The 61,149-nt window shown below is 35.4% G+C and overlaps 1 protein-coding gene across 1 annotated transcript; it reads left to right on the top strand.

Moving 5' to 3' along the window:
• The first annotated feature begins 18,436 nt into the window (after positions 1-18,436).
• LOC127415692 (protein lin-28 homolog B-like) lies at positions 18,437-41,646 on the top strand. The gene is made up of 4 exons (XM_051654514.1): positions 18,437-18,662; positions 19,184-19,353; positions 32,673-32,860; positions 40,375-41,646. The coding sequence occupies exons 1-4, from the start codon at positions 18,653-18,655 to the stop codon at positions 40,664-40,666; spliced, it is 660 nt and encodes a 219-aa protein (XP_051510474.1). The 5' UTR covers positions 18,437-18,652; the 3' UTR covers positions 40,667-41,646.
• The last annotated feature ends 19,503 nt before the right edge of the window (positions 41,647-61,149 follow it).

Raw genomic sequence — 61,149 nt, 5'->3', positions numbered from 1 at the left:
TTAACAGGGTTTACGGCATGGCAACAAAGGTGTAAAATTGTAAATAACCAGAGATTATTTAGCAGAGATGGGTCACTTCTATTAAAATGAATGGGAAAAATTAGAACGCTCAAACAAGGAGCTCTGAGTGCCCAACGATCATCGGACGTAGAAAGGAAGTCCCGCCTAACAGTTAAAAGAACCAATCACCTTTTAGATACATACATCACCTGTCAATCAACTCTAGAACGTGCATGCATATTAGCTATACAAGCCGGGAAAATTGCGTTTTTTTTAGCATAATATGAGGTAAGCACAGTTTATGATACCAGTATTGTTGGGTTTTGTTGATTTGAAAAATGTTCTTAGAAAGTCATCTTGACCAACTGTTTTTGAGATGTTGGTCTTTCTCCATTCAAGTAGATAGGAGCTGCACTGGAATGACTGGAAATAGCCTCCTGAGAGTGTTCCAAAGATGGCCGACTACGGACTGACTTGCTAGAAAGACCAGAAATACAAAACAGGCAATTAGAATCATCATGGCGTTGCCGAGTGGTTGCTCAGGAAAACTGTTGATTGGGCAGTTAGTGAGATTAAAGGAATCGTTCACCCAAAAATTAAAATTCTCAAATTATTTACAAATTATATGCCATCCCAGATGTGTATGACTGTCTTTTGCAGAACACAAATTGAGATTTTTAGAAGAATATTTCAGCTCTGTAGGTTCATACAATACAAGTGAATGGGTGCCAAAATTTTGATGCTCCAAAAATCACAAAGTCAGCATAATAGTAATCCATAAAACTCCAGTGGATAAATCCATGTCTCCAGAAGCGATTTGATAGGTGTGGGTGAGAAACAGATCAACGTTTAAGTCCATTTTTGCTGGAAATTCTTCTCCCTGCCCTGTAGACTTAAAGGGAAAGTTCACCCAAAAATGAGAATTCTCTCATTATTTACTCACCCTCATGATATACCATATGTGTATGACTTTATTCAGCAGAACACATCTGAAGAAAAATAGAAAAATATCTCAGCTCAGTTGGTCCTTAAAATACAAGTGAATGGAGATTTCTCTTTTGAAGTTCCAAAAATCACAGACAGTCACGATACAGGCATAAACGTCATCGATACGACTCCAGCGGTTAAGTGAATGTTTTCTAAAGCGACACGATCACTTTTAGTGTGAAAAAAGATCAATATTTAACTACTTTTTAACTATAACACAACGCCAAGCGGTCTCTCGTGTGACGTATTCACATCGCCATGGATACAGATGTAATCTCACGTTCTCCACTTGGTTGAGACATCCAGGATAAACACACAAACTCACCATTGTGAGTAAAGATACAGATCAATACAGATCTAAACCAAAATAAACCAAGCTACTGTACAGCGTTCCTCCTACTCGTAAACAGCGCTGCTTTTCCGGCTTTGACGCACATGCGTCAGTTCTCTCATGTTTCAAATGCCAATGCGATTAAGTCACACATGTAACGCTGCTTACCACATGCATGATTTAGAGTTTTTTTTTTTAAAAGTACTTAAATATTTATCTTTTTCACACCAAAAGCGATCGTGTCGCTTTAGAAGACAGCTGGTGATGTGGATGACGTTTATGCTGACTGTCTGTGATTTTCGGAGCTTCAAAAGAAAAATCTCCATTCACTTGCATTTTAAGGACCTACTGAGCTAAGATGTTTTTCTATTTTTCTTCAAATGTGTTCTGGTCAAGAAAGAAAGTCATGCACACCTGGGATATCATGAGGATGAGTAAATAATGAGAGAATTTTTGGGTGAACTATCCCTATAAATATTGATCTGTTTCTCACCCACACCTATCATACTGCTTTTGAAGACATTGATTTAACCACTGGAGTCGTATGGATTACTTTTATGCTGACTTGTGTGATTTTTGGAGCTTCAGAATTTTTACCACCATTCACTTGCATTGTATGGACCAAAAGAGCTGAGAAATTCTTCTGAAAATCTCCATTTGTGTTTTGCTGAAGAAAGAAAGTCACACAAATCTGGGATGGCATGAGGGTGAGTAAATGATGAGAGAATTTTTCATTTTTGGGTGAACTATCCCTTTAAGTGAGTTGTATTCAGCTGGTCATGTGATTCCAATATGGCAGCTCCCATGAGGAGACCCTCTCCATGTAGAATAAAACAGCTTTTATAAGGTTACTGATATGACTGTAGTCTTCATCTTGTGTGTGTGTGTTCATAATTTTGTACATATATTTCAAAAATTACAATTAATTTCTTCAGGAGTAAAACTTTTTACTGAGGAATAATTTGGAGTCACCTTTAAAATAATCAGATTATCTTAATTGAACTGTGAAACAATAAAATTAGAATAAAAATATACTGTTAGCTATGTGTTTATGAAGCCATCTGCTAAAAATCAGTTTTCTGAGACAACATCTTTACATGAAATGAGTCACTAATATAATTTTATGACAAATGTGTAACCATAAAAGTTAAATGAGGTTAGTCAGAGCGCAAAGATTTACCTGACTGGAAACACCAGCAAATTGAAGTTTTGTTCATAAGTATAGCAACGGTTGACTGTTCGTGCAAAATGTTTGCATGATTTTACCTTTACAAAAAGACATTTTGAACTATGTGTTTACTGTATATATTTACTGTGCATCTGCAGCAGTGGTTTTGACATTATGTGAGTCATTCTACAGAAACATCCACTTTTAGGGTAGCAAATAAATTTTATTTTTAAACATTAAAACGTAGCTTACAATTTTGGTTAGCCCCTTGGCTGTATGAATCCACATAAATGTCAGCTTAACAGTTTTTTTATTTTTTATATTGACAAAGAAAGCTTGTGTCATTGTTTTGTCACTGGTGTTACTTTATAGTTTTTGGAACAATACATTTTAGAAATGTTATTTCTAAATCTATTTTGCACATGTAGTTACAGGCACAGAAGGATTATTATAATGCAAAAAAACAAACAACAAAAAAAAGCTTTTAAAATAGATTTAGCTTTTACTCATTTAAATCTGGTCTGTGAAAAGTGTGATTGTTTGGCGTTTACTCATTTGCACCATCAAATCTTTGCTACAAAAATAAAAATTGAAGGACAGTCATAAATATAGAAAGATACAATACTTAATATCCTTACTCTTGAATGAAGTAACAGTCAGTTAATTTAAAATCAGTTATATGTCAAATATGACAAAAAAAAAAAAACACCGGTAACACCAGTGACACAATGAAGCTCCAAAGATTGTTATCCTCCAATATTAATTACTGAGATGAGATTAGAAATTGAGTATTTCTTTAGAAATTAAAGATTATCACTGACACTTAGAAACAGATCTTTAACAACTGGCTTTGCGTGTTTAAAATAAAAAAAATAAAAAACTGCTTTAGGAAACCACTAACATCTGTCTCTCTCTCTCTCTCTCTCTCTCTCTCTCTCTCTCTCTCTCTCTCTCTTAAAAAAAAGAGGAAACTTCTAAAGCTCTTATGCCTTTTTCTGCTGCTAGTATGTTGCTGGACTAAGAGTGGGGTAACTCAGGACTGTCCTCAGCTATCAATAAAGAACAAAAACATGGCACCTTTCAACCTTATAACCACCTCTGTACAAGTGCCCCATGATGAACCTCCAAAACCCCTGCTTAATCTGAACTGATCACTTTATCTGTGCCAGGGGCTCTGGAATTAAGCAAATAATCTGTTTGTCACCGTACCAGTAACATCATCTCTAGATCTTGCCAGAAGCACCTCTATACCATGTTTGGCCAGATATAGTACCTGACTAAAAAACAATAACAGAAGTTATAATCATGAAATGTGTGTTAATAAGTGCTATTTTATGCATAATAACTCCATGAACAGCTTTTATTAAAGCTTATTCACACAAAGGTGTCTCTGGTGTTACTGGTCATCACTGAGTAATGGTAACACCGGTGACAATTATCATGAAATGTGCATTTTATAAAAGTGCATCTGCAGTACCTCAAACCACATGCTGCTTTATCGTGCTGTACTCTATAAATCAAGTCATTTAATCCATGTTATAATAAAATCGGTCATACCAGTGATGTCATCTAAATGCCTCAAATGATATTATGGAACAAATTAGTAAATTTCTGATAATTGAAAAGGGACAGAACACTTAGAATGTGCCTTTCTCGTAGAACTTCAGCAAATAGGATGCAGGATGTATTAAGTGATGTTGAAATCTGGATATTTTTTCCAAATAAGCAGGGGCGTGGGAAGATGTTTTGGGGTGGGGGTGCTGAAAGTTTTTTTTTTTTTTTTTGTATACGATAAAGAAATCATATATAAAACACACCACAAGCAGAACAAACATATCAGTATGATCACTCATTTAAACATATGGAGCACGCACACTAGTACATTTGGCTATATATTACATTTTACATTTTTGACTGAAAATAGTGAGACAGCTAGCACTTGAAACGTAATGGTCCACTTTAACACAGGAAGTCAGGTTAACACAAATTGTTCTATTTAAAAATGACTAGTGCACTATTTTGCACTGCCATGTAAAATAAGCGAGCCAGCGCAGCGAAAGGAAATGCACAAAAATAAATAAATCAAATAAACTCTTGTGCCTGCCCTACAGTACACTTAAGGTGTACTTGTGCTCTGGAGTACAGCAGATTAATTCCTTCATTATGAGTCTGAATGTCTGTTTGGGAAATTTTGATTTGGATGAACACTAAAAAAAAACAGAAATTCGCTTTTGCACCACCATCTAACCTGACACTTCAAGTTAGCTACAGTTCATCTCCTGCACCAGTGCCATATGTGTGAGAGCCAATCAAGAGGAATGATATGGGCTAATCCTGTTTTGAGAAAGAAATCCTAAAATATAAAATGAAAACTATTTAATAAAAGCATGGGTTAATAGCCTACTTACAAGTTACATTTAAACCCCTAATGGAAAGTGATCCTTTGAAATTGACTAATCGCAAACCTTCAATTTAGATGTGCAAGTCACTGCATAAACAAATAAAGGAATCATATATAAAACAACTTAAAATGCAAGCTTAGTTATTGAAACATTGGCCAATATATAAGCTTGTATTTTGAGTTGTGCAGGTTTTTTTTTTTTTGGTTTTTTTTGCCTTTACTGAAACTGTAAAATGTATTGGTTTGTGTTGCATTTACAGTCCTGTGAAAACAGGGGGTGCTGTAGCATCCCCAGCACCCCCACTTCCCACACGCCTGCAAATAAGGGGACAACTATTTCCATCATATGATATATAATATTTATTTGGAATTTCATTTAGTTATGTCATCCATGTAATAAATGTGATATTGAGGTATACATTATTACATTTAACACTTGTGTGTCCATAAAGTTACTCAGAGGTCCTTAGTGGACAAAAATGTCTGTCACAAAACTGCCATAAAAGTTTTATATATTAATATTATTTTCTACTTTCACTGACTTATTTTAACCAACATCAGTCCTGATCATAACTATCAAATATTCATTCATTTTCAGGATTTTTTTTTTTTTTTTACATAATGCTAATGTTGTTTTTTACACACACACAAATTTCTCAATACACATACAAAACACACCCACACAATTTTAGCTGCATCATTTATTAAATTGGCCTGCAGTGCTCTATATTACAGCAAACAGAAAATAGGGAAAAAGCATGTATTTGCTCCATAGGCTAAACATGAGAAACATGGCACCATCTGGTGGAAAATATTCAACTTTTTAATTGTGAAGCCAGGGCTCCGGAATGAAAGCATAATAATATCATAGAATTCATGATTTTATGCTTTAATGGCACTGGGATCAAATATTGCAGTTTTAATGGGTTTCAGTGGGGACAGTTTTTCCTTAAGGTCCTGAGTGTAACTACTTTGTGTACACAGTGTATTATAGATGAATTACAGGAACTGAGGTTGAAATATCAATATTCCCCCAAAAATACACACCATTGGCAAAAATGTGTGCCGTTGGCAAAATGATTGAAAAGACAAAAATGTCCCAAAGGTCGCACAAGGGTTAAAATGGGAGATAAATTGATTTTAAAACTCAAAATAGAGCCCTGAACTTCGACACATGACCTTGGAGACAAGCACTTTTATGGTCATTGGAATTTAAAATAATTGATTAAAAACAAATATTGCCTAATTCATGGCTAAAATAAGAATAATTGTTCAAAGAACATCTTATATTATTTAAGTATGCGAATAAATTATGCCTAAACAGCATATTTAAAGTGTATACCTTCTGTAAAGCCTGGGGACAGAAATATGACGTTTCTTAGAATGACCCGTTTATGAAAGTTTCCCAGCTTCGGCCAGTCCGGTACAGATCACAACACACACATCAATGTTTCTCGTATTCTCTTCATCATGACGCAATATGCTCCTGACACCGGTTCCTTTTCGTGATGGGCGTGATGTGGATAATGCTGATGCATGACGGCTAAGGCAAGGTAATAAATAGGCCTACCGTTCTTAAAACATTTGATCAGAATTATAACTTTGTTATATAATTATAACAATGAAAAAGATCTCTCCTGTTATAATCGACAAAGTGTCGTGTCAAAGCAGTGTTACTGGAATATGAAATATCTGATCTTGCAAATAAACTTTGAAAACAGTCTGTATTGTTTGAAACCACTGATAAAATTATCTTTATTCCATGAAATGAATCAGATGTTCTGCTAATGTTCATTTCTAGCACATAATCCGCTGTGACATAGGCTATAGTTGAACTCTCTTTTTGCTATATTTAAGTGTGTGTTGTGTGTTAAAGAGCTGCAGATCCTTTCATATGTTAATGCTGTAATGTGCTGTCGTGTGTGCTGCATACTAAACAACCTCCTGCAGGAGAAACACCAACATTAACAATTACTGTACACAGGGCCGTAGCAAGGTAATCTGGGCCCCCTCACTGTATATTGCTCTGGGCCCCTTTCCTGTTAACAAATACAGTTTAGAATTTGTTGAGGGACCCCCTGGACCTTTTGGCCCCTAGAATCTTTCCCACCTTTCAACCCACTAGCTACGTCCCTGACTGTACAACATCTGAGTTGACAGAGTCTCACAGAGTCAAGGCAGTCAGCAGCAGCACCAGAAGTTGTCACATCGTGTGACAGGAACCCTCCAGTCTCAAGACGTTCTGTGTGCTGCTGATTTCCCGATCAGTCAAAATGGATGAGCTTTTCAGATGTCTACGTTTGTGTGATGAGTTGAATAATGTAGAAGCGTTTTCAGGTATTTAATGATGGCCGTTTTGTGCTGCTGCAACCAGAGAGGGCTGTGACCCCCTGAACCTATGGTAAAAAAAAGGACATTCACTCCAACTTTATGATTGTTTTAAGATGAAGTGTGCAAATTCTCAGCCATTCAAAAATAAACATTGGTTTCAAACAGCTTTTTGAAAACGCCCCCAACCGCTGTTGAGCAAGCAAACAGTTGAGCCAATGATGTTGTGTTGGGCTGGATGGGCCATTCGGTTTTCGAGAGAATTAACAAATGAATGGCCTACTTATAGTTGTCTCTGCTTAGTATATTTACATTTATGCATCTGGCAGACTTTATCCAAAGCGACTTTAGCTGGCGCCACACTACCAGACTTCAAACAACTCGGCAGAGGGTGTCACACATGCAGACTGTCTTGCTGAGATCTCGCTCTCTTCAGTCGCAGGTATATGACACACTTGCTGATTAAGAATGGCGGAGGAGTGACGAACATATCAACTCATTGCACCTCTCTCTCTGATTCGCTGTCACGTGGAGCTCGCCGAAATTCAACAGTAGTGCCAAGTGAGCATAAACTATTGTAAAAGAGTGATTTAGGATGTGATTCATGAAGTAACTTACCTTGTAAAAATGTGTGATTGTGTATTTATCCACTCAAGGCTTGCCGTAGAATACGTCAGCTTTCAGTGAGTAAAGAAATCACGTTCAATAAGAATAGACTGTAGTGTCTCCGCTTTCTGATTTCATTAGTCTTTTTAGTAAATGAGAAAAATGCAGGAAAAACGCTTGGTGACAGAATCACTATGGATTACAGTCAGCGTTTGTGATGATGTGCGATCACAGATGAAAACTTTAATATCAGCTTGATGTCATGTCAGTTCTTCAGTCAAAGAAAAAGCTCATTGGTCACTTAAAGAGAACACAGGGGGGCCAGCAACTCCAGAGGGCATCCATTCGCAGAACGGTGAGCCCCAGGGCCTCGCAGGACCTTAATACGGCCCTGTCTCTAAATAAATGTTCCTGGTCTTTTTGTGCACAATCCATCAGTGCGTGTTGTTCTAAAAAAAAAAATTATAAAAATCATAATTTTTTTTTTTTTTTTTATCTAAATAAAATTACATTCAAAAGAAAAGTAACCAATATCATAGCCCAATTTCCATGATCAAATCAATTCCTGATGGATAAAATCAATTCATCATCCATTAATTCTGGCTGAATATTCTTTTTCTCTCAGAAATACACATGATGGAATGAACTGCATTGTGAATGCCATATCACCATCGTCTTTAAACAGAATAGCATGCAGTACATGTGAATAAAAGAGTTTTGTTAATAGACATCTGTCTCTTCCTGTTTGTTTTTCAGTGTTTCTTGGCTGATGTTTGTCAAGCACCTGCAAGGAGTTTTGAGAATATGTAGAGATGTGGAAGAAATGGATGTGAATATAAAGCTGATTGATCTGTCTGTCATACACATTCTGTTGCATATAAAAAGTTTCAAATATCTCCTTGTTTGTTTTCTCTCTTTTCCCATCTAGTGGGCCAATAAACAGAATTGTTTCACAGATTTTCAACATGCAGCAGAGAGCTGTTTGATTGGGAAGTCATGAATAGTAAAAGGATTACTGCATAATTTCAAAGTACAGTTCTGTAGTAGACTACCAAACATGAAATCATTTTACAGTATTTGTGTGTGAGTGTGTGCAGGTTTACTTAGCTATAGTTTGGAGAGAAATATGTCTCCAGAAGTGAGCTAAATCTGACAAAAGTTCAGGGATGAACTCATTTGGAGAAATGATTAATAACGAAAATAATGTTATTCTAAAATGTAAAACTGTTCTTTTATGGTATAGGGTTAGAGTTATTTGTTACTCTAATCTCAATCCTAAATCTTCAGTAAATGATTTGATAAGGACATAAGTGTCTTCAACTTGTTTGTTTATTTCTTGACCACACGATGGCAGCAAGTTTCAGAAGACAATCATATTGAGGCAGATTTCCAAAATGCAAGGAGCATAAAACGTTTGTATTTATTTATAAGGGAAATACCCCCCCAAATTTTCCTTTTGACCATAGATGCCACTAAACTTTATTTAAATACATTTATGGAATGGTAATGCTTTTATTAATCTTGATTTTTAATCTGAACACCAACATTTGTATGATGTATTCCATCTGAACAGTTTGTGGTTAAATGGTCTAATTTTTGTCATTGGTTAATAGTAATCTGTGACCTTATTTTATGTTGGATAAAAAGTTCTGTGGACACAGTAACACATTTAGAATTTTAGGGTGACAAATTATTGTTTTTATTTCAAAGTGAAAAGTTAAAGTCAGACCCTTGGGGTAAGATGTCCTCCTCAGAATTGGGGAATGTATTCATCATAACCAATAGGTCAATTGAGTGAAATCATTCAATCACAATTCACAATTTATTGCTATTATGAAATCCATTCAGTAAAACATAAAGGCCTATACACAGTTCATAGAATGATATAGTGTAATTGAGATATCTCTGACTGGGATTCTGTTATTTGATTTGTCCATTTTTGTCCAGTTATAACATTGCCAAAATACATCAATTTGCAAAAAAAAAAAAAAAAAAGAAAGAAAAGTAGTATTTTACATTAATGACACACTTTAAAAACAAATAATTAAAATGATATCAGATGTATTTTATATATTTAGATTGGGGTATGTTTTCCCCAAGTAGTGGAGCAAGATGGCCCCTTTTCGTTATTTTTAATTTTATTTTGTGCTATAAAACTAAATTAGCAAATGTTTCCATTTATTTCCCCTAATAATATGCTGGATGATGCATCATGCTCCTACATGCTAAATTCATCTCTAAATATGTTACAGTTCAGCTGTAAATGCACATTGTTTTTAAGGGGGCATCTTCTTTGCATTTAGATTTAAATGTATTGATCTTTATAGCAGCTGACAGCAGGATTCATTATCGAGGTACAATAAATGTATTTTTACAGGATTGATTTTCCAGAGTTACCCGATTGGATCTATAACAGGTCAAATATTCAAATGATACTGTGCAAGGTCAACTTTCATAAAACCTTTTAATAAAAGCTTTGAGACATGAACGAAACTTTTTCACAAAAAGCAATTTTCCTTTATTGTTTGGAAGATGGAAAGATAGCCATACTTTCACATAATCTACAGGCTATAGACATAGATGCAGTCAAAGTCTGGTTTATTTTCATTTTTATATATAGACCCATAAACAACAAGTACAGTGCAGCAGACAGTGCATTTCTCTATGGCAGTAAGAAATGTAGTTTACTTTCCAATTTTGTTTCGTATGAATTGATTTGCAAATAGTTTTATACGACTTGTGAATTTCTTTGCGTATTGTCCATTGCACTTTTGTCTTATATATATATATATAAGAATATGCGATAACATACACAACTGTCAGCTGTGAGGTTAAGATGATATTCGACTCGAACTGTATATTCAATACATGCTACAAATCAGATTTCTGTTCAAATACAATTTAAAAAACCTCTTTCAATTTTTACATCCTATACTTTAAAAATCAATTACAGTTTTCAGATTAGAGATTAATTTCAATTGTTTAAACAATCATTTAAAGCATTAATAATTATAACGCCATTCCCATGTGCTATTTATAGTCATCTATACTATTTGTACAAGTAAATTAGGTATCGTGTTCTGAAACTTAATTTTCCTTAAACTGTTAGCAGCGTACTTTAGCTATAAACTACACAACTTCTCACTGTTGTCAGCGTGTTCAGTGTCTCTAAAAATGACCTAATAATTATAATAATAAATTCAATAATAATCTATAATGTAATAGGCTAACAATAGATCGTTTAGTTCACACAGTTTAAGCTTAACAGAGGAATAGTTCATTAAAAAATAGTATTTTAGCTAGTGGTATAGAATAAGGTGCTATAAAAATATGTATTGTGTATAAACAGACAAGCAATGTAAAAAATACATTTATTTAGCCTTTACAATAAATAAATAAATAAAAAGTAATCAGTAAATCATTTGACGAAAATACTTTGACAACAAATCAACAAAATGTGGCTTTACACAAACCATGTAGATTTTAATTTGCTAAACAATTTAAAGCGTTTTATGTATTAGACTAACACTGACATCTAGTGGCATGGATGCTGCACCATTAAAACACAGTTTTCAGTTACCAGTGATGCCATTGTAGAAATGCACTATTCACAGTCATGATTCATATGATACATGAGTGAAAGTGTCCAATAACAGGGCGGCTACTAAGATTATGCAAGCAGTCTATGGCTGGTCATGTGATCTTAACATGGCCGCCCCCATGCGGCGACCCTCTCCATGTAGAATAAAACAGCTTCTATAAGGTTAATATGACTGGAGCCATCATCTCATGTGAGTGCTCATGATTTTATACATATATTTCAAAATTGTGCATTTATTTAAGAGTCAAAAAAATAAAATCAAAAATAAACAATTATGAGGAAAATATTACTGAGTGCACCTTTAAACATAAAAGTCGGTTCACAGTGCTTCAATGCAACCAGAAGATGGCGCAAGAAACTCTTTCTCTCACACATGTTCAGGCAAAAAAGACTCAAGATTATTGGCTACTCATTTGTGAGGAGTACGTCTGTCAACTCTGAGGAAACGGGTTTGAATTGTTATTTTTTGCATTGCAAAAGCAACACTAAACATTTTATGCATGAGTGAACACAAACCTATTTAATACATTAATGGAAAAACACTGTTGTCGTTAATCTGCCAGGCCTAATAAACACTGTTTTGTTCATGAAGGAACTGTAAAGTTTCTTGTGGAATCTGCGCATGGCAACTGGCGACATTCGTGCGGTCTCTATGGAGGATGCTGCGAGCTGAGATGCTCCACGGATCCGGGAAAACTCCACGGTTATCCGCCACTGCCGCATATTTAAGCCTGCAAATAGTCATACAGCTGCGGAATAAACACAATCACACCCGCATTTCTCACGCCCCTGTAATGGCGGATGAAAGGTAAGATTGCGCATGTCGGCACATGATGAAACTGCATGCCTGCAAAATCAATAGGTGACTGATCATTATGTAGTTACACTTAAACCACACAAAGCAAGCCCTACATTTAAGTTATACATTACCCAATGGGTAATCTTGTATTTAAAATAAGAGTTTATCTGGGTGCTATTGAAAAGCTCATGATCGCATTATACCAGAAGAAACCTGCTGAAGGCCCAATGAGTTCAGACATAACATTAAATAAAAAATAAAATAATATATATAGGCCAGCTATTGTGTCTTAGCTGACTACAAAGACTTGAGTCGTTTCTTTTGACCTGGTCAACATCCCATATGTACAGGAATTTTATTTTGAATTGCTCACTGGACCATGTCGTTGAAGTGGGCATAATTCTGATCTCAAGCATCCCAATTATCAGTTATAAACACCTGTAGCTGAACCTCCTCCAGTCCCAAAACTACAGCACGCCTCCTACACTGCTGCAGTTACTCCGACTGGCCGCCAGGGGTCGCTGTTGGATCTAATCTGTAACCTTGAGTCAGATTGAACCACATCATTTTCTGCCAGTGTGTTGTGTTTTCACTTGACCTCAACAAATATGAAGACACGTGGGCTAATACCCTAATCTTGAGCGGACTTTCAACATATAAAGTATTGGTGTAATTATCACCATAAAAGTATTTTTTTCTTGCATGGATTTTGGGCTGAGTAGAAGTCATGTTCGCACAAAATGGCTTTAATCAGACCCCCATACTCATTCATGCGTGTTGTTATCATCATACTGTCAATATAAGACAATATATCATGATTTCCCCTCATGAAACAGCAAATGGTGGTTGGTGGGTTGAATGTGATTTTAAAATATCACTTTAGTCAGGTATTTGACTTCACTGGTGTATCACTAATCTCTCTAAAATGTACACCAGCCTATTAATCTTCATGTAATCATTTTGAATATAAAAAACGAATTAATAAACAACATAGAAATTCGACATAAAGCCAGAAACGTTTTGAATCGTATCAACAGAATGTCGGGAATTATCAACATGTTTTCTTTGATTTGCTTGATTCAATAGGTTCGTGTCGGATTTGACAGGATATTTTTGCGCCGAGGATCTTTTCAATGATTGCCGGGATTCTGAGAAGTTTCTAAGTCATTTCATCAACCCCTCCAGTCTGCATCTGAAACTTCAAGATCTCTTCACATCATTTAAAGGTGCATAAAAAAATGTAATCGTTTTTTTTTTTTTTTTTGGAGGGAGAATTTACTCTTTTTATGTAGCCTAATTGTTAACTTTTTATCCTTATTAAAAATGACACTATATATGCAGTTTTGTGTTATCCACCAGACACCACAATTAAAGGCAATCATGCGCAAGAAATATTTAATTAGCACTGACTGTGAGACAGTTTGTCTTTCACTCAAGTGCGGCGCGTGCATGCGTGCGCACGCGCGCCCGCTCACTTAGGTTTGAAATGAAACAGTGATTTAAACTCCTATACATTTCACAGACGCTATATATATTCATGCTGGAAAATTCCTCCATTCTGCGCACATGAAAGCGCCACCCAGCCGCCCAAACAAAACAAAAACGAACGGAACTCGGTCGGTCGCTTGAAACTGACACAATAAGTTTAGTGGTTAAATGATATTTTCATAAGTCAGAAAGAATCATCAGCACTGCTTTTAACCCATCCACAGGGTCACACACGGGGGACAGACAGCATGGCCGTGCACTCCATCGCAGGTGAGTGAGACACAAAATCATGAGACATTTACACAGTGTGCAGCCTACCATATCAGCTGAGAACAATGTCTGTAAGAGCATGAAAATTAAGATCAACATTTGTTGATCATAGTCAATAACACCCGCAAAGAATTAATTTTAAGCGGAGAAAAGACGTCGGAAGTCTCACCTGACTTGCCCCCTGCTGCCGTTCCTTTAGTTTTACAAGAGTGAATGGTTCAGTAAAGGACAAAAAAACCGTGAACTCTCCATTCACATTTCCGCCTGACGTCATGATTGTATTGTGACGCAATCAGGGAGCGTTCTAAAAAGGAATCAACCACCATCAAATATCCCCATACACATTACATGCTACTGTTAATAAGATAACGCGGATGTTAGCTGTTAAGAATGACTGGAATGCACAAAATAACAGTTTTAATCAATCTCATACGGATATCTGCTGGAAATGTGCTGTTTTGAAGCGAAGTTAACACATGCCATAATTATTCGTTTATATTTTGACGTCGATAAACAGAGGTTAATTAATAGATTAATTCGCGAACAAATGCATCCCGTTTTATTTTACACTAACGGGTTGTTTAAAATAATAATAATAATAATAATAAATAAATAAAAAACTCAAGCAACATGGCATGCTACATTTTAAGAATAATTAGAGCACAAAAACGCATGTCCTTTTGACGAACTCTAGCGTTTCTACAGAGTATAATAATGCAGAAAATAGATCTGAAATCTGATGGAGTTTTTGAAATTTTCAAAACTTTATTGAAATTTAATAGAAACGAAAAAATAAAAAAAAATCACATCAGCGACAGCTGAAATCTGACAAAGGAACAATGGAACACCTCGCCCAGATCTGTGTGTGTGTAACAAAACACCCCCAACTCCTAATTAATGTGAACAATTTAAACTGTCATGTTTAGTTTAGAAGTTTACAGGAAACTCAATGGGAATGTTATAGAGAATCAATCTCAAATTGTTTACAGTCTCCCTTTTATTTTCATCATTCAGTCTATCGACATATAAAGCTCGTTTATGCGGTTAAAAGTGTTTTACAGGTGACTAAATCATGCATAACTTTTTTTTAAAGTTTTGAAAAGTTTTTTTTTTAAACCTGTATATCGAAATATCGTATGATGTGTTTTAAATAGAATAAGCAGCCTATACTTACCTTATTATTAAAACACAAATGTGTAACAGTCTTGAATAGATTGTGGAAAGGATCAGGCAACAGTCTTCAGAAGCTACCGTGTACAATTAAGAACGAACCATTTAAAAATCGCCACGCCAGAGTGCGATATTGATCGGTAATTAGTCAAGAATCGTTTTAATGACGTCTAAAACCGGTCGCGTTTATGTTTGCTTCAGTGGAGAATTTCAGAGAGATGGTGAAACTGAACTGAGCATTAAACCAAACGATCTCACCCAAACAGGAGAGTTGAATGAACTCTATTGACAACTATGCGTTTCCTCAGTGGTTCTGCAGGGTGGGGGTGGGTGAGGTGAAGGTATGGCGGGTCCGAACGGCTCAATACACTCAAGTCCAGATAATCAACCACATGCTACTGTAATGGGTGAGTTTAAGATAAAATCTCCCTCTTTCACTCTGATTTGCAATCAAACTGCACAGTATCAATCAATCTTTTTGATTATCTTCACATTTAATTAACAGCCTACTCCGAATGTTAAGAGTTTGTCCTAAGATAACCTCTGTAAAGATGTTTGTTTAGTACAAACCAATCATCTGTAGCTTTTGTTGAGCACTCTTAACAGTTACTTTTAATCATGATTCGTGTTATAAGAGTAACAGATATTGGCTCCCAGAAATGTTGAATAACATTGAATTGAATAAGGTTATTAGTTTCCGTTTGTAAAGGCCAGATAACATCTCAAGTATCTCAAGACTTATGTGTTAAAGGTGTTTTTTCAGTAAATGTTTTATGTCTTTTTTATTTATTTTTAAGTGATATATACGTTCGATTATAACTGTGAAAATGCCAACTGGTTTGTTTATCATTTCAAAAGCATCTGTTTGCATATGCACAAATGTCCTGATTTAAAAGGCTCGATTTCACATGGAGTAAAACATTTTCCTGGACTCATCCATGTGTGTTTAACAATCAGTGTCTAAAGTGTTTGAGAATAGGTTAAGAAAAGTGATGTACCAATTTCTTTTTAAAATGAATAACAGGAGATCCCTTCCGAAGTTAAACTTCAAGAGTTAAGTAACTCTTGTTTATCATAATAGTTTAGGAACATTTGTTGCACTCGGGAATTTAACACTGAAATAATTGAACCAAACTGGTGAACTTTAAATGTTGGTTGATCTCTTAAATATCAGGCTTACATATAATTTTATGGCTTTGAGCATTATGTTATGAGTTGGCATTCAATTAAATTAACACCTTTTCATCCACTTGTCCATTATAGATAAGGCTGCTTAGACAGAAGATGTTCATTCGGGAAAATAGATGTTGTTTTTGACAAAAGCATTATGTTGTGCAGTCCAACATTAAAACCATCAGGCTTAAAAGGCAGGATCAATAATGTTTCTGATGAAAGAAAACAGCTTGCAACTCAGAGAGGAAAGAATACGTGGGTAGGATAATGTGCTGTTGATCTATTCGTAGGCTATATGTTGTTGTTGTTGTTGTTGTTTCTCGCTACTTCTGTTTTATTTAAAGTATACTATCTGACGCGTTTTAAACCACAGATCAATATTCGTCAGTGCTACTTAATGCATTCGTTACACTATAGACAAACTAATGACTACAGTCTATATTTATCTGTCTTATTCCATGCCTCGGAACTTGATCACGGGATCAAACGGGGACATGTAGGGTGTGTCCGTGACCGCGTGGGACATGTTTCCCGGTGGTTACGGGGCTGTTTAATGGGTGGATGGGAAACCCTCGTGCAGGAAATTAGAAACTCCTTAACATCTGACACTGGTGACCAGTTCAGTGACCTGCGCTGCAATGGCACGACCACCATCCATCGCCTCCACACACCAGCACACACCAGCACACACACACACACACACACACGGCATCTTCTACACCAGAGCTGGCGCGGAGGGGAGTTGGGGTTTGGGGGCAGGGGTGAATTCCGGAGGGTGGTCGGTATGAGTGGGTGGGGGTGGGAGAAAGTGGGCGGGATGTAGATGGGGGTGGTTGTTGATTCACTCCTCTAACGTGTTTTTCCTCTGACTCAAAGACGAAGATTTAAAAGAATTATAAAAATCCTCTGCTAGGCATCAGGTTTGATGACGAGCTTATGAGAAAGAAAGATATTTACTAAACTATTTTTTTCCCCTCAGAAACCAGAAGAAACCGCATATATATTGGGGGAAATCATTACAGTTGGTACTAGCAGAATTTGTACGAATTCTTCGGCCACAGATTGTAAACTAATCACCCAGACACAAATCCAAAAACCTTACAAGCTCAGCAACTAAAAATAGTCTGTATGAAAGGAAGATTGATTTAATTCCATCTGTTCAAAAGTTGCATCCTAGAATTCCTTGCCTTTCATACTTTTAGCAAATTTGCAATTGAACTGCAAATTTGACCAGAATAGCCTTGAAATACAACCATCAACTGAATGCTCCACTCTTCTTTCAAGACTGACATTTGTAGCTCATTAGAAAAGCTGAAATGTACTTCACCAAACAATCATAAATGGAGACCTTATTGCCCCCAAACAACAATATCTTGGAATCGTTTAAACGGCACTGATGAAAAGAGGAAACATTAAAACATGAGTAGGCCTAGTAGATGAACGATTGCCTACATTTATTCACAGCTGTTTTATTTAGCCTACTTAATGCAGTTTTCTAGAAAGTTTTCAGGCAGAAGGAACGTGTGTAGACCTTTTATCCGACTTTCCCTTTGGTTAATGGCACAAAGTTGTTGCCTATAAAATTATGTAATAAAACAATTATTACAGTTTAACGGAACATGGTCCAGCGAAGGTTCCATTAGGCTACTTCCCTCCGATACAAAGATTATTTCAGGAACTTTTTGTCGCGTTTGTGTGAAAATATAATATGAAGTGTTACACAAGTAGGCTATTTATTTTCATAGTAGCCTACTATAATGACTGTGGTAACCAGCAGTTGGAATTTGCTTACTACATGATGCACAATTAAAATAGTTGCATTAAAATGAAGCATAAAACACTTTCTAAAAGTGCTCTTTTTTTGTCTCCAGGACTTTTTATGGCAATTCGAAAGACTTCCAGAACAAGATCTTTAGACTTAATAATATACCACGTGCTTAAACTGAAACTATTCAAACGGAGATGCTTTACGTGACGCAGCGTTAGAGCTCAAGTTCAGCCCGGTTCCGAGTCCGCTCCCTCTCCCGGGCTCACGGAGGAGTCACGTGTGCAGCGCTGAGAGCAAGCGAATGAGAAACGAAGAGAGGGAGAGAGAGAGCGAATGTGCAAGGGAGGGAAAGAGAGAGAGAGAGAGAGAGAGATAGAGAGGATAGGAGATGTTAAAAGAGACATGACAAAAAAATCCGAAAAGGAGACGCACGTCGTACCATGCGCGCTAAATTTGTCCCCGCTGGAAATCGGGATGTCGGATCGACGGTGACGCGCATCACCCCATTTCACGGAGGAAACGATTTCGCTGTAACTTTGGAACGGAGGGTCCGCGGGGAAACATGGCCGAAGGTTACGATGCTTTTTGAATTTCTCTTTTCACTGGCGCACGTTTAGGAGGAGGCTTTTATTGTTGCACGCGCACCGGTCCGCGCCTTCCTTTGATTTTTTTGTTTTGTTTTGTTTTTGTTTTTTTTTGGGGGGGGGGGGGGGGGGGGTCGGGGCACACCTGCCCCACGTTAGGGCCAGCAGCCACAAGTTACATAGTGTACTAACTAGGGCACATTGAGCAATCGCAATGCAGACAATGCGCCATCCCATTATAAGTGTAGCTCCACTTTTCATTGAGTTTCTTCAGTTTTCCAGAGGGTGGGTTTTGGGACGGATCGGTGCTGGATGTACGGGGTGTTGTTGAGGAGTATTTGGGGATTTCCCTCAGAAACGCTGCTCATGCAGACCCACTATCAATGTAGAAAGCGAACCGAGTACAAATCGAATTAAGATTTAAACAACCACGAGCACATACTGTACACACGCACACACATGAATATCATCATCACGGCTCACCGGGCTTTTCTCCCTTGACCGCACAGGAGGGCCGCGCAGAGGTGGCGGGTCGGACCCCGCCAGGACTCCACCGCAGATTCTGGCTGGCTCCGGTTACTGCAAGTGGTTTAATGTCCGCATGGGGTTTGGATTTATATCGATGACCAGCAGCGAGGGGAAGCCAGTGGACCCTCCACTGGACGTGTTCGTTCACCAAGTAAGTAACCAATTCAGCTCATTTAAAATACGTCTGATGGATCTTATCCGCTCTCTTGACACATTTCGGTCTCTTTTATCACGTTATCTGTCGCATCTCACTGACATCAGCAGATGTGTTTGAGGAAAGCAGAAGTAAACATGCGATCGTGTTTTCATCTCCTGTCACTTTAAGAGCCGCACGCCAAATAAAACACATCTATACGCTGAAACCGCTCTATTTGGAGTAAACACCCGGATTTTTAATACGGTGCACTTCTTAAAAGAACCGTAGAAGACTTTATTAGGAGCACAGAGAAACAGTGTAGACTTATGACACTCAGATGTATTCTGTAACCTCGCAGGAACATGTCTGATAAATCTGCCAACATGTCGGAAAATGTGTCTCATGCAGCCGCGTTCATTGCAGGCATACCGATTGTTGAAGAATGTGTCGGGTTTTCGGTGTGAACTGATGTACTGAACATCATGTGCTCTCGTGTTTACATGGGTGTAGTTCAGAACCCCCGCCCCCCATCTCTTGTGCACCATATTCTTCCTTTTTCTATAGGCCACATTGCACATGGATATTCAGAACTGAATCAAACCCAATCTTAGCACGTACAGTATATATACAGCTTTATAAGTTTTTCCACTAAAGCTTTTATGAGCCTTAAAATGCCATGTGTAGTATTAAAGAAAAAAGGAGGAAGATTTCTTCATGCATTCCATTAGCACTCAACTCCCTTCAGTGTTGTTTTGCTGTAAGTTTTGCTGATTTATGCTGCTGTTACATTGTGTTTCTGTTTTATATATTGTGGACAGTACTGTCAAGCAGTGTTATATATACTGGTGGGATAAGATGTTAAAATCTCTTCCTGTGACTTAACATTACAAAACACATTTTGGGAAATCTGCACTGTAATATTGTGGGGTTTCATAAATCTTGAAAATGATGCAGTAACATAACATGCCCTTTTTATCTATCTGTCTATCTATCTGTCATCTATCTTTCTGTCTGTCTATCTGTCTATCTGTCATCTATCTGTCTGTCTGTCTATCTATCTAGCTATCTGTCTGTCTGTCTGTCTGTCATCTATCTATCTATCTATCTATCTATCTGTCTGTCTGTCTGTCATCTATCTATCTATCTGTCTGTCTGTCTGTCATCTATCTATCTATCTGTCTGTCTGTCTGTCATCTATCTATCTATCTGTCTGTCTGTCTGTCATCTATCTATCTATCTATCTGTCTGTCTGTCTGTCTGTCATCTATCTGTCTGTCTGTCTGTCTATCTGTCTATCTATCTATCTACTTATCTGTCTGTCTGTCATCTATCTATCTGTCTGTCTGTCTGTCTGTCTATCATCTATCAATTAATTTAACGTCTTCACAATAGTGCATTTCCTGTAAGCTTTATTTTTATTTTATGAATTAATAATTTTATTTATAATATTTTAATATAATTTATAAATAATAGTTTTATTTATTAAGACCATTCAAACTATGTGTATATATGTTTAACGTTTTAATTGTACTTTAATAATGTTTAACAAAGTGGTTTTGCAATTGGAATTTAGTTAAAGTGAAAAAGATTTAGCTTAATGTATGCATGCCATGATTAGTGTTTTTTTGTCTTTTAAAAACAGAATTATGGTTAATGTTGAATTATAGTGTTGCACGTTCATCATGTTGGGCAAAACATTTTCTCTAAAGTGAAACAAATGTTTCTGCAGTTAAAATATTTATTGAAAACAGTCAGTCGGTTTAATTTGCTATTAGAAAGATTTGTTTAGGGGAATTTAATGTAGATATTCAATAGAATAGAAATTTGAACTGAAATCTTGTATGGAAATTATTTTTTTTGAATGATCTGAAAGATGCCCAGTTGCCCATATAAACCTCTTGCAGTAGCAGGTTTATACTTGAGTGCATTCTGGGAAATGGAGTTTCTTAAGATGGGCAGTAGCCAGACAGGCTGCCTGTCAGTTAAATGGGTTTAATAATGTAATATATCATAATAATAACATATATATTATACATTTTTATATCCAGAGATGAGCTAATTGAACTAATGGTTGAAATCAAACGGAAGCTCCATATCTGCAGTTATACATATAACTAATCAATACACAATAAATGCACTGCATTACCATTTGTTATGAAGCATATAGGTTAAATCACATATCTTTATTTGAAATCTGGTTATTTCCAGGAAGCAGATTGTGAGGTAACACTAGTGTCACCCCACTGAACTCTTCTACCATACACATGAACAGACAAATTCATGATCTGTATGATATTTACATGTTAACACACATTAAGCATGTAACATTTCATGGCCCACATGGATTTGAGTTGTTCTTATAGGGATAAATGTGACAATTATCATAATGATAAGAAGAACAGTTATGTCAGTATGAAGTGAGATGTTTTGCTGATATGTGACATTGCTGCTGTACGCGGAGTGTTATTTTTTCCTCATAGCTTGAGCATTTGATTATTTACAAGGGTTGTGTCTGTCAGTTGGAAGAGCTGTATGGTTTTATTTCATTTCGCTTTGGCATTGTACATTTGTGTGAAGTCAGTTCTGTATTTCCTTTGTGCATGAATGTGTTTGAAAGCAGCAAACAAACATTAGGTGCATTGCGATTATTTCTGTGGCCACTCACTCATTCATACATGCTTTCCATTTAGTGCTGTGTGTTATGATCTCATTTATTTACAAATGATTGTCTTTTGTCAGGTTGAATATACTGTACGCTGATTCCAGCATCCATGCATTTATTTGTTCAAATATCTGCACACTTTGAACACTGCGCTTAGTTTAGCTTTATTCACACACAAAACATATTGCCGAGACTGGTTTCTGTAAAAAGACAGAGTTACTGTATATGTTTGTCACAGACTAATAGCACATGCAGCTGACAAAATTAGCATTTTGCTCTGACGCAAACGTTTATTTATGCTCTTTGTTTCTGAATATGTGCGTTCATGCTACATTGAAATTGAAATAGCTTTTATGCTGTTGTGCAGGCTGTGCATGTATTATGTATTGTAGGTTATTCTGCCGTTGAGCAGTGTGTGTTTGTGATAAGAAGAAAGGATGTTTTTCTCTCTCTAAAGTGTGTATGGCTGATTATTTGCTCTGTGTGTGTCTCACATTGATACTTGGGGGGCAATTGTGTCAGGGGGGCAAATGAAAAACACCAAACTTCTTTAATTACAAACAAGGTATGGGGGGGAAGATCTTTCTCAGCTTGAGAAAAAAAAAGTCAAATTGTTTTTCTTGTGAGTTGTCACTTTTCTGTTTATTTTGATGTGTAGAAATGATTTGTTTTTGATGCCCAGTAGATTTCTTATGCTTAGAAAGTTTTGATGGCTTTGAATTTGAACTGATATCTATTTTATCTCTAGGTTGTGAAGATATAGCTTACACTGTCTCTATAGCACAAATCAAATACAAATAACTTATGAATGCACTTCTTGTGTTAACATCTGAATTAACTGGTTTTATTCTAGCCATATTTAAAATGTCTTAATCAAACTGACCACACCAAAAATATTTTTTAAGGGATTGCAGTCAAGTGTAACAGTAGTTAATTAAAAGACTGAATCTTCAAAATATGCAATGAACATATTTTTAGTATCTAGTTGAAGACCATATATTAACTTTTTGATCAATATATTTAAGTATAAAGATTATTTACTTCCCATTTAAATAATGATATTGTAGTTATTTTAAATGCGTATTCCTGACAGGTAGGGCTGCACAGACATCTTGATTTAGATTAAATTTGATCAATGTCATTTACAATTTAAGTTTATCTTTTGTGTGGGTCATCTGCATGTCATCCAAACACAAAACAATCTGAGATCTTCCTAAAAACTTTATTGCTGTTTTGTGCAATATTATTTCAAGAGTCTAAATGAACATCACACTGGTCCTCTTAGCAGCATGAAAAACAAATCTGGTGTTCAAATTTTATATAAAATAAAATTATACAATCGGGGAACAATTCTCGTTCATTGCAAAAAAATAAAATAAATAAATATATATATACATGGAAATAAGAAATGCTGCAATTGACTCTTTTTACGATTGGTTAATTGTGACAGCTGTAATTGTGATCTTGATTATTTCTTTGATTATTTGTGCAGCCCTAATGACAGCTAAAAGAATTAGCACTGTATAACATATAATTAGTATGAAGTTGAAACTTTTCAGTAATGTTTAAAAAGTATCACAGCAATTATATTGTTACTTTGATGTGTGCTATTATTTGAGATACACTGTAAAAAAAAAAAAAAATCCTGTTGTTATAACAAAAACAAAAAAGTGGCAGCTGTGGTTGCCAGAATAATTATTATATAATTATAAAATGTAAACAACTTTACAGAACAACCTGTACATTTTACAGTTTAAAACTGTTGTAATTTACATGACCATGATGGCACTGTAAAAAAATAAAATAAAAAATCTGTTAAATTTACAGTAAAAAAAATGTCCTAAACTTGATATTAACCTTCTGAAACTGTACAAATCTGCTTTTCGCTTTATAATGACAGAAGAGCACATGATGACATGAAGTTCATCAATAGAGGTTCTTCCAGGAGCAATGACCAATGAACATGTAGAGACAGTGCTCAGTGTCACTCACACAAACACTAAACACCATCAGGGTAACACATGTGAAATTAAAATAATGCCGTAAACATTAACTAAACTACATTAAATATAAAACAGAACACCACAATGTATGTAAATTATATTACAACTAAGAAGAAACAGAACTATTCCCATAAAGTATAATGAAATATTATGGGTCATGTTTTTTTTACTGTAATTTTAACAATAATTTACTGTAAAAAGTACATGTACTCTCTTGTTAAACATAATTAAATTTTTACCATTAATTATACAAGAAAATCATCTAAAAAAAATGTAATTTTTACAACATTTTATTGTAAAAACCACTGTATTGTCTTTTAAAATATATTAAAATTTTTCACAGTATATTTTACAGTTAATATTCGTTAATCAATAATTTCTGTAGCATTTGTACAGTCTTTTACCGTTAAAATTACAGACATTTTTAATGTGTACAGTGGGTCAAATATCATTTTGTTTTGTTACAGTTTCCCCCAATTAACTGACTTTTGCTTTAAAATTGATATTATGATCTAATTATTCTCAGTGTATATACCTTTAATGATACTGTTGTGTGGTGTGTGGCTCTTATACAGAAAGAGTGCAGGTAGATTTGTAGTAGTCTGTGAGTTATGAAAAAATGGAAAAAATCGTAATTTTCCCATACTTCTACATCAGTAGCCTACAGTCTCCTGTAGTTGCAGTACTCATGAATCTCTCTCTCTCTCTCTCTCACACACACACACACACGCACGCACGCGCACACACACACACAAATTTACTTCCTCTGCTTCACCTTTCTGAGTTCAGTTCTCTTTTGTGGCAAAAAGTGTGTATGTGTTCATCTATGTTCACTCCAGCACAGGAAAGAGTATCTGTGTGTGTGTGTGTGTGTGTGTGTATGAGAGAGAGAGCATGTTACAATCTATTAGTACTATAGAATGCATGTCAGAGAGTGTGTGTTTTTGTTTGTATGTTTAAAGAGCATTGTGTGTGTGTGTGTGTGTGTGTGTGTGGTGGGGGATGGGGTCCTTGAACATTCTTTAAAAGAGGAATTTCGTTAAAGACAAAAAAGGAAAAGGAGGTGTGGCTTCAGCCGGCCCTCATACTCAGAATCAACACACTGCAGTGTGTGTGTGTGTGTTTCATCTGGAGCTTTGTGTTTGCTTTTTCCGAATGCTATACCTCTCATAGTGCTGCATGGTTGTGTGTGTTGTGTGTGCAGTGCATGTGTTTGTGTGACTCTTCCTGCATGAATGTTGTTCATGTAGCTGTTTATGTTGTGGATGTGTGTCGCTGTGTTATCATTTTATGTTAAATGGGTTTGTGTGGGCAGTGATGTTTTTTTGTTGATGCTTGTCTGTGTGTAGATTGGTGACAGATTTGTCCCCAGAAGTTAGCTAAATATGACAAAAGAAATTGTATACAAAATGTGTAATATACTGTAGGTATAAAATTAGGCATGTCAGTACAACATTTGTGTGCTACCAGTTATTTAAAACAACATCTGCTAATACAATACCAATTGGTGGTTTTGATTTTTTATGCTGCCTTGTTTTAAATCACTTATAATTAATTACACAGTTTGAAAGAAATGTAAATAATAACTTTTTTCTACAAGTTTTTCATGTTCAGAGGAACTGGTCTCAGTTATAAACAAAAAGCACATTAATAAGTCACATTAACCCTCTTAACTTACATTAATTAAATTCTGAATAGCCTTCTGTCAGGCTCACATTAAATTGGTAACATTTCTTAATTTTTGTAATGTTCTCTCACATTAACTAAATTATAAATGAGTTCTAAATGATGACGCCTGACCCTTTTTAGTTGAAGCAGTCTCTGCTTTAGCTTTAACAAACTCATCATATTCCTTGCAGTGTTGAGCTTGAGAAATCAAATTAGTTATGTTAAAAGTTTTAACGGTAGATCCACCTCGTGAACTTCTAGCAGTGCAAATCTTACAAATTGCGACTTTGCTGTCATTGTCACCCAATTCAATGTATTTCCAGCACAAGTTGTAATAGTCCGACATGTTTTTTCGTCCCCTTTTGACAGAAAATAATTGTCCCTGATCATCAGCAGATTTTTAAAAAATCAGCTGATGTCCGTTAGTGCAGGTAATTGCTTTTATCGGCTGATACCGATGTTTGGCCGATACATTGGTGCATTTTTAATTAAAAGAAAAGGTACATAAATGAACACTTTTTCTTACACAATATTTTTTCAAAATTCACACACACACAAAAAAACAAAAAACAAAAAAACAAAACAAATATATATATATATATTATACAGAAAATATTTCTTAGTGGTTGGTTGACAAGCCAGTGTGGAGACTTTGGAATTGATACAAGGAGGAACAAAAACTTTTAATTGTCCAAACAGGAACAATTACCTCCACAATTTCTTCTTCCTGCATTATAGCATTCTCTCTTCAACAATCTATATTCCAAACATTTTAGTTTGCCAGTTTACATCCATTATGTTATAGATGGATAGAGAGGGTTTATTTATTTATTCATCATAGTGCTCTATGGTGTGTGTGTGTGTGTGTGCATATATAATGTTTAAATGCTTTGGCATTATAAAGCTTTTTACCATGTCAATAAAGCATCCTGAATCTGAAGAGGGATAATCCAGGTTCATAATAGCAGGAACATTAGATCTAATATGCACATATACTCTAGAAGGGTCATTCCTATTGAGCAGGACCTTTGTAACTTTTAAAGAATGTTTTTTATTTGTATTTTATTTAAGGTAATATTTCCGTAAAGGGTTATACCAGACTTTAAGAAATATGCTCTGTTCAAGCTCAGGCACCTAAACTTTATTTGTTATAACTTGATTATTTACACAATGGAAATAAAGAGCTAAACATAGCTGAGGGATTAAATGATCATTTTGATATTTTTAAATCATATTTATTTTATTTCATTTAAAATGTGGATCTTATCTTATTGATTTCTGTATTTTTTTTTTTTTTTTTAAAGGATGAAATGTTTAAAACATCACAGAATTCATAAAATCCATTGCTAATACTTACTGAGGTTTGTTCTGTTGTTTCCCCGCCAAAAATGATGTCACTTCCTGGACGATGATGTCATCAGGGAACTGGCTTTTTTGTTAGTTAAAGGGTATCAAAATTGATAATCAAAACCAATAAATTCATTACCTATTAAAAAAATATTTCCAAGAAGAGACATTTTGTTTAAAACATTTCAATTGGAGAAAGGAAAAAAGAAACTTTCTTAAAATATTTCTTAATAAATTGGCAATTTTTTTGTTTTAAAAGAGGACTTAAAAAACTCCAAATGAAGTGAAATGATTAAAATGTACCCCTTGTTCACTTAATTGTGATAAAAGGAAACTTACTAATATGATCTAATATGAACTTATATATGATTCCATCTTTAAAATGTTGGATTTAATTTTGTATTCAATATATTGAGGGGACATGAACATGTAGTACATATTATGAATGACCCTGAATAGTTCATTATCAGCTTTAAAATCTTGCTCATTTACTGCTGCTGTTTTCTCTTTTTTGATCTCTCTCATTTTTATCCACTAGTTTCTCCTTCACTTTATAACATTCTTTCTCACTCTTTCTTTTCCCCTTTCTTTTATGTTCAATTTGACCTCTTTTCTTTCTTCAGAGCTCAGTTTCTCTTTGTCTTCTGCATCTCTCCATTTCTTTATTTCTCCATCTCAACTTCTCATCTTGAGTGGGAACAGAAACTGCAGATCACATGACTTCCTCCTTCAGCTCTGCCCATATTAGGACTGAAGGGTGAGTGAGTGGGCGGAGCCAGCTACTGATCTGACACAAACAAGCACTGACTTTCCGAGAGTTTGAGAGTAGTTCTGTAGTACTGAAATCTATGGACCATATTAACCTTTTATATATATATATATATATATATATTGCAAATGTATTATATTATTTTTTTAAATGTACCATTTTAGTAATGCTCAACTCTCACTGGTTTAACTTTAATTCTTAGATAAAAACAAAAACAAAAACAAAAACAAAACAAAAAACTCTGTGTATTGGTACTTTTATTCATAGTTTAATTTTAGTACTTTTTTGGCCTTGTATGACCATAGCTATGCCATAGAGTCATTAGTAACTCTTAGTAAGTCGTTTTTAAAGAAAAACATTAATTAAAGCATTAATTTAAAATGTAAATTTGGGGTGTGTTGTGCCATTGGTTCGTAATAGTTTAAAACCTCGAATCAAATGGTTTGGAAGGCAACAGAAGCATTTTTATTTTTCAAAAATAAACTGTATTACAGGACAAAAGTTAAAAACAAAAATGTTTTTAAATAAGTTTTAATGAAATGAATAAACAAGTGTAACAAAACAATTGATAACAAACAAAAAGAATGTTTTTTTGCGTGTATGATATTTTTATTTTCATTTTGACATGTAAATGCAGAAATGTTTTCGTAAATTAGGGTTTAGATTGATGCTGTTTATAAAACAGTTTCTAAACTTAAGTTTGATTTTATTCTTTTGATTTGAAGCTTCATCACAATTTGAACAAAGACGAACAAAATCAAAAGAATTATTTATCTTTGTGTGTTTTCAGTATGAAACTCTTCTGGAAGAATGGTGTCTCTTTAATGATCTGTAAACTTGATGCTCTCTTGTTATGGATTACTCATTTTAGAGCATTGTCAGCTATGAGTGTGTGTGTGTGTGTTTGTGTGTGTGGTTGTTTATTTACATCTTAAATCAAGATGCTTTCGATTCCAATTAAGAGAAATAAAACATATTTATTCACTCACACAGAAAAACAATGATTTATGTGCTGGAAATAACATTCAGAAAGTCAGCTGAGAATTCAGAAGAGAAACTTAAACTTTACTCTGCCCAAGAAAGTACAGATTTTACACAGATATAGTCAAGTACACATTGAAATCAGAAAACAAGAAACCTTTTCTACAACTTAAACCTTTTGTTTCTTAAATAGTAAACTGTACATCAATTGGAGTACATCAACTCATATTAATAGTCTATGAAATTATAATAATCCTTAATAAGATTGTTTTCATGTAAAGTGAACTGTATTTCAATTGAACATAACATAACAGAGTTAAGGGCAAGCATATAAAGGTACCTCTAAAATAAATTCATTGCTATTTTCCAAAACATTAGAATTTCTAAAATATTGCTTTTATTTTCAATTTTATAGCTTGTAGAAATCATGAAAATAACACTGAAAAGATAGGAGCGTTTGCCTCGAGGTCAGCTGCTTTCTCAAAAAATGCTGCCTTTGTAATTATAGATAAAAATTGTGAGTTGATGCCAGACTTTATATACAAAGTTGCATGTCCTCAGCATTTGCAGCGACCCACTTTTTAAATATTTTTCACAACAATTTGACAGACTAATTCATTGATCCTCTCCCCAGCATCTTAAATGTTTGTATCCCCCAGGATACAAAAAAACTTTTTAGGCTTAATCATCACTTAACACATAATTTAAGATCTCTTAATCATCACACACACACACACACACACACACACGCACACACGCACACACGCACATACTGAGCTCATATCCGGCTGCTATCAGTGTATGCGAGTAGAGTGATGTAGTGTGTGGTAGCAGATCAAATACTGTGTGAGTGTGTGTTGTTAATTTAATGCAGGGAAACAGGATGCCGGTGTGTGTGCGTGTGTGTTTGAAGGGGGTTGGGCTGAGTTCAGAGGTCACAGTGAAGGATGAAAACATGTGGAGGAGGGGAGCGTATGTGGAATATGTCCAGCCTTTTGGTGGCGCTCTCTGGATTTCACTTTCTGTCTGGTGTCTTTTCTTGCTTTCCGTCTTCCACTCTCTACGTCTGATGTGTCTTTGTCACTTCCTGAGTATTTTTTGTGTTTTTAATAACACAATTCTCCATCACACACACTCATGTAACTGTGTTTATTGATTAAATCTTTTGGTTAAATATGGTTAAATCTATCTGTCTGTCTGGTCATCTGAAAAGAAGCTGCTTGATGAGTTGAACAGTATTTTAATTAAATATATTAATGATAATGCAAAAAAGGTTGCAAAACACTGGCCTACATAGAATCATTTTAATAAAATGATTATTCAAATAAAAGTAAAAAATTTTTTTATCTCATATTACAGCTCAAATTATATATGCTGGATGGTTGTTTTGTTTGTTTTGTTTTTAACTGAGAATAAACATGTTGCCTAAACAGAATCTAATCCTGTTAACTGAAGCGTTTATCCGCTGTAGATTAATTTTCTATGGAAATATAAAGAGAGCATATCATACATTTCATTGAATATGTTTGTGTGAATGTATTTTGTGTGTGTGTGTGTGTGTGTGTGGGTGTGGGTAGGTTTCCACAAAGTGGCTTCTCGTATAATAAGCACAATGCTCTCTTGGTACAGATTGATAATTGTAGCCCGTCGCCAGATCTGTGTGATTCTTTTGAATCCAATTAAGAGAAATTAAATGCATATTCATCAGCCACACTGCTGTAATTTAACGTAATCATGAAAAGAACAAATAGGCGTTTCCATTTCTGTTAATATTGTGGCTGAAGTGAGAGGTGAGGTGAGAGAAATACATGAGGTCGTGTTGAAGTCGGTGTGTATGTAATGGAAATAACATTCAGAAATCCAAATGAGAAACTGAAGGTGATATGATACTTAGTCGTAACAGTAATTTTTACAGTAAAATGCATTATCTATGTTGTATAGCTAAAGGGCAGTGGTGGCTCAGTGGTTAAGGCTCTAGGTTACTGATCAGAAGGGTTGAGGGTTCAAGTCCCAGCCATGCCAAGATGCCACTGTTGGGCCCTTGAGCAAGGCCCTTGACCCTGTCTGCTCCAGGGGCCCTGTATCATGGCTGACCCTGCACTCTGACCCCAGCTTAGCTGGGATATGTGAAAAAAAAGGATTTCACTGTATATGTATAATGTGTGATAAATAAATAAAATGATTAATTATAGTATTGCCGTGCATTTTGTTGCAATAATATTGCGCTGTACTGAGTGGTTATTTCTAGTGAACAATTATAAATTTGTTACATATGTTTATGATTCGTCTTAAAACAATGGTGGCGATCCCAAAAAAATGTTTTAGATCTAAAAATTAAAATAAATTCCGAACATTACAAAACAAGTGCCTAAGGTGACAATGAAAACAACAGAAACAGACAAATAAACCAGAAAAACTGCAACCACATAATTTATTCATGTCGCAGTGCATGCTGTGAATCAAAGCACTTACTGTGGACATTTAAGTATGTGCAAGAAACGGGATACTAGATTACATAAATTATCCTGGCTCTGTTCACTGCGCATGTAATTGCACTAAATTGTAGAACTAAGAAAATAGTTTGAAGAAATATAATGTAAATAGTTTGAAAGTGAAGGAAATCATCACAATTCTCATTACCTGCATTGTGCCTCTTGCATTTGATTCATGCAGTAAATGTATGGCACTTTAATTAAAACAATTATTTAAATATAAATCATATAACTAAATGTATCAGTGCTTCTGGGAGTATGATTCTAACATTTGTGTTTCGTACTGACTGATGAATAATTTTTCCATAGCAACCTGAACCGGAATAATCAACCGTGTTCATTAGTATTCATGAATATCTTTATCTAGAATCACAAATTTCATTTGCTTCAGACTGATCTGTGTTATAGTTGTATGAATGTGAAAATGTATAATTGATTCATCCAAAAGCAAAGGTCTACCTCTATAGATATACCTTCCGTTCTGAACTATAGCTGTGATCTGTGATTATTATAGCATTAATTGTACTATATTTGAACAGTAAAATGTCACTCTTTGCAGAATGCATTTCTTAAATGTTCTTGTGTAACATAGACAAATTGCCTCCTCCTTCTCGGGTTTCGGCACCAATGAGGAGGCGGGAACCGGCAGAACATTCAACGTAACTTTACTGACATAAATCAACTAAAGAAACATAAACACACAGTCATATGTCTCTCTCTCTCTCTCTCTCTCTCTCGAACTGGCCCCCCGGCTCGTCTGTATCCCCCTACCCGCTGGTTAGGACAATTCAGCACCGGGCGTGCATCCTCATGGCCCGGCCACCCCCTCCTCCTCGTCACAATCCTCTATTGCAGCACTGAATTTTAGATTTATAAAGATCTGAGATTTTATTTATAAAGAAATTTACTGGAATAGACTTGTGGCTACATTCATCTTTTTAGGTGATATCGACAGATCAGTATTGTCTTTTTTGGACACGATGGTGTCCAAAAGTCTGAGACCACATTCAAAATATAATATAAACCTGAAAATAAAGAAGTATTGAATTTCTTCAATAAGTCATTGAAGAAATGTTATAATGCAAAATGAGAAAATTTGTGACTTTGGGGAGACTATGGATAATCAGGTTTTGCAAGTTTTTGCTGATGTGCATGCTGTCATTTACGCAAAAGGAGAACAAACGAAATACTACGAAATTCTGACATTTATGTCCATTTTTCAATTCAGATTTTTAACTAAATTATTATGCTGTTAATATAATTTATGAAAAAATAATAATGTAAATTATAAGCATTTGCACTAGTGATCTCAGACATTTGGACCCCACTGTTTGAGAGTGTTTCTGTTCTGTCTAGATATCTGTAATGACATGATTGTGTGTGTGTGTGTGTGTGTGTGTGTGTGTGTTTAGAGCAAGCTGGTGATGGAGGGCTTTAGGAGCTTACGGGAGGGTGAGCAGGTGGAATTCACCTTCAAGAGGTCGAGTAAAGGTCTGGAGTCGCTCAGGGTTACGGGGCCCGGCGGGGGCCCCTGCTCTGGCAGTGACCGGCGCCCCAAAGGGAAGGCCCCGCCCCTCAAGCGCAAACCAAAGGGAGACCGGTGAGTCCGCTGAGCATGATGGGATGTGTAGTTTGTGTGTTATTTCTCATGATGTTACAAAGTGTCATTAAAGAACTAAACAGGCACTGATGAGCTAAAGTGGTTGTTCAGTCATTCACATGGTGCTGTATTTATTCTGTATAAATGAATTGGTAATACTTAAAAATAAGGTTGTATTCACTAACATTAGTCAACTACATTAGTTAACCTTAACTTACAATAAACAGTACTTTCACAGCACTTAATAATCTTGATAATTAGAAGTTGTATATGTTAACGTGCATTAAGAACTAACATGAACTAACAATAAACAATTGTCTATGCTGCTGGACAAATATAATTTTAGTCATATTCTTTTTGTTTATATTCTGTTTTTAGCAGCTCACTGGTCCTTACAAATCTCCAGACAAACTTTTGTTTGTTCAGTATTCTTTTTAATTGGCATAATGCTTTTAATAGCAGTAATAGATAATAGCAATAATAATAGTAATAGTAAAATAATATAATATCATGTTAAAATAATGCAATAGTAAGAGTGATAATAGTAATAGTTTAATAGTGCTTTTAGTTCATTAAAACTAAGACCAATGATTAATAATTTGAATGAATAATTATTAAAAGTTTTTAACTATTATTGTTTTTAAATAAATGCTTCTCATTTTTTATGAATGAACAAAATTACACCTTACAAATGCCAAAAACATGTGCATTTATTTATAGTTATGTCCACATATGTACGTTTTTTTCAAATTGATTAGAGTAATCTTAAATCAAATAAAATACTAAATATTTAACTAAATATTTTAAGTTGTATTCACTGAATTTTGTTCAATTCAGTTTGATGGAATTTTGTTTTGATATTGAAATGCGTAAATCGTAAAAATATAAAATATATTTCTGAGTGTAATTGATAGTCTCATTTAATAATTGTTTTATAAAAAATAGTTTATGGTTGTATTCATTGTGATTAAGTTTATAATATTAAGGTTTATAATTTGTTGGGATGCAGTCTGTATTCTCAGTGCTTATCTTAAAGATATATCGGTAACACTTTACAATAAGGGTCCATTTGTTAACAACATTAACGTGAACTAACAATGAACAAAACTTTTACAGCATTTATTATTCTTGGTTAATAGTGATTTCAACATATACTAATACATTTTTAAAAACGAAAAGTTGTATTAGGTCACATTAGTTAATGCATTATGAACTTACATGAACTAACAATGAAAAATTGTGTTTTCATTAACTAACATTAAAAAATGTATTGTTAATTGTTAAATGTTGTTGATACCTAATGCGTTAACTAATGTTAACGAATGGAACCTTATTGTAAAGTGTTACTGATATATTTGTAATGTTTGTACTTTATTTTACATTTACATGAACTTAAAAAGAAATTGCTGAGACACAAAAGGAAACGACAGGAATGAATCTACAATCTAATGAATTAGTTTTTGCTTTTTAATTGTTTTTATAATTAGATAGTTTCCACATTTACCAAACAGAGTTAGACCAATTAAATTATTTCGGATCACAAATGAATCTGTATAATAGATGGGGAAATGATATTATAAATGTACATTTTATTTTTAATATTTATTTATATAAATTAATTCAGTTGGATTTGATCAGATTGTGGCCCATTTGTTTTACATATTGTATGCAGACAGGATTATTTAATCAAAATCTGAATTAGGAATTTTAATAAGACTTGTTGGTTTTGACTGGATGTAGACATACCAGTTAAACAGCTCGGATCACATTTTCTTTGCTTAAAAGAATCAGTCACAGTATTGATAATGCTCTGTAAATCACCATATAAATGTATTTATTTATTTAAAAAAAAAAAAAAAAAAAAAAGAAATTGTAGATGGTTCATAGTTTGGCTTTGCCGAACATTTTTCTGTTCACGAATTATTCTTATTGATTGTGAGTTGGTCATACTCTTTCTGTTGCCATGGTGATTTGAGGGGGGAAAAAAATACATACTGAATAAGTCTGAAATTCAGTCTGTTGTGTTAAAGCTATTTATAAGTCTATGTACGTGTGTGTGTGTGTGTGTGTGTGTGTGTGTGTGTGTGTGTGTGTTTGTGGGTGAGCTGTTTATCACACTATAGTCCATCCCTGTAGTTGTGTGAACAAAGAGATGGATGTGGGATGATGGAAGTTTCTGAAAGATGTTTGAAAGAAAAAGTGATACATAAGGACATGAACCCACAAAAGTGCTTAATTATTTGATCTTGCTAAGGTATGTGATGTGTCACTGTCAAGTCACTGAAAATTCATTTAAAGGGAATTCAGTTGAATCAGTGACACTGTTAAATGTTTCATCATATGAACAGAAGCCTTTGAGCATTCAGCTGAATTGTTGTTGGTCCCTTGATCAGAAATCTGTCAATCATCTATAGAGTTTAAAGTTTAGATTAACGATTCTTTATATGTATATTAGTCTGGGCTGGATTTTTATGCAAGGTGTTGTGATGTCATAAGACAAACATGAAAATGAAAGTGCATGCTGGCATAAAGCAAAACTGTCTGGAAATTCAACTTTGTACTCAAATTGTCATGCTAATATCATAATTTATGCTGAAAATTTTTGTCTTAAATTATAAAAATGCAAAAGTGGTCTCAGACTTTTGGACCCCATTTCTTCTGATGTGAATTTATGAGTAGGTCCCCTGGGCAAGAAACAGTATTGAAATGGTTGCCATGGCATCAAAGTGATGACGTCACCATGATGTCATTCACAGGGTTTCAGCTTTGTGCAATTGACTGCTGATGTTAATTCAGTTGTGGAGAAGCTTATGCAAACTTGTGTGAAGTAGCGAGACTCATTATAAAATGTAGTTGTTTCTGAATCGTTTTTTTTGGGGGGGGGGGGCGTCTGAAATTTTTTTTTCTGAAAAAGCGTCTATCAAATGAATAAATGAATCAATAGTCTAGAAAGCGGCTACATGATTTTCTGCTGAAGTGCTGTTAGTGAACTACACTGCCACCTAGAGTCTGTAAACAGTCATTACACAGGAAATTAACTTTCACAAAGTGATTTATTTTGCTGTGTTTTTTATCTGTCAGTCAAATAAACTACAGAAAGTCCAAGATGAACTCCAAAATGTGTCTAAGTTTAAAAAAAAAAAAAAAAAAAAAATTACATCTAAATGCAGTTTATATAAATCCTTATGTATATAAAATGTGCTTGCTTAACTACTTTATTGTTTTTAAATATAAACACAAAATGGCCTTATTGAGATGCTTCTCTCTGTCTGTCTCTCTCTTACACACACAGACACACATTAGTGGCACTGAAAGATCTGATTCTCTATATTTAGACTCAGTAATGTAATTTCCTTCGATCGTTTCCATGCACCGGAATTTCCGTGGCAACCGAGGGCTCCATGGTAACAAGGTCTCTGTAAACTCTTCCTCGGTGTCCTTTTTCTTACAAAAATGGCTGGACATAGTGTTCTCTTATTTGTAATTTTTGGGTAATGGAGATATATATATATATATATATATATATATATATATATATATATATATATATATATATATATATATATATATATATATATATTATTGTAGGAATTACTGGACTGGCACTTTATTAATCACTCATATATAATTAACTATAGTTAATTAATTAAACTAAACTTCTTACAGCATGCAGCTCTGTGTCCATGACAAATAAACAGGCAGTTTCTCAGTATTTAACAGGAATCCTTTAAGGGAGTTAGTCATGGCTTATCCTATACTGCCCACTAGTGACATACACTGGTTATGGGTGAATCTCACCAAAACTTATCCTAAAATTCAAGATAAATTATAAAAATATTAAAAATCAAATATTACACTGAAAAATAGTTTGATTATTTATGCATTTCAATTTAGTAACAATATTCCATCAATTTGAATTAAGTCATCTTTAAAAAAAATAAAATATGATTGTAATATTTTTATTTTATATTAGTATTTAATTATTATTATTAAAATATGTTTTACAATATTATTAATATTATTATTCATTACTGTTATTATCATTAAAATATTTTATATTTTTTTTTATTAATAATAAATTAATTATCTAATTATAAAATTATATATTCTAAAAGTTTTATTGAATTAATTTGGTTAAACACTAAACAGTTCAAATGTATTGGCATTCTGTTACTGAAATGCGTAAATCTTAAAAATAGGCCAAAATATTTTTTGGAGTATATATATATATATATATATATATATAGATATACAGCTCTGGAAAAAATTAAGAGACCAATGAAAAATTATGGATTTACTATTTATACAGTTGAAGTCAGAAGTTTACATACACTTAGGATGAAGTCATTAAAACTCATTTTTTAACCACTCCACAGATTTCATATTAGCAAACTATAGTTTTATAAAGTCGTTTAGGACATCTGCTTTGTGCATGACACGAGTAATTTTTCCAACAGTTGTTTACAGACAGATTGTTTCACTTTTAATTGACTTTATCACAATTCCAGTGGGTCAGAAGTTTACATACACTAAGTTAACTGTGCCTTTAAGCCGCTTGGAAAATTCCAGAAAATTATGTCAAGCCTTTAGGCAATAAGCCAATTAGCTTCTGATAGTTTAATTTGCTAATTGGAGTCAATTGGAGGTGTACCTGTGGATGTATTTTAAGGCCTGCCTTCAAACTCAGTGCCTCTTTGCTTGACATCATGAGAAAATCAAAAGAAATCAGCCAAGACCTCATAAAAAAAATTGTGGACCTCCACAAGTCTGGTTCATCCTTGGAAGCAATTTCCAAACACCTGAAGGTACCACATTCATCTATACAAACAATAGTACGCAAGTATAAACACCATGGGACCACGCAGCCATCATACCGCTTAGGAAGGAGATGCATTCTGTCTACTAGAGATGAGCGTAGTTTGGTGTGAAAAGTGCAAATCAATCCCAGAACAGCAAAGGACCTTATGAAGATGCTGGAGGAAACAGGTAGACAAGTATCTATATCCACAGTAAAACGAGTCCTATATCGACATAACCTGAAAGGCTGCTCAGCTAGGAAGAAGCCACTGCTCCAAAACCACCATAAAAAAGCCAGACTACAGTTTGCAAGTGCACATGGGGACAAAGATCTTACTTTTTGGAGAAATGTCCTCTGGTCTGATGTAACAAAAATTGAACTGTTTGGCCATAATAACCATTGATATGTTTGGAGGAAAAAGGGTGAGGCTTGCAAGCCGAAGAACACCATCCCAACCGTGAAGCATGGGGGTGGCAGCATCATGTTGTGGGGGTGCTTTGCTGCAGGAGGGACTGGTGCACTTCACAAAATAGATGGCATCATGAGGAAAATCTTGTGGATATATTGAAGCAACATCTCAAGACATCAGCCAGGAAGTTAAAGCTCGGTCACAAATGGGTCTTCGAAATGGACAATGACCCCAAGCATACCTCCAAAGTTGTGGCAAAATGTCTTAAGGACAACATAGTCAAGGTATTGGAGTGGCCATCACAAAGCCCTGACCTCAATCTGACCTTAATCTGATAGAACATTTGTGGGCAGAACTGAAAAAGCGTGTGCGAGCAAGGAGGCCTACAAACCTGACTCAGTTACACCAGTTCTGTCTGGAGGAATGGGCCAAAATTCCAGCAACATATTGTGAGAAGCTTGTTGAAGGCTACCCAAAAAGTTTGACCCAAGTTAAACAATTTAAAGGCAATGCTACCAAATACTAACAAAATGTATGTAAACTTCTGACCCACTGGGAATGTGATGAAAGAAATAAAATCTGAAATAAATAATTCTCTCTACTATTATTCTGACATTTCACATTCTTAAAATAAAGTAGTGATCCTAACTGACCTAAGACAGGGAATGTTTTCTACAATTAAATGTCAGGAATTGTGAAAAACTGAGTTTAATGTATTTGGATAAGGTGTATGTAAACTTCTGACTTAAACTGTAGGTATGTGTTTGAGTAAAATGAACATTTTTGTTTTATTCTATAAAGTACTGACAACATTTCTCCCAAATACCAAATAAAAATATTGTCATTTAGAGCATTTATTTGCAGAAAATGACAACTGGTCAAAATAACAAAAGAAAGATGCAGTGTTTTCAGACCTCGAATAATGCAAAGAAAACAAGTACATATTCATTTTTAAACAACACAATACTAATGTTCTATAGTTCAAAAATCAATATTTGGTGGAAAAACCCTGATTTTCAATCACAGCTTTCATGCATCTTGGCATGTTCTCTACCAGTCTTTCACATTGCTGTTGGGTGAATTTATGCCACTCCTGGCACAAAAATTCAAGCAGCTTGGCTTTGTTTGATGGCTTGTGGCCATCCATCTTCCTCTTGATCACATTCCAGTGGTTTTCAATGGGGTTCAGGTCTGGAGATTGGTCTGGCCATGACAGGGTCTTGATCTGGTGCTCCTCCATCCACACATTGATTGACCCGGCTGTGTGGCATGGAGTATTGTCCTGCTGGAAAAACCAATCCTCAGAGTTGGGGAACATTGTCAGAGCAGAAGGAAGCAAGTTTTCTTCCAGGATAACCTTGTATGTGGCTTGAATTATGCGTCCTTCACAAAGACGAATCTGCCTGATTCCAGACTTGCTGAAGCACCCCCAGATCATCACCTATATATATATATATATTGCTTATTTAAATGTATTTAATTTTGTGCTTTTTGTAAGAGTATCATTTCCACAATTCCTTAATAGAAATAAAAAACAAAGTACACTTGTTCTATGCCAATAAAATATAATAAATAGTTAATGGTAGTCAGGTGTGTTGATTTACAGTGAATAAAAAAAAAAATAAAAAATGAATCCACACACCTAGTTTAAAAAAGTACATTCAAAGAGGGTTTGAGTCCAAGATCAGATGTATTTTCCTGAAGATTTTTATATTTTTCCTGAGGTTAAAATATACATGTGATAAACAGAAAAGCTCGAAGTCTCATGTTTCTTTGAATTTGCTATTTAAAAGTGAGGTGTTTAAACAGTTTAGATGATAAATTGTAGGATTATTAGGAATTTTTTTTAATTTTTTTTATTGTGACATTTTCTTGACAATGTACAAGTGCCTTTGATTCTGGAATGCACATTTTAGAAGTATAATTTCTACAATCCCATAATGGAAATTCACAAGAAAATACTTTTGTCCTGTGCCAAAAAAATATAATTAATAGTTTGGTAATTGGGTGATTTAAAAACAATGTATGTGCACACCTCAAAAAAATGAAATTGCAAATTTAAACTAACACAAGGCTTTGAGTCAAAGATCCAAGATCTTATACGTTTTACTGAAGAGTTGTAAAAAAATATACATGTGATAGGCTGAAAGTCTCATGTTTAATTGAATTTGCAATTTAAAGGTTGGAGTGTATGATTTTTTAAAATGTTAAAATACTTTCTGTTTGGGAACACTAATGGTGCAGAAATGACACATTTCACCATTAAGTTTTTGATCAACACAAATAAACATTTTTGTCCTTCTGCAGGTGTTATAACTGTGGAGGACTGGACCACCACGCTAAAGAGTGTAGCCTTCCGCCCCAGCCAAAGAAGTGTCACTACTGTCAGAGTGTCACACATATGGTGGCCCAGTGTCCCCACAAGAGGGCGCTGTCCCCTTCCACCTCTCAGGACCCCCAGCGCCCCACCACCTCAGCTCAGTCCCAAGAAGAGGAGAGTCGCTCGGGCTCGTCACCACGAGAGGGCCCCTCATCCTCTCCGGAGGAAGCATCACAACGTGGAAGTCACTCCCAGCGCTGGAGAAAAAGCCGGGACTGAAATCAACTTCTCTGCTGTCCCCTCAACTCTGAAAGGTCACTTGACTTTTCACCTGAACAAGCCCGGACCCAAAATCATCTACCTCACATGCCCGGGTAACCGGGGAGACCCTCCTTTCCCGTGCAGCTATGGTATCAGTTGATGAGGGTTACAGACCTGTGTGTGTGTGTGTGTGTGTGTGTGTGTAGGGTGTTTTCACTGAGCAACCACAACAAACTCTGCGACTTGTGTGTGTATTGGAGTGAATGTGTGTGTGCAATTGTGTGTTTGAAGCAATGCAGCCGTAAAGCTTAAAGCTAAAGAAAGGTTTTACATCTCAAACACCTGTCCATGGTATTATTTTAAAGCAGTTGAGATTCAGACACAATTGCAAAGAAGACTTTCTAACATTCAGAATCACTAACAATCCTACATTCTTTTGTTTCATTTACCAAACATTTGAACTTAGATGCTGGCCAATAGAGTCACATAATAAAACAGAAGTGAGTCTTTAGTAATGGCATAAAAAAGGATGTAAGCCCATATTCAGGATTGGGGGAAATAAATGTAATAAATATGCGTTTTAAAGGGTACATTCTTAGAATCAACCATTGAAAACACATAATTGCCACTGAAAATCAGTCAAACACTAATTTGGGTATTGGGTAGGATAATTTTGGTCTATGGGGGTCACTAGCCTAATTATAAACTGCAGAATTGTCACAAACATTTGCTTTACATATGTTATACATACTATGATCTCACACTCTCTAAAATTCTATTCTCTAATATTCCCATCAAGAACTTTAATTTGGGCCATAGAGGAATTTTGTATCACCATGTGTGTGTGTGTGTGTGTGTGTGTGTGTGTGTGTGTGTGTGTGTGTGGAGGTACTGTGAGCCACCTGGTCTTAACTTTACTAAGTGATTGAGAGAAGACTGTTATTTAACCAGCGTTCGATAGGACTGATGGCACAGAGCTAAATGAACATAAACCAGAGAGAACTAAATGGCTGACTTAATTTAAACAGTCTGAAGCTGTATTTTGCTTTGCAGACTGTCACAGCTCAATGTGATATTTTAAGCCATTAATATATGTTGAGATAAACATTCTATACAACAAATATATATATATATATATATATATATATATATATATATATATATATATAATATATATATTATAAAATAATACTGAGATTGTAAGCAGATGAACTCAATTCTTGATGATGGCTAATTGATTCCACCCGACTCCTCCCTTGTGCATTCAAAGGAATATTATACATCAATGCAAGTTAAGCTCAATCGACAGCATTTGTGGCATAATGTTGATTACCTGAAAAACAATTTTGACTCGTCCTTCCTTTATTTAAAAAAAAAAAGGCAAAAAATCACAGGTAGATTAATCATTTTAAAAGTATAGCCACAGGATGTAAACAGTATACATGTTTCTAAATTATTTAAGTGTGCTAAAATTGCTTGCTTACCTCATTTGTGTAAAGTTATACCTAAAATTGCAACTTCATTGCCGTGACAATGAAACCTTGTAATGCCAGTATAGGAAACAATTTTATCACACTAAAATCATGTTAACACATATAATGTTTATGTCTATTGGCTATACTTTTGAAACTATGTGTATTTTAGGGTTTATGGATTGGCCACATTCACTTCCATTGCAAGTACCTCACTGTAAATTATTAACGAGGGGCGAGTCAATCATTTTTTGTAGTCATCAGCATTATGCTGTTGATTTAATTTACCTTGTATTGAACCTAGAACATTCTATTAAGATCTCGGTCCCTATTCTATGCGTTAAGATATCATATGCACAAAGTCAGTGGGTGTGAAGTTTTGGTATTTTCGTGCATCATACGCTAAGTCCAGGCGCAAGTGAGTTTGGCGAAATTGCGAGCACAAAGCGCTAATGGGCTGGGTCAAGTACAGTTTAATTCTGAGGTTCTTCTCTGGTTATTGCACTGTCTGCGTCCTATTATATAGTGCAAGCACCAGCGATATATAAACAAAGACTGCACATTCATAAGAAGTTGGTAGTGTAAATGTTCTGAATGCATTGAATTAGAATAGAAATATGGACTTGCTTTCTTTTGTGCATTGACTGCTACCTTGTTGAATGTCAGACATATTTAATACGCATGGAAAATGTGGTTCTTGTCAGGATTTGGATGTAGACTCCATTAAATTACAGAGATGTAAGTATTATTAATCAAGTGACACACAAATCATGGCTGCTATTAACAGTTATTGTACCGGCCTTCCAGGTTAGGCTGTGGATTTTTGCACACACGTCACTTTTACTGGCCGATTTTGCTTTAAATATGTAATTAATTTATTGAAACATGAAAAACGTAAACCAAAAATATTTCTAAATTCAAATTATATTTCAAACTAAAAGAAAATATAATTAAAATAACGAAGTGGTAAAAAAAATCAAATATAATCACCTCACCAAATCCAAAAGTTATACCCTTCCACCAGCCCCTTTTGCAGTGACTTACAGTTGAAGTCCGAAGTTTACATACACCTTAGCCAAATACATTTAAACTCAGTTTTTCACAATTCCTGACATTTAATCGTAGAAAACATTCCCTGTCTTAGGTCAGTTGGGATCACTACTTTATTTTAAGAATGTGAAATGTCAGAATAATAGTAGAGAGAATGATTTATTTCAGCTTTTATTTCTTTCATCACATTTCCAGTGGGTCAGAAGTTTACATACATTTTGTTAGTATTTGGTAGCATTGCCTTTAAATTGTTTAACTTGGGTCAAATGTTTTGGGTAGCCTTCAACAAGCTTCTCACAATAAGTTGCTGGAATTTTGGCCCATTCCTCCAGACAGAACTGGTGTAACTGAGTCAGGTTTGTAGACCTCTTTGGTCGCACACACTTATTCAGTTCTGCCCACAAATTTTTGAGGTCGGATTGAGGTCAGGGCCTTGTTATGGTCACTCCAATACCTTGACTTTGTTGTCCTTAAACCATTTTGCCACAACTTTGGAGGAATGCTTGGGGTCATTGTCCATTTGGAAGACCCATTTGTGACCGAGCTTTAACTTCATGGCTGATGTCTTGAGATGTTGCTTCAATATATCCACAAAATTTTCCTTCCTCATGATGCCATCTATTTTGTGAAGTGCATCAGTCCCTCCTGCAGCAAAGCACCCCCACAACATGATGCTGCCACCCCCATGATTCACGGTTGGGATGGTGTTCTTCAGCTTGCAAGCCTCACCCTTTTTCCTCCAAACATAACGATGGTCATTATGGCCAAACAGTTCAATTTCTGTTTCATCAGACCAGAGGACATTTCTCCAAAAAGTAAGATCTTTGTCCCCATGTGCACTTGCAAACTGTAGTCTGGCTTTTTTATGGCGGTTTTGGAGCAGTGGCTTCTTCCTTGCTGAGCAGCCTTTCAGGTTATGTCAATATAGGACTTGTTTTACTGTGGATATAGATACTTGTCTACCTGTTTCCTCCAGCATCTTCACAAGGTCCTTTGCTGTTGTTCTGGGATTGATTTGCACTTTTCACACCAAACTACATTTATCTCTAGGAAACAGAATGTGTCTCCTTCCTGAGCGGTATGATTGCTGCATGGTCCCATCATGTTTATATAGTTTTAATGACAACTACAAGTGTATGTAAACTTCTGACTTCAACTGTAAAAATCATTCTGCAACAACAGGTGAAAAATATTAATACAAATTAGATCATAAATACTGTTGTTAATATAAACATAATAATAATTGAAAAATAAACTATGACCTCTAGAAAGTTTAACAAAAATCTCATACATTTTTGTTTCATTAAATGGCTACAACAGTGATTGTCAGGGAAATAATTTTATGTTCCACTATTTTTTCAGAGATTTTGAACTTTATTACCACCTGCTGGTGGAATCTCCAAACTGCAAATGCAGGAACTGATATTAGATTCTGTGCTGAAAACAGATGAAACGTCTTACCGCAATGATTACCGCAACTATTTCTAAGGAAAATAGCAAATTGTGCTTTGCGCCACTTCATTAACACACAATACACCCACAGTTTGCGTGCATACACTCACAGATAGCGCAAACACTCCCACCCATACCCACTTGCGCTTTGCGCTGGTACGAGAATTGCGCTTAGAATTAGTGCTTTAACAAAAATCGAAAAGCGTAGTGCAAGGTCATTACGCGTAGCGCTGCGCTTAGCGCACTCATGAAAATAGAGCCCCTCAGACTCTTCGAAAGCTCTGAGATCATTTAACCATGTTTGCTTCCATCTTGTGGAGGAATTTATACCTCCAACTCAACAAGTAGTTTATCACCTGCATTGGTTTCAGTGTTTAATATTTCATTTTGTAGTGTGGTGCATATGAATTTTTCAGCCAATTAGGTCCACAAAAAAACAAAACAAAACAAAAGATTTTTTAAAGATTTTTAAGATTTGCCCATTTGATGGACACAGAAAAAATTTCCATCAAATTGAATTGTGTAATCTGAAATACACACAGTAGATAAACACATTTAACATTTACAGTCTTTCCCTTCCAGGAAAACTGACCAAACATTTGGATGACTTTTGTTTATTAAATGCTCTCTAGAGTAAGAATGCCGCTCCTCCTAATACCACCTGCTGCCAACTAGCCACAGCAAGTTGCAAATCATTAAGTAGCATGCTACTATTGCTATTTCTGCAGTATCTTTATACTGCAGAAGTAGTAAAAGTAGTATGGTAGTATGCTTTTCTGAACATAGCCACTGTGATGTAAACTAAAGGTTACTGGCTATTTAAAAAAGGGACCCTTCCATTGTCCCTCCCCAACTTCCTGTTTTAATAGTAAACATGTTAACACAGGAAAGAAAACTGCGCATGTCAAGCTATTTCATGGTGTCTTGAAAAATTCCAGACCGAGGTTTCATTAACTGAAATGTTCCAGGCAGAATGTCACTGATTATATTCTACATGTTTGATCCATCCAGGTTCTTCCTGTGAAATAGACTCAATTGCCTTTCTTTTTTTATTTAGAGAAAAAGGCCATCAGTACTGCAAAGTGATAAGAGTCACATGCATACCACTTGTGTGCATTTGTGCGGTTGTGTTGAGGGTCTTGTAAAAATCTCAGCTGCTTTGCTCTTTCAGCCAGAGAATGTACAGTAAATCAAAAAGCCTTAGCAAGAAAGACCTGATCAACTAAAATGTCTGACTGATATCTTACAGGTGTATTCTGAATGTTAAAATGCTGTAGAGCATATCTGCTAAAATTGTCTTTTGGACAGAAATGGAAAAACTGAACAAAAGTGTACATGAACTTAGTAAGCGTTGTTTACTTAGTATGTCATTCTGCAGAGGCTTACTGTTTAACTGCCCCACATCCCATATTTTAAAGTTCCTGAGCAATAATTTTAAGCCCTTTCATTCTGCGTAATGTAAAGGGGGAAAAAAGGGAAAGAATATTCTGTAATTATTTACTTATGTTGTTCTAAATACATATGGCTATTTCTTCTGCGGAACAAAAATGGAGAAGTTTAGCAGAATCTCAGAGGTGCTCTTTTCCATACAATGAAAATGAATGGCGACAGAGCCTGTTGAGCTCCAAAAATGTTAAAAACATTTGGTTATAAAACATATGGTGCTTTTTGAATTTTTTTAATTCATTTTCATTGGATGGGACAGAGCACCTCTGATATTCTACCAAACATCTCCTTTCACAGAAGAAAGTCATACCTGTTTGGAACGGCATAAGGGTGAGTTAATGATGGCATAATGTTTCTTTTCGGGTGAACTATTCCTTTAAAAACTGATGAGATTTAGAAATTCAACAAAAGATTTCTCGTAAAGGGTGAGAAAAAGTGAATGTTCTGATGGAATGGGAACAACTCAAGTAAATTTGTTTTGCTTTTTGAATAAATCTTGGATTTCCCTGCTGAAAAGACTAGCTTAGACCAGTATGAATTTCCATGCTGGTCCAAGCTAGTTTATGCCGATTAGTGTTGGTTTGGTGCTGGTCTAACAGGTGGACCAGCGTGGCCATGTTCTTCATCAGCAAAGAATGCTGGTCAACCAGCATGGCCTTTAATGAAGCTGTTTGACCAATGGAGGCTTGCTGGTTAAGGGATAGTTCACCCAAATATGAAAATTCTCTCATCATTTACTCACCCTCATGCGATCCCAGATGTGTATTACTTACTTTCTTCTGCTGAACACAATTATGATTTTTAGAAAAATATCTCAGTTTTGTTGGTCCACACAATGCAAGTCAACAGGGTCCAAAACTTTGAAGCTCCAAAAAGCACATAAAGGCAGCATAAAAGTCTCCAGTGGTTAAATCCATGTCTTCTGAAGCTATATGATAGGTGTGGGTGAGAAACAGATCAGTATTTAAGTCCTTTTTTTACTATAAATCTCCACTTTCACTTTTACTTCCACATTCATGTTCTTTGGTTTTTTGGCAGTTCACATTCCTCCTCCTGGTACGGTCACCTACTGGTCGTGGCTGGTCAAAGATGGAGATTTATAGTAAAAAAGTATTAAATATCTGTTTCTTACCCACACCTATCATATTGCAATGGGAGTTTTTTTAAGGCTGGTCTAGCTAGTGCAAATGTGTGTTCTTGAGTTAACTGACAGGTGATCAGGCATCTCAGTCTTTTTTTTTTTTAATACTATAAATCTCCACTTTCGCTTTTACTTCCACAGTCTTCTTCTTTTGTTTTTGCTGATTCACATTTTTGTGCATATCGTCACCTACTGCGCAGGGAGAATTTATAGTAAAAAAGGACTTAAATATTGGTCTGTTTCTCACCCACACCTATAATATCGCTTTCTTTTTTCAACAGATTTGATCATAACTTTTACGTTTCCTTAGCTCCATAACATGAGCGGTGAAACAGTCTAATAGCAGAATATTGAACTAAATCTCACTCAAGGTTTCAGCAAGGGGATTTACCTCTGTGTGTTTGTGTGTGTGACTGTGCGTGTGCGCTCAGGCAGAGATTTCTGAAAAGTAAAAGACAGATGGAGAGAGTGCCACCACTCATAATGACTTGAAATGGCACTCGTCCTCTTCTAGAAGTCTATAAACACAAGACAACTGCTCTTTGACCATACTGAATGTGAAACAGAATGAAAAACAAAACAATTGCTTAATTCAAAGCAACCTTACATGACTGTTCCTGGCTGTTGGCTTGACGATTGCTCAATGGATTTTACTATCCAATGTGTTGACAAATCAAACAGCTTGTGTACTGTGGTTTTATTGGAGGGTGTTCATGTAAATGACCAACTGTGTGTGTGTTTTTGGTATAGATGTTTATACCAAAGACTGGCTCTGTATTGTATTACAGGCATTAGAAGTGTGACGGCAGTTGTCCTGATGTCTACACTTGAAATAGGAAGGGGAACTGTCGTAAAGTTCAACGCTGATGCTGTGAAACAGCCCTTTGAACCTGGTCTATGTGACCATGCATACTTTTTTCCAAAATGTAAACATTGATTTTTAATTTTGCATGAACAACAATGCCAAGGTTGTTAAATCAAAAGAAAAACACAAACTGACATAATGTACTTTGAATACACTTTAAATGACTTACATGCATCACAAAATTCTGTAGTCTCCTCTAAGGTTGAATTTTAGATCTAATTTCAGAAAGTTAAAATACAAGTACGGGGGTAGGTTTAGGGTTAGGAGTTAAGCTTAGGAAAAATGCATTTTGTAGGTTGATTTTGATAGTCTTTAGAACATTATTTGGAGGTTTGTTCTGCTTTTTAACCATTTTAAAGCATCATCTAGACGTTTCACCTGGAAAAAATACCAAGGGCAATGTATTTTGGGATTTGCAAAAATGTATGCATAGTCACATTGATCTAATGAGATCAGGTTGCCTATAAGTGTGTGTTTGTGAGTGCATCATATTTAATCGATCGAGTGCACTGACAAAGAAAAACAATCTGAGAGAAATAAACCGAAAGAAGACCAAATGAGAGAAATAGCACAGACTCAAAAATCCCAAACCTCAAACAGCGACGATAGATTTATACAGTGTATTTTTGTACATTTCTACCCGCAATTCTTCTCAGGATGAACTTCTCTCAGGGACTGAACCAAATAAGTGTATTTGATGCTATTCTGTACGGCAGCATTTACCATTAACTGAATCTATTGACTGTTAGTTATGAACTCATTCTTGGATGTTAGAACTACCTCTTTCAGTTACACGTAGTAATACATTTCTGTTTTGTTTTTTTTATTGTTTTTTCCAAAAAGATTAACTGAGTGTTAAGTCCTTGTAGTGTATGTTTTTATTAGTTTCCACTATCTTTTACAGTAATTATTTGCTTTTTGTTTACAGCAGAAGTCTACCTCATTTTCTCTTTTCATCTCTTTTTGGTCCAGTTGCTGGTCTTGGGTCAGTTGTTATTTTCAATACTTATAGTAAAAATAGGGCATTGTTAAACTGACCTAATATTATTCTTCAGAGCTATCCGCTCGGTTCTCAAAATCTCTTTATTTTAGAGTAACTCTACGGTATAGGCAGATCAAAGTAGTTCTGAATGTGTAACGGTTCAACTTTCTCAACTTATCTAACACAAGCTCACACACACTGCCTGCGGCAAATGATCTACAGCATTGCCTGCTGTTGGTTAACTGCTCCTACTGCAGGATTAAAGCATTACTCAATAATGCCACCCAAACCAGTGCTCCATTACAGCTCAATGCAAAGGTTGTTTTGAATTTGTTTTACATGAGTGCCTTATTTTTATTTTATTTTATTTGCTAGGCAGTTTATTGGGAGGCCAAACATGTCTTTGTATTTTGTGGCATTAATAGATATGTATTTTATTTTATTTTTTCCATTTTTTTTTGTTTTTTTTCATTTTTATAAACTCAGTACCAGAGAAGGACTTAAATTCATAGGCAGCAGTATTAAATATATATGACAAATGTAAAATGGAATATGATGTTATAACTACTGATTTAATGCTCTTTGATTGAGAGTCATTTGAGTTCTAAATGGCTTTTTTATCAGGAATATAACTGAACATTTCTGCCAGACTTTAAGAACTTTTAACATAAAAGTATTCATTTTTCTGAAGTCAATTACGAGTAATTATGTATATTATTTGGGTTTATTTTGCCACACTTATAGCACGAATGTGTACAATTGACCAAAGCCCTGAACTGAACTAATCAAAAAAGTGTTGGAAAGCCTTGATTGTTATTAAAATGCTTAATTATCAGTTCCTTAGTCAACGATCAATGAAACAATCAAATCATGTTGTTATAATAAAATGTTGGCTAAAAGTTACAATAATTCTCATGAAGATTCTGTTTATTTTTTTACGCATACCTCTGTTGCCATGGTGGCTGCTGAACTTAGAATAACATTGTCTAAGAGATTTTATATCTGTGGGTACAAGAGTACTTAAACTGTGTATTTAAACTTTGACATGCTGTTAATCAAAGTATGGCTTCTAATGAGGTGACTTTGCAAGTAAATATTTGAATATGTTTGGAGAGGGGAGAGAGTGCAGTGTGACTTTGGTATATTAATCTTAAATTTGAACAATGTTATATTTCTGTTACTGTACATATCTCAGTTCTGCTGTTGGGATGTATTCAGAGTGGGCAGTCATTTCTGCCTATACACGTTTTGAACTTCATCAAAGCACTGATTGCCTCTTATGATAATGTTGAAGAGCATATCACTCATTGTAACTACATTTATATGCATTTTGCCTTTTTGTCTGTGAATTTAGGACTTTTGAGTATGTTTAACTGTTTTACTTGATTAATATTAAAAACATATTATATCAATATTAAACCTGTTGTGTAAGAGTTTTCAATAACGGAGGTCATCAGCATTTCTTTTGACAAATATACATTTTTCACATATTCTAAGATAAATCTAATGCTTATCCAGTTTAATAACTGAATTACTGACCTTCAAGATTTTTAATGAACACTCAAACACAAAACACATACTTTTTCATGGGCTCAAAGCATCCATCTGCAGACTCCTCTTATAATTAGTAAACAAACCAATCAAAATAGATATTCAAATGATGCAATTTGCTTCCATTGTCATGCGATATAACCAACCATTCAACCAACACATAAAAAACCAGTCATTATCAGAGATAACATTTTCAGCCAGTTAGCTTTCAGTCTCATTTAATGGGTAGTCAAGCCTGCTTGAGTTCAACCAGAGACAGTTTAGCCCTGAGACAGACCACTTCTATTAAAATTAATGGGAGCAATAGGAACACCCATTATGGCGGATGTAGAAATATGGCGGCTGTCCCGACTTATAGCTAAAAGATCCAATCACCTTTCAAATGCAGACATCACCTGTCAGTCAACTTGAGAAAACGCATTCGCATTAGCTGAACCAGCCTTAAAAAGAGCATGCAAAATGATAGGTTTGGGTGAGAAACAGATCAATGTTTAAGTCCTTTTTTACTATAAATCTCCACCTTTGACCAGCCCAGGCCAGACGGTTGCGATATGCACGAAAAATGCGAATCACCAAAAAAGAAAAATGTGAAAGTGAAAGTGGAGATGATCCGATTCTCACCCACAGCTAGCATATCACTTCCAAAGATATAGATTAAACCACTGGAGTCCAGTATGGATTACTTTCATGCTGCTTTTATGTTCATTTTGGAGCTTCAAAGTTCTGGTCACCATTCACTTGCATTGTGAGGACCTACAGAGCTGAAATATTCTTTTAAAAATCTTCATTTGTGTTCAGCAGAAGAAAGAAAGTCATACACGTCTGGGATGGCATGAGGAAGAATACTTCTGATGAGAATTTTCATTTTTGGATTAACTTTTCCTTTAATTTTTTGTGGTAATTAAAATTGTGCCACAAATGCTGTCAATTAAGCTTAACTTGTATTGAACCCAGAATACTCCTTTAAAACATATTATGGGGTTTACTGGATTATGGCAAACAGATAATTTATCAAGTTTAGAGGTGTGTTTTTAATACACCCAATTGCAAATATTTTAATCTGTCACCAGAGGTCACCATACAATCACTACAGCTGCCAAACAGAATGAACAACCCTATGTTGGGTTTTACTTGTCCTGAGAGGAAGAAAGAATGGGAAAAGTTTGGATAATCTGATTTACAGTGAAACACACCGCAAACATGGATTGGTACTAACAAGCAACACATTACGCTCATTAAATTAAATAAAGTTTAATTCATTTAAATCACATCAGGTCCTCAATACAGAAACACACACACAAACCCATCTTCTCATTTCTGCAATGATCTTGATTGAAAGGAACATTTAAATATATAGTACACCCAAAAATAAAAATTCTCACCCTCATGCCATCCCAGATGTGTATGACTTTCTTTCTTCTGCTGAACACAAATTAAGATTTTTAAAAGACTATATCTGTAGGTCCATATAGTACAAATGAATGGTTACCAGAACTTTGAAGGTCCAAAAAGGACATGAAAGTAATCCATACTGGACTCCAGTGGTTTAATCTATATCTTCAGAAGCGATATGATAGTGGTGGGCGAGAAACAGATCAATACTTAAGTCCTTTTTTTTTTTTACTGAAAATCGATACTTTCACTTTCACATCCACATTCTGGTGTGGAAGTGACTTTTACTTTTATATTCAGCCACTTATTAGGGGCTGGTCAAGGGTGGAGATTGATAGTAAAAAAAGGACTTCAATATTGATCTGTTTCTCACCCACACTGTGATGAGAAGGAGGGCGTGGCTGGGCCATGAGGACACACGCCTGGTGCTGAATCGTCCTAATCAGCCAGGAGGGGGATAAGGAATGAGCTTGAGACCCCAGTAAGAGAAAGAGAGAGAGATGCACGAAGCTGTGTGTGTGCGCGTCTTTGTTTGATTTGCATTTTATGTTATGTTTGAGTTCAGTTTGTTATTAAAGTTTTACGTTGACTGTTCAGCTGGTTCCCACCTCCTCCTCGCCCATCTTAAGAACCTTGTTACACACACCTATCATATCCCTTCAGAAGTCACTGGAGAGTACGGATTACTATCATGCTGCCATTATGTCCTTTTTGGACCTTATATAGATAGTGCAATAGTGTTTGTTACCAGTGCCATTGTAGAAATGTGCTACTTGTAATTAGACATGATTCATTTGTTCTGTGAAATAGGGGAGTTGCAGAGATAAAGTCAATAGTACATGGCTGGTCATGTGATCTCAACATGGCTGCCCACATGAGGTGACCCCGCACAATGAAGAATAAAAAGCTTTTATGATATGCTACTGATATGGCTTATGTATTTATCTCATGTAAATGTAAATGATTAAAAAAATATTGTTCATAAGTACTGTTCATTTCTTTAGAGGTAAAACTTTTTTGAGGAAAAAAGTATGGAGTGCACACACAGAGACCAAATTAATGGGAACTGATTGGAGACCCCAAGTAAGCAAACAACTGCAGCAAAAGAAACAGAATCATCCAGAGCAAAAGAGGAAGAGAGAGAGAGAGATGGATGGCTAACTGAAGTGGCCAGCAGCAAACTAACAAAAATGATTAATACGGGCAGAAATAATTGCATTTCATTAAGATTGATGAGACACCATTTAACCTCATCTCTCTCGCTCGCTGTCTCTCTCACTCCCTCCAGCCTTCATCCTCCACCACTCTGAGCTCCTCACTATAGCAACGACAGACAGTGATGGAGTGTCTGTTATTCTAACAGCCAATCAAAAGCATTGTTACAGACACACACAGACTAACACACTACTGAGGTTATTTCTCTTGGCCAATGAGAGGTCAGAATTCAATCACTGCCGAATGACAGAGAGTGAGACGATTATAATAATTTATTTGTATTAACAGTCAAATATTACATTCAGTAACATGTTATTACTGTTCATAATGTTTGATTACACGGAAGTAAATCAGGGATAGGCTTATAAAAACTAATGGAGAGATAATCCGGTACTATTCTTGAGGGGAAATCTGAAAGTTAAGCCTTATTTATGGCATGTGTGTGTTTGAACAGTTATATTAAATGTGGCTGTTTAGACACACGGACAGACAGTTAGACAGATAGACAGACAGACAGACAGATAGATAGATAGATAGATAGATAGATATGTAGGGCTTTACACAGTTGTTTAGATCAGTGTTACTATCAGAAATAATTAATAATTATTTATTTAGTTATTAATTAATATTTAAATTAATTAATTGAATCTAACTCATTAAAACCTCATATGGGGCTCCAGTAAATTAAAATGAACACTAACTTATTGATCATTCAAATTCAACAATCATCAAAGATAATTATCAATTATCAAAAATCAATAGAATATTAATAAGGATTAACATTGACGGGGCACCACCCTGAAATCAGGGACTAATAACCAAATAGTAAAACAGTCTCAATATTAGATCGATTTTCCGGAAAAAAACAATGAATGAAGGTTTGAATCCGAGCACTGACATCCCGTCAGCATGACACAGGCGTATGCAAAACAAACCAAAACACTTCTCTTTGTAATATAAACAAAGTTTATTTATGCAGTAATATCAATTAATAATTAATACAATGCAGTCAATAAACTTCCGACTTACAACTACAAACTAAACAGTGATATGATTAGATATGGAAATAAAATAATCCTATAACACATAAGGTGTGTGTGTGTGTGTGTGTAAGGAGGGACGCGCACAAAATGGCGGACGTGACTCTCGTGGAGAGTATGTCACGCAAGACTTCCGGCCAGAGAATATGACCGCGAATGGGGGCGGAGATGGCGTCTACCAGTTACCGCGTGTATCCGCTTGTATGATAGCTTAGGGACAAAGCTGGGCTTTAGCATTTAAGCTATCTACGAGCCAAAAATGTGTGCTAGAATGTTTGTGAGGGGTCGCGTGCGTGCGTGCGTGTGTGGTTAGTACGAGAGAGAGAGAAGTGACGGCCCTAAAGCCGATTTCGCGATCGTGGGAGAGACAACAGCTGTTAGTTCATCGTTCAGAGACGCGGTGGACGGCTCGCAAACAGTCCCGCGTTATTTGACTCTTTAATGGATGAACTCAGTTGCTGTCTCACCCGCGATGGCGAAATTGCACAACAATCCAATTTGGTTGGACCATAATACAGCAAAACAAATTTGTGATAATTAATACCCTGAGTATTAATAATGAGCGGACAAGGCAGTCCGTAAACTGAACAAGCAAAAACCTTGAAACACAAGAATAACACACTATAATATTCTATCTCTGCCCAGACATAATCCTCTTACTTGAATCGCATGAGGACACAGGTAGAATGTGTTTTCCTCCGTCCTTTAACTCTGACCCGGTTCCTTGAGGCTCGTGTGATGACGGGAGGCCGTTTCCTCGCTCTGTTGGCGGGCGGCTGTTGATTCTCAGCGGGCTGGCGGAGAACTCAGAAATGTCGACTTGATTGAAGATGGAAGAGAAATCTTTAATCTCTTCACTTCTGTAGGCAAACGGATGAAGATGCGAATTGCTCGGCAGTCTCCTTCGGATCCGTTAGAGTGTTTGGTTGAACACAGAGTAATCTCAACTCGTCCAGCGAGATGGAGATTGTATGGCCACAGTTTCAAGTCGGACGTTACTTCCTTGTGCCACGAGGTTGCACCTGAGAGCAGTGATAAACTACGTCTATACTCGGTGAACAAAGTCGCTGGAAGCAAATCCCGAAAGCATTTCAGAAGTATTTCAACTCCTGATGATGTCATGTTTGAGGGACGTTCTGTTGTGTGCCTCATCCAATAGGAGTTGAGAGTTCGATCCTTTAGTGAGCAAGGCTTCATGGGATTTGCAGTCTGTTTTGGACTCCCTTTGTTTGATTTTGGCGCGATTTTTATCAGTAAGATTTACGACTTGGAATGTGGGGGCTTGAGTTAGGTTTTTACGACTGTGTTAGGCCTGCCTTTGTCTTCTATCTGAATACATGAAGCCCAACAGATAGATAGACACAACCATTGTTTTCATGACTTGAAGGACTCAGACAGACAGACAGACAGATAGATAGATAGATAGATAGACAGACATACAGATAGATAGATAGATAGATAGATAGACACAACCATTGTTTTCATGACTTGAAGGACTCAGACAGACAGACAGACAGACAGATAGATAGATAGATAGATAGATAGATAGACAGACATACAGATAGACAGACAGATAGATAGATAGATAGATAGATAGATAGATAGATAGATAGATAGATAGACACAACCATTGTTTTCATGACTTGAAGGACTCAGACAGACAGACAGACAGACAGACAGATAGACAGACAGACAGACAGACAGACAGATAGACAGATAGACAGATAGATAGATAGATAGATCGATCGATCGATCGATAGATAGATAGATAGACATTTTTTCTGTGAGGAGGACGTTTTGAGTTCTGAAACTTACAATGACTGTAAAATTTGTCTACAATAGAGAGACAGAAAATAGCTGCCTGGAAGCAATTAAAGTTTCATTAACTGAATTTTGTTAACTATTATGCAATTCAACTTGATGGAATTTTATGAAATTGAAATGTGTCAATCTTAAAAATAGGCTAAAATATTTTTTGAGTGTGAGTGACTTGACTTGCCTTAAAGGGACTAAAGCTGATTGACTTTGACAGGTGTCCGTGGTTGGCAAATGCACATGTAAAAGTGATTGTGATTTTATAGGAATTTTGGTAGGATTGGAACGTGATGCTGAGAAAATGAAATCGTGAAAGGAGACATTGCCATTACTATTTCAATATGACAAAGTCGTCTCTGACAAGACACTGGAAATTCAGTTACTGGTGCTTTTCCATTAGAATTTTGGCAGACGTGCATTCATGATGAGGAAATGGCAATGCAAATACACATTATGTAACAGGGTGCTTCTTATGAAACCTTTCAAGAAAATGTCCTGATCCAGTTTTAATCCAAAATCAAATAAACAAATAAAAAATTTGCGAATGAAGCCTATTTTTAGGGCCATTAAGATTTTTTGACAGTATGACAGTTATACACATTTTACCCCCAATTATCATTACCACAAAGCGAAAAAAAGATGGTCAGTCTGATATTCTCATTACCGCAATGTGAAAAAGTTATAAATTTATTAAATTGTAAAGTATTTATACATGACAGTAGTACTCACTTGGTTTTAATTGTGCTGATTAAAATAAAAAAATCTTACATGTTACATTAATGAGAATCATCATTTAAAACAATAGGAATAGTAAAAGTAAAAGGTCCGGACGCATTACAGAAATGGCACATTAAGGCTTAATTTTCTATTTAATTTATATATATATATATATATATATATATATATATATATATATATATATATATATATATATATATATATATATATATTTTTTTTTTTTCTCATATTTATTTGGGGTAATTTTCATGAGATTAACCCCGCAATGTATGCTTCCACAAATAGAAAAGTCAATTTTAAATGTAATTTGTAATTCCTTTACAAAATAGACCTGAATAACTTCCATACGACATAGATTCGGCATCACACAAGAACAAGAGTTTGCAGAAAAGCACTTTCCACAAGTGAAAGCATTTAATTACAAGGGATTATTAAGATTAAAGGTGCAGTATGTAAGATTCAGAAACCCTTGTTATTAATGACACCTGTGGCCGTTAAGTGAACTGCAGCCAGCTACTTGTTGCTCGTGCACACACTCCATAGGGATGTGAGCCAAAACAATGACGTAATGTACAAAGAGACTGAATGTGATTCACCGGCATCATGCTGACAGATGAGGTAGCATGATTCAAATTACACAGTTATGATTGTTTTACTACAAACTTTGAGACTGTATATTATATTTGACTCTCCAGTGCTGCAACAGGGCTAAAACAAAGTGTGGATATAAGTCTGTCTATGCGAGACTGTAGTTTGAAGTAATCACTTTTCTTTGCATGATACATTGACTGCATTTATACGATAGCCTATGTCGGCATTAGCTAGCTAGCCAGCTTTATCAATAGCTGTTAGCTAAATTTGGTGGATGATGACAGTATCTGTTTATAAAATAGACTGTACATTATAAATATGTTGACACAATTCAGTATTGATGTGATTCCATCACAACTGTCATTCTGATATATTGATGCGCTATTGATTTATAATAATAGAATGTATATATTTTCTGTATAACCAAGTTACGTTACACTAATGAATGGGTCTTTTGCAATTATCTTGAACACTGTCTAGCATTCACTTCATGTGTTATTGTAGTTTAACTTGCAGAATAATTACAGATTAACATTGACACTAACCTGACTTTTAGTATAAAGAGAAGATCGTTGAAATTATTTGAAAGTTACGAAGCAAGGTAGCTTGCAATTCGTCAGTGTTAGCAGGCAAGATCAAGTTAGCTAAAATTACACGGATCAATCCTTATGGCACTATATATATATATATATATATATATATATATATATATATATATATATATATATATATATATTTTTTTTTTTTTTTTTTTTTGGCTTACTCAGAGTTTGTGTAGGAGTCGGTGTTGTGTTGGGAGCCGGCCGTTTGCTGGATTTCATCTCTAAGATAACGTTACCTAGTGTTGCAGTTTGTTGTCGCTGTTGAATAGTGGAAGAGAAGCTATTACTGTTTGAGGCAAGGCTCTCTGGAGCGCGCATAAACGTCACATCCTTTGGATTTTCCCGGCAAAAGTGACCCGCTCCCTTCGCATTAAAATCAGTCTACAGGCTTTAATAGGCAACCTATGAAGTCTAGGAAGGGCTCATTTTTTAAGTTGCATTACAAGCCATTCACACATTGGCAAAAAGGGCGAATATTACATGAAAATTTTTACATATTGCACCTTTAAGTACTATTCGGCTTGTCATATGATCTCAAAATGGCGGCGCTCATGAAGATGTGCCCAGAATAAAGCAGCCTTTTCACTTTTTCAGTTTCACAGCGTCATCATTTTCACAGTCTCATAGAATGAACATTACTATAACCACATTTTTGCAAACTGACTTTTACGTGCCACGTTCTGCGTTTCGCCACAGTTTCTTGGTGAAATGAACACTAGAGGCGCTGCCACAGCATAGTGTTTTATTCACTTTCACAATCTCTAGTACAATGGCTGATTATAAACACTTATTTTAAGCACTATTACTCAAACTGCTATGTTATGATATTGAAACACTTTTACTATAATTAATTTGATAAAAGATTCAATTTAACTTTTACAGACTTATTCCAATATAATTCGCTTGTGCGGTAGCTCACCTGATTGAGTTTTGGACTTTGAACTCAGAAGTCAGCGGTTTGATCCATGACAAACTCGCAAGCTGACATGTGAGATGAAAGTGTCATAGAAGCGATACAAAATTACATGCTTCAGAAAATATACTTTTGATGTCGGTTTTGCTTTTAGGACACTATTGGTTAGGTTTAGGTGTTGGTTTAGGATAAGGATGTCTCATTTGCATTTTCCACACTATTGGTTAGATTTATGCTAAAGCTTTAGGCTAAAGAGGTACATTTTACTCATTAAAACCTCCATTTAATATTCACCTTATACACCTTGTCAGATTATAACACTTTTGGCGCCCCCCACTGGACATTTCACTGGGAAACTACAGTCATAGGTGTAATACAGAACATAATTTCATTTTGTAAAATGCAGTATGCAGAACTATAGAGAGTATTCAAATTGGTGGAGAAAAATGCATTTCAATGTGGATGAGGTGGAAATGTAGCAAAATCAATACGTTTTCAATGAGTTTTCAAGACTGATATGACTAGAGTCTTCATCTCTGTGAGTATACTCTACATCATTTAAAACATTTTTTTTTTCAAAAATACTATTAATTTCTTTTTGTTTAAAAGATTAGCAGCTATAGAAAAAAATGACTTCAAATCACCTTTAAAACGTGTGACTGTGTGTTTACAAATGACCAGAGATACAGAAATCAAAGAGATCTGAGTGAATTCGTTCACCTTCACTACTCCTGTGCAAATCAAACTTACACACACACTTTATTGCAGATTACAGAGGAAGAGCAGTGTGGAAACGCAACATGGCCAAGGTTATTAAAAAAAGGATGTAGCAAAGCAAGATGGCGAGTGCATGGCCCGGGGCGTTATGGGAGATAAATGGTTGACCCGGGCGGTGTCAGGCCTGGATTGATGCTACTATCAGCAGTGTGTTCTCCCAACGATTTCACTCACGCTGATAGAGTGTGTTATCTAGTTACTAGCATGAGGGCTTCAGCCTGCAGGCGAACGCAAGGTCAATCTCCGAGGACAATCTTTGTTGGACTAAATGAGAAAAAGAGCAGAGCCCAAAAAAAGAGAAAAGAGGAGAAGGAGAGAGAGAGAATCAAAAGGCAGCTGTGCGGTTCTACGTGATAAGATAAGCCAAATTACTCTCTTTAGCAGGATGAGCCTCAGGCGGCGACTGCAGGGAAAGTTAAGAAGAGCAGATCTCACCTGAGAAACACTCTTTACCTGGAAAACACACACAGAGACAGATTTATTCACACTGCTACTGAATACATGTGCATCTTTCAATGCACACCAATTCATCTGTCTCTCTGACCCCCCTCTGCATATTTTGTCATATTTCCCTCTTTGGTTTTTCTTACCCCATCGGCAAGTTGTTTTTATTTCTTGTTTAAAGCATACACCTCAATCATTTTTGTTAGATTTATGCTTAAAAGAAGAAAAATAATTTGCCAAGAGGTAAGAGACAAATATCTTCTCTGAAAACAAATCCTTATATATTGCCATTTTGTTACTTAAGGTTGTGTAGATATTTTAAATGGACAAGACAAAAATACTGATTTGGAAAATTGTTTGCAATGTACATTATAATATCATAAAATATGATTAAATACTTAACTGGAAAAAGTGTTAGAAAACACTTTTTTCTGCCATTGATAAGAGTAACTTTATTAAGGTTTATTCCTGTTGATTTACAGTTGGGATCCAGAACTTTTCTAATGTATTATTATTATTATTATTATACTGTCAGAAAAGCAAAAATGTATTAGAGAAATAGACATTTCAGAATGTCTTTATATTTGGTATATCCCCCTTTTGCTTTCATGACAGCATCCTCGAGTTCGCATGGACTCCACAAGTTTGCACAAAACCTGATGATCCATGTAATCCCTTATGTTTTGTAAAACTTTCAAATGGCATCTTCTGTGCTGTAAAAGAATCTGACCATTTTTACAAATGTCTCAGATTTGCTCTTTTGATTAATGATCTAGAAATAGTGCAGAATATTGTGCAGAATAAACTTTGTTTCATGTTTTAAAATCACAAATATTTCTGTTTATTGATTGGATTTTCAATGTGGTCTCAGACTTTTGGGCCCAACTGTACAGTGTATTTATATTGGCATGCATCAGCTTGAACTGCCCATTTCCTCCACTAGATGTCAGTGCCGACTATTGGGCAAAGAGTAGCGTTCAATCCCACAATTCTTCAGTCAAATCAGAATATGGCT

The sequence above is a fragment of the Myxocyprinus asiaticus genome, chromosome 25 (genome assembly GCF_019703515.2).
Source record: "Myxocyprinus asiaticus isolate MX2 ecotype Aquarium Trade chromosome 25, UBuf_Myxa_2, whole genome shotgun sequence".
Classification (NCBI taxonomy): Eukaryota; Metazoa; Chordata; class Actinopteri; order Cypriniformes; family Catostomidae; genus Myxocyprinus; species Myxocyprinus asiaticus.
Note: the sequence above shows the minus strand (reverse complement) of the source record. Positions and strands in the feature narration are given on the sequence as shown.

Excerpts from the sequence above, each read along its gene's own strand:
- LOC127415692 (XM_051654514.1), top strand. Across the intron at positions 19,354-32,672 it reads TGGACGTGTTCGTTCACCAA|AGCAAGCTGGTGATGGAGGG; the intron begins GTAAGTAACCAA and ends GTGTGTGTTTAG. Across the intron at positions 32,861-40,374 it reads CGCAAACCAAAGGGAGACCG|GTGTTATAACTGTGGAGGAC; the intron begins GTGAGTCCGCTG and ends GTCCTTCTGCAG.